The sequence below is a fragment of the Capsicum annuum genome, unplaced genomic scaffold, assembly GCF_002878395.1.
Source record: "Capsicum annuum cultivar UCD-10X-F1 unplaced genomic scaffold, UCD10Xv1.1 ctg5358, whole genome shotgun sequence".
NCBI classification, from domain to species: Eukaryota; Viridiplantae; Streptophyta; class Magnoliopsida; order Solanales; family Solanaceae; genus Capsicum; species Capsicum annuum.
The window spans coordinates 41,864-113,952 of record NW_025861691.1 but is presented as its reverse complement, the minus strand read 5'-3'; positions in this window follow the sequence as shown (position 1 = coordinate 113,952).

Sequence of the window (72,089 nt, the reverse complement as noted above, 5' to 3'; positions counted from 1 at the left end):
TACCCTTGATTCAAATGGTTATAGGTACACTGGTGAAGGTGGAGTCCTGAAGGTTACTAATGGTGCTCTTGTTATGATAAAGGGGCAGAGAAATTCTGCAAATTTGTATGTCCTGCAAGGCTCTACTGTTACAGGTAATACAGCTATTTCTACCTTCTCTCTATAAAAAAGTGACATTACTAAACTTTGGCATATACTCCTAGGGCATATGAGTGAAAACGGGATGGATGAACTACGCAGGAGAGGACTTCTTGATGGGCAGAGTATTACCAAATTGGAGTTCTATGATCACTGTGTTTTCAAGAAGCAGAAGAGAGTCAGATTCACTAAAGACATTAACTCAACTAAGGGCACACTTAATTACATTCATTCTGATCTCTTGGGTCCTGCTAGAGTACCTTCTAGAGGAGGCGCTAATCACTTATTGACTATTATTGATGACTATTCCAATAAAGTTTGGGTGTTTTTTTAAAGTAAAAGAATGATATGTTGCCTACTTTCAAGGAATGGAAGACTATGATTGAAAACAGACAGGGAAGTAGGTAAAATACCTTCGGACAAATAATGGCTTAGAGTTTTGTTCTAAGGAATTTAATGTTTTGTGAAAGTCATAAGAAATTTTGAGGTATTTGATAGTTCACCATATTCTGCAGCAGAATGGTGTGGCCTAATGAATAAATAGGAATATAATGAAGAAGGTGCGCTGTATGCTCTTTAATGCTGGTTTACCCATGTCTTTTTAGGCTAACCTGCTTCCATATCTTGCCTTCTCATTAACCGCTCTCCCTCAGTCGCGATTCATAAAAAGACTCCACAAGAGGTATGGTCTGGTACTCCTGCTAGTTATTCTAATTTGAGGATATTTGGTGTCCTACATATGCTCATATTGATAATGGAAAGTTGGAACCTAGATTTGTCAAGTGCTTATTTATGGGTTATAAGTCTGGTGTTAAAGGTTATAAGCTTTGGTGTCCAAAAAGCAGAAAGGTTATAATTAGTAGGGATATTATGTTTGATGAAACTGCCATGCTTCGGGCTCCCTCCAAATCTAGTACTTTTCCCCTAGATGATCTTAGTGACAGGAATCAGCATAAGTCAAGCACCCATCTTAAATTGCAGATTGGAGTAGAGTCTACATCAGAGTCTACTTCTCAGTCTATCCCGGAGGTGTAGAGTGATACTATTTCTTATTCACCACTCGTGGTGCCACAATATTCTATTGCTAAATACAGGCCTAGAAGAGATATTAGTCCTCCTCAGAAGTATGCGTCTGGTTGCTTAAGATGTGCCCTTAGCGGATTTTGTGGAAGACGTGGAGAGTTTGTCTTAAAATAGATTTGAATTCTGAATTAGAATTCGTGTCAAGGTGGAGATTGTTAGAGTTGTGACCCAAATTTTGTTGATTTGTTCCATAAATTTTCGCAGTGCGACCCATGTTTGTAATTTTTAATAGGGTCTGTGGTGGTAGCGTAGAGATCGGGCTGATGCGGGGGCGAAGCCCCCACGGTATGTACCATTATCTTTTTAGGCCTAGGACTTATTTGTATGAACGTATTATATAAGTGCATTTAGTAGATTGTTTTGGGTATCCAGAAAATACTCATTCTACACATTGTACTCTTCTCATTTCAATATAGTGAAACATCCTCTACCTCTGCCCGTGGCTTTTCCCACAAGGGTATCCACATAAATTTGTGTGTTCCTCTCATTTCAGTATAGTGAAACATCCTCTACCTCTGCCCGTGGTTTTTCCCACAAGGGTATCCACATATATCCGTGTGTTCTTGTTTTCTTTTTACTTGTGGTTTGCTTTATTTTTGCACAATTCCTAATAATTAGAATCACATCAAATAAGGTTGATGTAATTTTTGTTTAGTTGCATTACTGAGTTCATTATATTGTCGTATTCTAGTTTTTATTTATTAAAATGATGTTCTATATGTTAATCCCACCCAGTTTTCGTTTCATCATCAATATCTCTATTCATTCAATCCAATTCTAGGTACAAGTGAAGGCCTCAACCAATGCATTGTAGCTTTGGACAAAGTCTAGGCTCGTATTACATGTTCATATAGTTCGAATAGCAAAAAAGTATATATAAATCATAATGTGATGCATTCAATAGGAAAACTAATTTTCAGTAAAATAATAAACCTAGAGAAAAATAAGAAAACTTATGTTGCTAGGCTGAAAAGAGTTGCAAGAGTAGTAAGAGAAAAATAAAACAGTTATTTAGAACAGTAAATTAAACTTATACATTTGGAGAAGTGTGAACAGTTTGTGTTGCTATAACATCCATTAGAGCAATTCCCTTTGTGTAACACCTCGCACTTTTCCTAGATTAAAACCATCCCTAGAATGTCATAGATTTACTTCAAAGATGAATACCTTTTTATTTCATGTGGTATTTACCATATTTAGACTTTCTACTGTGTGAAAAATTGAATAAGCTTTCCATCGATACCAAATTCACCTAAATCCGATACTCGGTTGAGGAGTTAGAGCATTTTTAAGTTAACAGTGTCCCGCCTGAGCAACCACCATGTTGCGGTGAAGGAAAATTTCATAATTGTCAATTCTAGCGGACCTCCAAATTCCCAATTGTCGAAATCCAATGGCCCAATGCTCTAGTGTCCACAATGGCATTTCAAAAGGGCACCGCGATGGTGGCGCGTTGCCGAGAATGTCCAATTCCCACTCGTCTTTTTCAGTGAGTCACTGTGATAATGGCGCATCGCGGTGGCCTATTAAATCAGAAAAATATTGCATTTTCAGTTCCGTCCAGAAGTTTAAAGAGGGCATTTTGATCAATTCCCAAGACCCCAATCCATCCAAACATAAGATTTAAGCCTATTCTAAGCACTTTATGCCCAATTTCATCCATTCTCTCTCAAAGTAAAACTCTAAAACTCCAAAGCTCCTTCTCCAAGAAATTAAAAATCCTTCATAGATTCTCCAAGAAAGCTCCAAATTGAGGATTCCCAAGGCAATATAATCAAGAATTCATTTTTAAGAACTCAAATAAGAATCAATAATTCAAGTTTCTCCATCTAATCATCTACCAAGGTATGTGGGGTTATGAACAAGGACAATCCTTTTGTCCTTGTGCCCAAAATTTATTTTAATTCCAATTTGATTGAACTTTATACGATTTCCCATGAAATTCAAGCTAGGGTTTATACCCTTTATTGTTATTTACAAGCTTATGAGGTTTTCAGTGATTTAGAAGTTGAATTACATGATTATGTTCATATTTTCATGTATATTGCAGAAATTTCCAGATTTTAAATTAATTTATCAATGTTTACATTATAAAGCATGAACATTATGATATTTTAACAGGATTTTGAAGCATGGGACATTAAGCCCTAATGAGTATTACTATTTCAAGATTGATTGTGCTATGAGCACCTTCTGACTAGATTCTTTTCAGATTATTGATAAAGATTAGACCTTTCGGTCTCAAGAATAGATATGAAATCCACTTTATAAATTCAGATTACAAATTTAGCTTTACAGATATACAGTGGGTTTTCATTATAAACCACAATACCATTTTAAAAGTGGTTTTCCATCAGAATTAGCATACTGATTTAATGGGAGTAGTATTTAGCACCGAGATGGTTACGTTACTATGGTTTTATATCCCAGAACTACGTGCTAACATAGGATTCAGATTGTTCTCACTTCTACGTGGATGTAGATATGTGATAACTTAGATAGGTTATACTCCCTGACAAAAGTATGACTCCTCTTCCCAACGTGAGGATTCCTCCTTAGGGGGACAATAACGTTGGACTCCATGAATGCTCACATAGTTTATGTCGGTTAGAAGAATCTCCCATGCAGAATTAGCTTTTAGATTTCTAAACCCTTAAGATAAAGTGTTTTTCCTACAGTTTAATAGTAAAGATTCTCAGAAAACTAAGTGTAAAGGCTCACAGTTTACTCAGATTATGCTTTACAGAAAGATAACAGTTACAGACTTCAGCTTTTAGATTTCAAATTTCAGAAGTGAGCTCTTTCTACACTTAGACAGTATGATTCACAAACAGAATACAAGTATAGTTTTCAGAACTAAATGTTATGACTCACTAGATTTATAAAGTATGATTGATCTATTATTCATGATCTCAGTATTTCAGATGTTCCAGCTTATGTGAGTCATTTACATTTAGCATGCATTATTTTATAAATTATGATGATGAGATGATGTTTTACTTATGCATTTTACCCCCATATACTCAGTACATCCTCAAAGTACTGATCCACATATATGTTTATGTGCTATGTTGCCTCATAATATAGGTATCAGATCAGTTGTAGCACTCATACCATATTCAGACAATTTGCAGATTCCAGTCAGCAGGTGATGACTCCTCTTGATTTAAGGGCTCGAGTCAGTCATATAGTTTGAGTAGTATTGTATTTTCTTTATTCAGTCGTATTGATTTGGGATAGTTGGGGGTCATGTCCCAGCTACCTATAGTCAATACTAGTAGAGGCTTCATAGACAGTCAGTAGAGTTAATGTATTTAATTCCAGTGTTGCTTTGTAAAAGCAGTGTTGCAAATATTTTAATTTAGTTCTGTATTGATCAGATTCAGAAAAGAGTTATCTTTCGCTTATTTCGATTAGATTTATGTATTTTATTCAGTTGCTTATGAGTTATGCCAGTAGAAGGGTTAGCTTGGGATCACTTGTGGTCCTAAGCACCGTGTGACGTCTCGGGACCATTTTTGGGGCGTTACACTTTGCCTCTCCCATTGAGTTGAGTTAGGAAAAATCGTAATTCATCTTGTGGCTATAACTGAGTAACCTTTTTCAATAAATTAATTCAAAAATTCCTCAAACTTCAATATTTACCTTCATTTGAAGCTATTGCATATTACTGGTAAATATTATATATAAAGTAATGTATACTTGATAATGAATTTCTACATAATCAATGAATAATTAGTATGCATCAGTTATAAATTTATTATACATTAAATGAAGGCATATTATCACTTAATTCACCTCACTTTTACTTTCTTTCTAAAGAAAAACTTGAATTGCTCAAAATCTCACAAACTTCAGTATTTACCTTTGTTTTGAATAATTACTACATAATCTACGTATAATTTTATGTATATCTTATACATTAGTTACACACTTGTTATACTAAATATAGGCCTATTAACATTTAATTTACCAAACATTCAACTTTTTAGAAAATTGAAATGGCTCCTATCAAAATATCTCTGAAATCCCTTGAAAACAATCACAAATCTTAAAAGAAAATTATAGGTACCATCTACAACTCTACACTACTCAACCTCACATTCATCTTTAACTATGGTTTTCTCAACTTCTATAAAATAATTGTCTATCAACTATAGGTACCATCTACAACTCTACACTACTCAACCTCACATACATCTTTAACCATGGTTTTCTCAACTTCTATAAAATAAAATTAAAAAAACTGATTTTTTATGAGAATTCAGGAGAAATTGGATTAAAATAAAATTTTGAAGAAAAAGAGGAGTACAGAAAGATACAGAGACATAAATGAAGAAATAGAAATAAAAATGAAAAGGGGCTACCACAAGTTGTCATTTTTTTGTTGGAAGGAAGCAGTGTAGAGGCAAAAATAAAGGAAGACGGAGAAAATGGTACTGCATAAGATAGCGTCGGCAAGGGTTTTTTTTGTGTGTGTTTGAATTGGCAATAATGGTATATATAATGTAGAATTGGGCTAGTTTGAGTAATAAAAAAATGGATCCATCAAAAATAGGGTTATTTTTAGTTTATTTCTATAGTAAGTTATTTATTGGATTAATTATTGAGCGTAGGGATTAAGGGCTATTTGGTATGTCTCTGATACTCTGTCATTAAATTTGGGACTAAAAGTATATTTTTCTTGATGAAGATATAATTGCAAGTTTAAGACTCTAAGAATAATCGCAAATCATATCCCTAGAGAACTGATTGTCCAAAATACTCTCAAGGGTAGCACCAAAATATCTTCTCCAATTGAGTTGTATATAAATAATGTGGAACGCTTAAATCTCAAGACCCGAATTCATTCGACTACACATTCAACAAACTATTCTTCAAGAATCCCTATGCATACAATTTTTATACACTTCTCCATACATCAAAAGATGAAACTTTATTACATTATATATCGCTATGACAATTATACTTAGACTTGGAATTGTTCTATTTGAGTAATGAAAGAGTATGATGTTGTCAAGTCATGAAGAAAGTAATTTAATGTCCCTATAGACGTGGAACCTAGAACCGTTCTGGGCTTTAAGAACTATGGTGAAATACTTTTGACAAGAAGCAGAGGAACTAGTGCCTTATAATCCTGAGACACATGAAAAAATAAGCTTTTGTATAGTTGTGACTAAAATTCATTTGAGAACTTACGAGGAAAGCCTTGTTTTGCTCAGTGAGGGAAAGCTAGTGATTACTAAGGATGTCTCATCTGAGACAGATTAAGATGAATATAAGAAAAATAACATTGAGAACATCAATGCTCAATTTAGTGGGTCATGGAACCAATATGCTATGCGTTAGTATCTCACTGTTACTTATGACACTAGAAATATTTAACCATTTACTAGAATCTCATCAAATAAGTTTGATGCATTTTTTGTTTAGTTGCATCGCTGAGTTCATTATATTGTCGTATTCTAGTTTTTGTTTATTAAAACTATGTTCTATATGTTGATCCCACCCAGTTCTCATTTCATTATTGATAACTCTATTGTGTTCATTCAATCCAATGCTAGATACAAGTGAAGGCCTCAACCTTTGCATTGTTGCTTTGGCAAAACAAAATCTAGGCTCGTATTACATGTTCATATATCATATAGTTCCAATAGCAAAATAGTATATATAAATCACAAAGCGATGCATCAAATAAGGAAACTAAGTTTCAGTTAAAAAGAAAACTAAATATAAATATGAAAACTTATGTTGCTAAGCTAGAAAGAGTTACAAGAGTAGTAAAAGAAAAATAAAATAATTATTTGTAATAGTAAACTTACACATTGAGTAAACATTTGGAGAAGAATGAACAGTTTGTGTTGCTATATCATCCATAGAGCAATTCCCTTTGCCTCTTCCCATTGATTTGAGTTAGAACAATCATAATTCATCTTGTTGCTACAATTGAATAGTCTTTTTCGATAAATTAATTCAAAAATCTCTCAAACTTCAATATTTACCTTCATTTGAGACTATTTCTATTATTGGTAAATATTATATATAAATTAATGTATAATTGATAAAGAAATACTACATAATCTATGTATAATCAATATGCATATGTTATGCATTTATTATTAATTAAATATAGGCATATTATCTCTTAATTAACCTGACTTTTACTTTCTTTCTAAAGAAAAATTTGCACTGCTCAAAATCTCTCAAACTTCAATATTTGCCTTTGTTTTGAATAATCACTACATAATCTATGCATAATTTTATGTGTATCTTATACGTTAATTACACACTTGTTATACTAAATATAGGCCTACTAACATTTAATTTATCTATATAGGCCTACTAACATTTAATTTATCTAACATTCTACTCTTTAGAAAATTGAAATGGATCCTATTAAAAAAGTTCATATATCCCTTAAAAACAATCATAGATCTTAAAAGAAAATTATATTAAATCTTTTTAAAACAAAATTCTCATAATTGCCTATCACTGTAGATACCACATGCAACTCCACACTATTTAACCTCATATACATCTTTAACTGTTATTTTCTCAAATCTTATAAAATAAAAAAAAATGAATTTTTATGATAATTTAGGAGAAATCGAATTAAAACAAAATTTTGAAGAAAATGAGAAATACAGAAAGAAAGATACAAATCATTAGAAACACAAATGAAATAAATAGAAAAAAATAAAAAAAGGTACCACAAGCTGTCATTTTTGTTGGAAGAAAGCAGCATAGAGGCAAAAATAGAGAAGGACAGAGAAAATGATATTGCATAACATAGCAGCGGCTAAGGTTTGTGTGTGTGTGTGTGTGTGAAATTAGAAAAGCAGTCCATAATTCTATATATAATGTAGATTTGGGCTAGTTTGAGTAATATAAAATGGATCCATAAAAAATAGGGTTACTTTTAGTTTATTGCTATAATGGGCTGTTTATTGGATTAATTATTGAGCGTAGGGATTAGGGGTCGTTTGGGATGCCTCTAATACTCCATGATTAAGTTTTGTATTAATATTATATTTTTTTTGAGTGAAGATATAAATTTAGTCTGATAAATTATTCAATCCCAATCTTAATTCTGAATATCTCATAAGTTTAATGTCAATCTTATTCTAGATATCTCATTTAACTTGTTAATATCTTTGATTTTGTTTATTTGTTTAACTTTGACTTGACATTGAATTTTAAAAAAAAAATTGTCAAATGTACCTAAATGTTCTTTAATTGTGTGATCCTAAACATGTTATGTGAAAAGTTAGAATTAAAGAGTTTCCAAAAAAAATATTCTTTTTCAAAGAATTAAAAAGGAAAGTAACAGACAAATTAAAACCAAAAAAAAAATAATCTTATGGCATCTTCAAAGTGAAATACTCTCTTCATTCCATTTTATTTGAAACCCTTACAAAAATTAGTTGTTTCAACTTATTAGTCCAATTATAAAATCAGAGAAAGTTATCAGTTCTTCCAATACGATCCTATCTTTAAATAAATATATAAAATATAAGTCATATTCAAATGTTCAAAATATATTTAATAAGGTTATTTCATAAAATAAATTCTGAATAAATATTTTACCTTGACAAGATTGGCAACCCTTTTAAAGCAAAATATAATTTATCATCAACTGTAGCTTTTATGACGAAACAAGTCAAGAGGGCTAGACGTCAAACAATAAGAAGAGCTAGATTTAAGATTTAAAATTATTTGAGTTTAATTTTTAAGGTTTTTAGCATTAAAATTATTATATTTTTAAAATTATGAATTTAAATTTACCGTTTGTGAAGATTCAGTAATTTTTACACATAAATTTATATTTTAACATTTTATCTAAATCCAACATCACGGCGCTATGTGTTCCCTTTGACAAAAGAAAAAATGGGAGTAAGGCCTAGTACAAAGGACTTGTCTTTTCTCAAGGCTACACCGTTGGCAAAAGCAAGGCCTCGTAGTATAACTGTCACTGCTTTGGTTGATTTGTCGTATTATCCACGTGTAAGGAAATGCACATGGTTTTACTCCCTTGTTTGTACTCTTGTTCACTTTTTCAGTCGCGGGTCTTTGAATTTATTGAATTCAAGTAACATGATTTTTTGTGTTGTCTTATTTGTCTACTGAATTGAAAAAACATGCTTATATGATAACAAGATTTGGAGACTTGGCAAAACTAAATAAAAATTATCTCGACTTTGAAAAAAATAGTTTTTCCGTACTAAGAATTTTTTTGTGGAACCCGCGCAAGCTTAACACAAATAGAAGACAGATTTGTTGAATGATATACCTAGTTACGAATGGACTTATCTGCATCTTTATAAAGGAAAAAAGTGAACTATCTCTGGAGGATGTTTACAGAAGTAGTTGAAGTTGGATTGGAATTGTTCTATATATTAGAAAATAAACTTTATGCTCAGGTAATTGCTTCAGAAAGCTACATATTCATACATATCCTTTTTGATGGTTGTTTATAGAGGTAGTTAAGGTTATTTTCTCTCATCAGGTTAGGCGGGGAAGGAAAAGGCTTAACTTAAAGACATACCTATAAGGATTATCATAGAGTTAGAAGTAATTATTCGGTTTTATCAAAGCTCTCAAGTTATAAAATATAATGTTATACTCTCTCTTTAATATCGAACATCAAATGAGAAACTAAAAACTTAATAAGATACAAGCGTAGGTGTATACAGATTCTTTCTTCTAAACCAACTCTGAATATATGCCTTTCTACAAGTAGTTTTCTTCACATACGTAAAGTGATGATTCCAGTTCCTTATTTTCTATCCATATGTAGTACCTTATTTCATTTTAATTTTCTATCCATATGTAGTACTCAACATTTTATATATTTTCTGAACTTACAGATCAGACTTGAACAATCATGAATCAAGAAGGGTGTTAAAGAAATCACCAGAAAGTTAAGAGCTTTATTTTAGTTGGATCACTAGTAGCTTTATGAAACAAACAACTATTAGGACAAAAGAAGAAGAATCAAGGTCTATCTTCTTTTCTTCTTTTTTTATTGGCATCCCTTTCAACAGGAAAATGAGCATCATGGCAATTGGTAGTTTGTATGTTGTTTGATAATCCTGAAATCCCTTGAAGTTTCTGGAAAACGTTTATGCATAATAGTTTGTCATCCGAAATGTTTATTTATGTGCCTCCATTACTATTTGTTTAAGTGTCTCCATAAGTTCCAATGTCCATCATTTTTGCTGGATTTGTAACTTTACAAGATAGGAGACTTCAAACTGATGTACTTAACAATATCTGTCTTTCTGTCCTTTTATTATAAATATTAGAAATGCAACTATTAGATAGGACTGAATGAGGATTTCAGTTGTGGCAGACCGTGTTGGTATATGCAGCTCATGTCCCTTATTTGATCTTTCTCTTGATGGAAAATAGTTCCTGATGTTCAATTCTAGGTTGTTTCTTAATCTCACATGAAATTTTGCTGCCAAATATGAGTTTCGGGCTTGTAGGGATTTGGGTTTGTGGCTCATGATTGGAAAAAATACTAGGGATGATTTGATTTATATGGCATTTGCTATTGTGATTTTGACCATGTTTACACTAATATTGAACCAGAAAAAGAAAACAACATAGTATTGTAGACTTGTTTTACCACTGTTTGTTGAGAGAGTTGGGAACTTGGTATAGGAAAGACTAGAAGGCTTAGACACCAAACAATGCTGCTCCAATAAGTTGTGGTCTCCAACTTATGACAAACACTTAGCCACCCAAGTAACAATTCTTGATGTTATCTTGCTAACCAACTGTGAATCTTTTGGAGGAACAAGGGCACTCCAAGTTATTTAAGTGAATTCAATTTTATTGAATACTTCTACCTACCTAAATATATGTCCTAACTTTTAAGACATTGTGCGATACATGGGTATCGATGAACCAGATGATTCAGAATATGATAGAATTGTTCATTTATTGGTTGAGTTTGAAAACCAATTATCATAGATAATGATTATCTGCACTGGGAGCAGAATGAAAAGTAATTAGAGAGTATGCTACTCTTTAATACACGATTGTTATGGTATTGTATGTTAATAATTTATACCCTTTTGAAGTTTTTTGTGGAGTGAAGAACTATGTTTATTTTCTTTTTTCTTTTCCTTCGCTGCTCGTTATGGTATTATACATAATCGCCTAACTTACCTTCTATTAATATGTTGTCATTTAAGTTCTAATTAAGATTATTTATTCTCTTTTTGTAGTTATCCAAAACAAAGGAGATGAAGAAAGAAGTGATGAAAAAATTGACCTCACTTGAGGGAGATGATTGTCAAAAATGAAGAAGATGAAGAAAGAAGTGATTCTTTAATATTGATCTTTTTGATTTTGAATTTCGTGAGACTTATTGCCACTCAAATTTGATACTATGTAGAAAAATTAATGATTATTTGACTTTAGCATTTTGCTTTTGGTTATTTATTTTTTTATAAAAAAAATTGGGGGTTGGGGAAGGGGAATGGGGGAGGGTATTACAATGGGGGGAGAACCCTCACCAACAAGGTGGAAGTTCAGGTAACTAACCAACTAAGCTACTAAGATTCCCCTTGATTTTGGGTTTAGATTACTAATTTGTTGCATATTTTAATTTGGATTATTATTAATGAAAGATTTTGTTATGATGTGTGTGTATATATATAATTGTGTATTAACATAATTTAATATATGTGTGTGTGTGTGTCTATATATATATATATATATATTGGTATTGGTATTGGAATAGGTGACAATCCCTTTCCAAGTAGGATTCTATATACTATTCCTATTCCTGCTCATATTCCAACTTAATACCCTGTCTTAGAATGCTTCTGTCCAACATACGACTTACCCATTGAGTCATATGAACTACATATGAGTCGTGTATGGGACTTTTACCCAAGATAATGTGGCATGGTGAACTTTTTATTGAAGGTACAACATATCCCTAGAAGTCGTCAAGAAGGGTAGGAGTTGTATGAAGCCAACTCGTAAGAACATCAGTGAAGACTCATTGAGATACAGTCCAAGATACGAGTGGGGATAAGAGTCGTATTATAAAGATATGAGTCGTATTGTCAATTCATATGTTGATCAGTATGTACCCTTCTAGATGTTGCCAAGCTTACGAGATGCAAAGACTAGTCGTACCCTTGCATATGAGTCATATGCTCAACTCATAAGAACTGGCAAGTAAATTCTGAGAAGTTAAGTTCATGGGATTTTTAGTCTTTTACCCCTTATAACTCACAACCCACGACATATTAACCCCAAGGGGCATTATTTTTTCCATCTTCCTCAGTCGATTAAACAACAAAATCTCCCATTCCACTCTCAAGAACAAGATTAGGGTTTTCTTTCAATATCATCTCCCAAGTCTCCAAGATCAAAGTTTACTTCACCAAGTCAAGAAATATAAGGTATGTAGGGTTTATAAACAAGGATCCTCTCTCATCTTTGTACCCAAAACTTATTTTAAAGATTAAATTTCATGATTTCCAATTAGAGTTCATACCCAAATAGTCATATTTTTGAATTATGATATTTCCATGAGATTGAAGGCTTTAAGTGCATCATGTTTACTTACATCCATATTTGATTTATAAGATTCATATTATGATTATAATTTCCTTATTCTAATTGGAATTGTTGAAGTATTTTAAGATGATTATTGAGTATAAAGTTTTATCATGAATTTCTAAGAATTTAAGAATGTATTATAAGTTTTAAGTACAAGTATTGAGTTTACAAGAAGATTATGCTCTTAAGCTCCATTGATAAGTTTGTGCTATGATTTAAAGAAAAAGTGGATCTTTTGAAATTAACATAATATACGAAATCCACATTTGTCCATCTTGATTATGATTTAAAGTAAAGAGAAGCATAACTGACTCTCACTCTTTAAAAGCCTTATGCTATTTTAAGGTGGATTTCTTAAAGTATGAGCATATAAGTATTCTAGGAGTAGTATTTAGCATCGAGATGGGAATGCGAATGAGCATATCCTGAGTTCCCAAAAACTATGAGCGAACTTACGTTAAGACTTTTCCCAATATGGATAAAGTTTAGTGTTCATGAAGATAAGGTTCTATTACGATGACAAGGGTAAGACAGCTCTCCCTAATATGGGTAAGACATTGGACTCTATGGTAGCTCACGTGGTTTATGTCAGTTAGAAGAATCTCCCATAAGAAAGAGTAAAAGTAAAGATTTTAGAAACTGTGTAGTGGTACACTAAGTTTAATCATATGTTTCATATCTCATTTTAGTGTTTGAAATCTTAAGTGTTACTCAAGGCCAATGTGAGTCATTTACATTTAGAATGCATGGTTTGAAAAGCTTATAAATTGTAACGCCCCGAGAGTACACCCTAGACACCACGCGGTGCTTATAGCCCTGAAGGACTACAAGCTAACCCAAGAGCTGGTACCTGCTGTGAGCACTGAATAAAATAACAAAGACATGTGCGGAACTTAACTAAAAAATGCCATAAGGTTTTAACAATTGAAAATCAATACTAAATCATAGTTTTAAAACATCTAAAACATACTGTCAATACTAATAAAACAACTAATAATAGAGACTGAAAACTGACTATCTGTCTGTACTAGTCTGAAAGCCTCTAAATTGACTGGCTATGGAGTTGTGGGACAAGCCCCCTACTAACTCTGACTGAGTAAATAAATGAACTACTGGTATAACTAAACATGAGATAACTTGTCTTCAAAGGATGAGGACTCATCTCTATTGTTGCTGATGATACACTAGAAGGTCTAAGTACAGTTAGGAACTTGAGCGTCCAAACCTATGATATAAGACATAATAGCACAAGACATGAGTATGTGATCAGTACTTTAAATGTACTAGTACATTAGATGAGGTTAGGCTGAAATGCATCGGTTCATATGCATAAAGTGATAACTGACTAAATGTATAGCATGAGATACTGAGTAAGAATGCATGAAAACTAGAAAGACTAAGAATGCATAACCAAGCATAAAACAAATTTTGAAATTATTTGTAAACTAAAATACTGAAATATTGAAATACTGATAACTAGATAATTGATATCTGAATGCTATGGTTAAGAAAACCTGAAACTGAATACTAGACTGAGATTGTGCAAGCTATTATCTAACCGACATGCCCTAAATGAGCTAAATGGGGTCTAACCTATAACCACAGTTGGTAGGGTGTCAATGTCGTGCCATAAGTACTAACAATGATTGTATGGATCCACTAACTGATGTTCCGAAGGATCAGGGTGTCAAGCCTAAACTGACGGGTGACCCCTGAGAGGTAGTCAAGCCTAAATTGATGGGTGACTCCTCATATCCTATGCTGGATACATAGTTCTAGAATACATGAACTGCTACTAATGACTCTGCCTAATTAGCGGGAACCGTCATCCCTGCATATACTCGGTGCCAAATCTTACTCCCAACTGGAAGACACTGAATACTGGACTAAACTAAGTTTAGCTATTTATGATTACTGACTGAACTGAAAATGCTCATAACTATCCTAAACCATTCTGTAGATACTAAAGACTAGGTAAGCAGCTAGATTTTGGGTATTCAAAGCCCCCAGGACTCGATAGCAATAACAACAAGACCGTACCAAAACCTTAAGGACATGATAAGTAATCATTATTCAAAACTCATCCCTTTAGGAATTTCATCAAACACTCTTAATTCATGATTTTAGCATGGGAATAGTTTTAAACATGTAGTAATATCATGATTTTCGATACTAAATCACAATTTTAGGTACAAACCAACGAGTAAGTGTCATTCAAACATATAGGGTTTAACTTCAACAACAAATTATGTGTAAACATAATATAAAATTGAAATTCATGGGAATTCATGGTTAAAATTCATGATAATATGTAAAAATTATATCTTTAAACTTGAAATTAGATTTTTGGATTCCATGGGTGAAAAGGGCTCATGGATGAACATCTAACATACCTTTAAGGATTAAATCCTGAAGAATATCACAAACTTAAATGTTCTTGTCTTGGAAGACACCAATTCTTGATCTTTCTTGGATTGAAAGAAGGTTTAGCTTAATGAACAATAAGAGAGTTTAGGGATTTTGTTGAATAAAATTAGGGAATATGGGCAAATTATGCTCCTTCAGCAGTTTAATCCCATGTTTTCATGATTTGGGGCAGTGGAAAAAGATCAGATTGCCCTTCTGTAATTTCAATTTGCAACTGGAACCCGAATTTTACTATCACCGCAACGCGATGATGTGACCATCACTATAGCCACCACGACTCGGTGCAATCGCGGTGAGCTACTGTAATGAAAACCCAAACATGGTCTGATCCTCATCCGAAAAATCCAAAACTTTCTCGAGATATGCTACTTACATCCTTGAACATGAATTAACTTTAAAATTTATGTCTTGGGTTTGGAAAGGGCAATTTAAAAATCATTGAATTTGAGAGGCCAAAAATAAGACTAATTCCCCAATACTTAGCCAAATTTTCAGGTTCTAAGCCTCTTATACCTGCACTAAGCTGGAATGAACTTAGAAAAGTGCGAGGTATTATTATATCTCCCCCTTGGGAATATTCATCCTCGAATGAGATTGATTAAGCTGAGAATACTGAGGGACTGAGATTACATACTGAACATGCATAACTGAAACATGATTACATGACTGTGGCTAAAATATGACACGTGACTAACTGATTCATGAATACATGAAATGTCATGAGACTGATTACATAGTTGGAAATAAGAATGGAATAGAGATAACTGAAGGAAAACTGTTACCTTAAGCTAAGTATGAATTCACGGAGAAAAGATGAGGGTACTTGGTTCGCATATCTGCTTCTGCTTCCCAAGTGGCTCCCTCAACGGACTGGTTCAGCCAAAGAACTTTGACTAGGGGAACTTCTTTGTTCCTTAGTCTTCGAATTTGACGATTGAGGATTTCTACTGGAAACTCCTCATAAGAGAGACTCTCTTAAACATCTACGCTTTCTAAAGGCACTACAACAGCTAGGTCCTCAATACACTTCTTCAGTAAAAAAACCTGGAACACTGGGTGTACAAAAGCCAAATATGCAGGCAAATCAAACTCATAAGCTACCTTTCCAAAGTGGCTCAAGATCCTATAATGGCCAACATACCGGGGACTAAGTTTCCCCTTTTTTTCAAAACTCTTCACTCCCTTCATGGGAGAGATTTTCAAATATACAAAATCACTAATCTCAAATTCAAGATCTTTTCTCCTAACATCTGCATAAGATTTCTATCAGCTTTGAGCTATCTTAAGCCTCTCTCTCTAATTAATTAAACTTTCTCTAATGCATTATATACTAACTCAGGCCCTATCAAAGTAGTCTCACCTACCTCAAATAAACCAATTAGAGATTTATATCTCCTCCCATATAGAGCCTCAAATGGAGCCATCTGGATATTGGAATGATAGCTGTTATTGTAGGGGAACTCAATTAATGACAAGTGATCATCCCAACTACCCTTAAAATTGATAACACATGCTCTCAACATGTCCTCTAGGGTCTTAATGGTCCTCTTTGATTGACCATCTGTCTGAGGTGAAAGGTGTACTGAGGTGAACTTAGGTACTAAGACCCTTCTGGAAGGCTTTCCATAATTGAGAGGTAAATTAAGTACCTCTATCAATAATAATGGGCAACGGAACTTATTGCAACCTAACCAACTCTATGATATAGAGCTTGGAATATTCCTCAGTTGAATAAGAAGTATGGACTGGCAAGAAATAGGTTTATTTGGTCATCTTGTCCACAATGACCCAAATTGAATCATGCTGATGGTGAATACAAGGAAAACCCATCACAAAGTCTATGTTCACCTCTTTCCACTTCAAAGTGGGAATACTCAACTCCTGCATAGTGCCACTAGGCTTTTGGTGCTCAACCTTAACCTGCTGACAAATAGAACGTTTATTACAAACTTTGCAACATCTCCCTTCATGCCACTCCATAAATAGATTTCTCACAAATCACAATACATCATAGTGGCCCCTGGATAAATAGAGTAACGCGCACCATGCACTTCTATAAGAATCCTCTGTCTAAAATCATCTACACACGGTGTACATAGTCTACCCTGGCAACGCTACACACCATCTCCCCTTGGGAGAAAACCTCTACTTTTTGATCTCTGACTGACTCTTTCAACTCGACCAAGCTAGGATATTTATCTTTCTTTTCTTTCACTTCGGCAACCAATGAAGACTCTGAACTATTCTGAACCCATATACTACCCTCAACAGAACTGACCAAACAAACACCTAATCTGGTAAGCTGAAGAACTTCCTGAACTAGCTTCTTCTTATCCTTTTCAACATGGGAAACACTACCCATAGACAACTTAATGAAGGCATCTGTGACTACATTGGCCTTGCTCAGATAGTACAAAACACTAATATCATAATCATTCAACAATTCTAACCACCTACACTGATCAAAATTCAAATCTTTCTGTGAAAATACATACTGCATGATTTTGTGATCTGTGAACACATCAACATGCATCCCATAGAGATAATGCCTCTAAATCTTCAAAGCAAATACAACAGTTGCTAACTTAAGGTCATGGGTGGGATAATTATTTTAATGGTACTTAAGATATCTAGAGGTATAGGTTATAACCTTACCTTTATGCATAAGAATGCAACCCAAAACAACTTTGTAGGCATCACAGTACACAATAAAATTGTCTAAACCATCTAGAAATGTCAGAACCAGGGCTGAGGTAAGTCAAGACTTAAACTCCTGAAAACTCTTCTTGCAAGAATCTGACCACTGAAACTTGACTTTCTTCTGAGTCAATATAGACATGAGGGATGCAATATATGAAAACCCCTCACCAAACCAATGTTAATCGCCATCCAAACCCAAGAAACTCTTGATATCTGATGTAGAGATGGGTCTGGGCAAGTTTCTTACAGCTTCAGTCATTTTAGGATCAACTCTAATGCCGTCATCGGAAATGATATGACCAAGAAAGGCTACTGATCTTAGCCAAAATTCACAATTACTGAATTTTGCAAATAATTGATGGGCTCTAACAGTCTGCAATACAATTCTGAGGTGGTCTGCATGATCATTTTCATTATGGGAATAGACAAGGATGTCCTCAATGAAGACTATGAGGAACATGTCCAAGTACTATTTAAACACTCTTTTCATCAAGTCTATAAAAGCTTCTAGGGCATTTTCTAGACCAAAGGACATGACTAGGAACTCAAAGTGACCACACCGAGTTCTGAAAGCTATTTTTGAAATGTCACATTCTCTGACTCTGAGCTGATGATAGTCAAATCTGAGGTCTATTTTAGAGAAATAATTGGAACCTTGAAGTTGGTCGAATAAGTTATCAATTCTGAGAAGTGGATATTTATTCTTAATTATAACTTTGTTCAACTAACAATAATCGATGCATATTCTAAGAGAACCATCTTTTTTTTTACACCAAGAAGATTAGAGCGCCCTATGGGGAAACACTAGGCCTAAATGAATCCCTTATATAAGAGATCTTTCAACTATTCTTTCAATTCTTTAAGTTCAGTTGAAGCCATTCGGTATGGCGGATTAGAGATAAGATGAGTATTTGGAAGAAGGTCTATTTCGAAGTCAATTTCCCTTTTGAGAGGAACTCTGGGAAGGTCTTCAGCAAATACATAAGAAAATTCCCTTACTACAAACACCGACTCAAGATTGGGAGTTTCAGATCTAGAGTCTTTGACTCACACAAGATGGTAAACATACCTCTTGGATATCATTTTCCTCGCTCTAAGGTACGAAATAAGCTGACCCCTAAGAGATATAGAACTACCCCTTCATTCATGGACTTTTTCATTTGAAAACTAAAAATGAATGATTCTATTTCTATAATCAACTGAAGCATGGCATGAATGAAGCTAATCCATGTCAATAATGATGTTAGCTTTTTGAGACACTGTAACCGAGCAGTTTCTGTATACTTGTCAGGCTATGATAGACTTACCCACTTGGGTAGATGCTTAGAAAGGATCAGTTAAGGTTTCAGGACTGACTCCAAAGTTGAAAACTATGTAAGGGGTTACAAAAGAAAGAGAAGCTTTGGGATCTAGAAAAGCATAAACATGTAAATGAAAGACCTGTAACATACCGGTAACCACATTAGGAGAAATTTCCTGATCCTTTTGTGACTAAAGTGCATAAAGCCTGTTCGGACACTGACCGCTGGTAGCACTGGAAGTTGTACCCTGCTCAGTTGAGTGACCTACTGGTGCTGATGACGAATGAGACTTACCCTGATAGCGCACATCCCTACCCTTATGAGCCACCACTCGACACTCCTGAATCCAATGGCCTGGCTTACCATACCCAAAACATACATAAATTCTAGCTCTACATTATCCCTGATGATTTCTACCATATTTTTGGCAAAGAGGATTCGTACAACCACTACTTATGCTGACCTGGGAATTAGAGCCTGGTGTCCTAACCCAATTATTATTTTTGGACTTGGGTACTGGTGCACTAGCCAAAGACGGAGCTGGGACTAAATATTTCTAATGAAATTGAGGATAGTTACCACCCTCTGACCTTGGTTGAGTAAAAATAAAGCTACCTATTCTAGCCTACTTATTCTCCCTCTCTCTCTATCCCTAGCCTTCTCCTCTTCAAGCTGTGGAGCTTAGACCATCAACCTAGAAAAGTCCATCTCCTTAATCAACTTTATGATTCTACACTCCTTGACCACACTATCAAATATCCTAGACAATAACTTGCTCATCCTAGACCTGTTATCAGCCACCATATGTGGAGCATACCTGGATAGCAAAGTAAACTTAAGATAATACTCCTTTAAACTCATGTTGCCCGATATGAAAATAATAAAATCTAACACCTTATATTCTCTTAGATCCAAAGGGAAAAATCTATCTAAGAAAGATGTAGAAAACTCCTCCCATTCTATTGACCTGCATCGGTGCCCCTATCCCTTTTTCACTACTTAAACCAGGTATGAGCTATATCCTATAATTGGTAAGCAGCCAATTCAGCACTTTTTCTTGAAGTCACTCCCATAATGTTTGTTACTTTCTGAGATTATGTCAAGGAATTCCTACAGATCCTCAACAGACTTGGATCCTAAAAATAAAAGAGGATTCATTCGGGTAGAGTCAAGAATCCTGGCTGCAGGAGTATTTTCCATTGGGTTGGATGGGATAGCAGTTGGTTGATTGTTCTGAGCTACTACAGAGTGAGCCAAAGTAGTGAATGTATCCCTAAACTCAGCATGCAAAACGTGCTCATTCAGGGGATTTTTCTAAATGAGTAGAGGTGCTAGATGGTTTCCATTTCTTCTTCCGTTAGTCTTTCTAGGAGGAAAGTTCTATAAGTGAAAGGAAGATTGAATTAGATAGAGAGTTTAACTTAAGCTCATGCTCATTCATATGACATGAATACTAAAAGAAGGGAACTTTTCCTAAAACGTCTCGTAGCTTCTTTTCCATAAGCGTGGCGTGCTTCACACTCATGTACAAGACTCTACTCAATGCGGCTTTCAGACTCCCTAGTATAATATAAAAACTTTGGCTCTGATACAAAGTGTAATACCCTGTGCATTTTTAGCTTAATTCAGGTCTTAGTGCTTGCTTAAGACACTTAGAACCTAAAATAAAACTAAGTGTTGAGACTTAGTCATTTCTAAAACACCTAAATGTTGATGATTCCATTCCTGACCTTCCCAACCTTAGAATGTTGATTTCAAAGTTGATTCATGATCGAGTTCTAAAGGTACATCTCGGGTGAGTTTTGAAATTTTTTGGCAAGCATAAGGACATGTTTGGAAGTCCAAAATAGTAGCTGTGTGCGATTAGCATGTGACGCCTACTCCAGTCTATCCCTGGGGAGCATGCGATAGAGAATGCGGTGCATGCTCCATTTCGGAGCTCCAAATCATACGATACACTCTCCATAGCATGCTCCTGAATTTTTCAGCCTTTGATTCTGCATATTGGAGGACAATAACGTCTTTTGTCTCACATCAAAATCATCCTAAACACATAATTTCAGCCCCAACTAGCATAGATACATCATTATTCACCTTTTCATTCTCAAGAACAAACCCTAGCTCTTCAATATTCAAGGTCAATTCTCAAAAAACCCACCAAGAACTTTATGAATTCTTCAAACAAGGTAAGTTAGATGTTGATTCATGGACCCATTTTCATCCATGGAGTTCAAGAACCCTATTTTCAAGTTCAGTTGTGATATTAACATGTATTTATGAATTTTATCCATGAACTTTCATGAATTTTGACTTTATACCATGTTTACAAGTGTTTTTTGTTGGGATTAGTTCTTGATATGTTTGAAGAATGAAAATTTCATGATAAAATCCCTAACCCATGATTTTAGTATCAAAGTTAGGTTACTATCATGTGTATTAAACTAATTCCATGCTTTAACTTACGACCCCTATGTGTTTGATGAAATGCCTCTAGATGAATTTTGAACAATGACTATTTATGATGTTCTCCAAGTTATATTATGGTTTTAAATGCTCTCATGTGTTCTTATTGATATTACTATCGAGTCCTGGGGGTTATGAATACCTAAAAACATAGTTAGTTACTTAGTTTAAATACTTTTAGAAGGGGTTTCGAATACAGAAGAGCACTATCGGTTTAGTCAGTACATTATGTTAGTAAGCTAAGTTCAGTCTAGTAATTAGAGTCAGTTTTATTGGGAGTAGGATTAGCGCCGAGCGAACCCAGGGATGGGGGCATACCTGCTAGTTGAGGATGTGACCTTTAGTAACAGTCCCTATGTTTCAAAACTATGTAGCCAGCATAGGTTGAGATGTTAACCTATCAGTTGAGGGTTAATACATATTTCATTAGGGCCCTCCCAGTTGAGGGTAACCCTTAGTCCTTTGGGACATCACTTCAGTGGATCCACAAAGCCATTGTTAGTACCCGTGAAATAGTCCTAACACCCTTCCAACTAGGTTACAGGTTAGACCCTATTTAACTTATTTTGGGGCATGTTGGTAAGATGATAGCTCCCACAGTTTCAGTCCAGTACTCATGTTTAGGTTTGCTTGACCATGCCATACAATCACTAGCTGTGCAATTTCAATATTTCAGTATGTCAGCTTACAGAATATCCCAGTTTCATATTATATAATTGGTCATGCATTCTCATATTTTACAACTATTTGTATTCTATACATCAGTTATATTATGCCATACTTACAGTTAGTTCTTATTTATGCACATGAGTTATGCATATCAGCCTAACCCTATTTAGCATACCAGTAAATTCAAAGTACTGACCGCATTCTCATTTTTTGTACTATGATATCTAATATCATAGGTTCAAGTGCTCAAGTTCCTGACCGCACTTAGACACTCCAGAGTTAGGTGTTTACCAATTATAGGATGTTGCTCACACCTGGTATAAACAATGTAAGAAAGATAGAGGGACAGATGTAGGACCTGTTGAATGGGAGGATTTTGCTTCAGCTTTTCTATATAGTTTCTTTCCCTTGAAATTAAGAGAGCTAAGGTGAAGGAGTTTATTAATATAGGGCAATGAAACATGATTTTGAAAGATTATTCTCTTAAGTTTACTCGGCTATCAAAGTATGATCCTAATGTTGTGTCTGGTGAAAGTTCTAGGATGAGTAAATTTGTCTCTAATGTAGCTGATATCACGTTTAGGGAGTGTAGGACCATGATTTTAATTAAGGAAATGGACTCTTCTAGGTTTATGGTCTATGCTCAATAGATTGAAAAGCAGAAATGTAAGATAAGAAAAAGGGAGAACAAAAAAGCCAGAATGGACAGCTTTAATTTTGCTCAACTGAGGTCGAAGGGTGGTAACCATCCTCAATTTTGTCAAAAATCCTTAGCCTTAGCTCCACCTTCGGCTAGTACGCCAGCACCAAAGCTTAGAAATAATAATCAGGATAGGGCGTTATTCCCTAAACCCTAGAGAAGTGTGAATAGTTGTCGCACAAATTCTCTTTGCCAGAAGTGTGGTAGAAACAAACAAATTGTGTAGAGCTGGCACTAATATATGCTTTAGGTGATGTAATCTACGCCACAGGATCATTGATTTCCCATAAAGTGGTCAGCAAGGTCAGTCTATTCGTCCCCCAGTTCAATCCGGTCGCCCGACTCAGTAGGGCGCCGCTTCTAGTGCCACTAGTGGTCAATACCCAAATATATTGTATGCATTTTATTCATGACAAGATCAATAAAATTCTCCTGATGTGCTTACTGGTATGTTATAGGTCTTTCATTTACATATTTATGCTTTATTAGACCCCGGAGCATCTCTTTCTTTTGTAACTCCCTACATAGCTATTAATTTAGGCGTTATTCCTTAGAATTTAGTAGAACCCTTATAAGTGTCTACCCCAGTAGGTGTCTCTATTGTAGACAGATAGGTATAGAGGAGCTTTTTGGTCACAATATCTAAGAAAGTTACTTCAACCGATCTTGTGGAGTTAGAGATAACTGATTTTGATGTCATTCTTAGCATGGATTGGCTACACTCATCCTATGCTTCAGTTTATTGTAGAAAAAGAGCTGTTCATTTTCAATTTCCGAATGAACTAGTCCTTGAATGGAAGAGTAGTGCTTCTACATTTAGGAGTCAGCTTGTTTCATATCTTAGAGAGAGGAAAATGATCTCCAAGGGTTGTGTTTACCATTTTGTTTGAGTTAAATACTCTAGTTCAGAGACTCCAAATCTCGAGTCAGTTTCAATAGTAAGGGAATTTCCATATGTGTTCCCTGAAGATCTTCCTGGAGTTCCTCTCAAAAGGGAAATTGACTTTGGAATAGACCTACTTCCCGATACCCATCCTATCTGATACGAGTACAACCATGAGGATGGACGAGAACAAGTGAAGTGTAAAAAGAAGCCTAAACGCACTAAAAATAGCCCCTAAGTTACACTTTATGGGCACCTCACCTTTGAGGGGTATTGTGGTTATTTTGTATTCTATTTTGTAATATACTATATATAGAACCTCTTAGGGTTTTTAGTCTTATTTTTTGTTGAATATGAAAGTGTAACCCTTAGAAACATCTCTCTTGAGAGAATGGCCCTCCTCGGCCGAAATTGTAACTAGGGAAATCAACTTGAGTGTGGAATCACTTGTGTTGGATTCAAGTTTGGAAACATTGGATGCTTGGGAGATCGAGGTCACTCTTGTGCCAACGTAGGATTTAGGTATTTGTTTTGTATATTGTTAAAGGTCCAAGAGTGGAATACGCTCTTGGGTTTTTAAGATTACACCTTTATTTTGTCTAACTATCTATCCTCTTGTTTGTTGTAATCGTTGTTTCTTGTTTTTTGTTAATGTAACCCATGAGGTGTTGTTATTGTTACCACTTTGTTGTTGTTCATCTTTTCTTCATATTGTTGTTGTTGCTGCTATTTTGGTGTGATAAACACCTTCTTTATTTCATTATTGTTGTTGTCATTGTCAAATTCGAGTGAGTTCTCCAATCGATCCAAGAATCCTTTTGATTAATGGACTGTTTGGGGTGTGTTTACTGTTCCCATGGTTTTTATTGTATCACAATCTCTATTCTGCCATATAGAATGGAACCAGCAAAACTCAAGGAGTTGAAAGAACAATTGAGAGACCTTCTAGATAAGGAATTCATTAGGCCTAGTATTTCCTCATGAGGAGCTTCAGTCTTTTTCGTGCAAAGAAAAATAATTCTCTTTATGTGTGTATCAATTACCGTCAGTTGAACAAAGCCATAATCAATAATAAATACCCACTTACCAGAATCGAAGACTTATTCGACCAAATTCAGGGTGCCAGTTACTTCTCAAAAATAGATCTCAAATCCGGCTATCATCAGCTCTAAGTTAGAGAACGTGACATTCTAAAAATTACTTTCAAAACTCGATATGGTCACTTCAAATTTCTAGTCATGTCTTTTGGTCCTTCTAATTCCCCAACAGCTTTCATGGATTTGATGAATATGGTTTTTAAACAGTACTTGGACATATTTGTCCTAGTCTTCATTGATGATATTCTTGTTTATTCCCGTAATGAAACTGATATTGCAAACCACCTTAGAATTGTATTACAGACTCTTACAGATCATCAGTTGTTCACCAAGTTTAGTAAGTGTGAGTTTTGGCTAAGATCAAAAGATTGTCTTGGCCATATTATTTTTGGTGATGGCATTAGAGTTGGCCCTCAAAAGACTGAAGCTGTGAGAAAATAAACTAGACCCATCTCTCTGTCAGACATCAAGAGTTTCTTGGGTTTGGCTGGATATTACAAATGGTTTATTGAAGGGTTTTCATCTATTGCATCCCCATGTCAAGATTGACTCATAAGAAAGTCAATTTTATGTGGTCATATTCTTACGAGAAGAGTTTTCAGGAGTTGAATACTCGACTCATCTCAGCCCCTATTTTGACTTTATCAGATGGTTCAGATAGGTTTTTTGTATACTACGATGCTTCCAAAGTTGGTTTGGGTTGTGTATTGATGCAGAGAGGTAAGGTCATAGCCTATGCCTTTAGATAGCTTAAGCCCCATGAAAATAATTATCCTACCCATGATCTTGAATTAGCAACCGTGGTGTTTGCCTTGAAAATTTGGAGGCATTATCTGTATGGGGTGCATGTTGATATGTTCACTGATCACAACAGTTTGCAATATGTGTTTTCATATAGAGAGTTGAATCTTCATCAAAGAAGGTGGTTGGAATTGTTGAAAGATTATCATATGAGTGTTTTGTATCATCCAAGAAAGGCCAATGTAGTTACAGATGCCCTTAGTAGATTGTTTACGGGTAGTGTTGTGCATGTTCATAATGATAGGAAGAAGTTGGTTCAGGAAGTTCATCAGCTTGCTAGATTAGGTGTTTGTTTGGTAGACTCAGCTGAGGGTAGTGTATGTGTCACGACCCGAACCAGGTCCCTGGTCGTGACGGATATCTCAAACCATAAAGGCCCGAGAGCCCTTCTAACTTGTAATCATATACCCCATTCATATATAAATAAGAAATGCAGAAATAAAATCTGCTATAGAAACATGGTCATAATCTAAATTTAGTTTAACAATGAGGAATAAAATCCAATATCAACTAAACACCGTCTGAAAACCGTCTGCAAAATCTCTACTACATGATCAAATAACAATTGTCTGAAAATTGGGACAAGGCCCCCAGTAGACCAAAACTATAATAAATAATAACTGTCTAAAAGAAACTAGGCCTTCTAAAATATAGAAGGCTCACCAGCTGGTACTCTTCACACCTGTTTGATGAAATCTACTACTTATCAGGACCCTTAGACTGTGCCTCAGAACCTTGAGGGAGGGGGGTCAATACAGATGTACTGGTACGCAAAGTAATCCAAAATAAAGCTTGTATAAATATAAAATAGTTGGAGAGAAATTGGTCAAATTATCATACATGAAATAGTTCTAAACACATAGGCACTTTCTGAAATGATAAATCATTCTAGTCAATGCAATGCCTGATCTTTGTATTACTTTTGAGTTAGGTGGTACACATCTACAATTCTAAAATCCTACAGGCTGTATGAAATCCGCCATTGACTCGGCGGGGAAGCCTCCAATCTGAGTGTGTCACAAGGGTTGGAGTTTCTAATTCTGGTACACCACACGGCACTAGGCCAGCGTATTATAATATACCCAGGCAAATAACATTTTTGGGAAATCACATTTTTAGGAAATGAGTTTTCTAAACTCATTCATTCTTCGGGGAACCATCTAAACTCTCTTTATGCCCAATTTTTTCCTGTTCTGAATCAAGCATTTTTCTAGTTTCAACATCTGAAAAGTCTGCTTTCAAACATGGGTTCTATTCTGTTCTAAATTATCATGGTGTAATCTGGATTGGTATCGTCACACCAAGACTTGCAAGTCCTATTTCTGAGCCATATTGCATCATGCATGATTCTTTCATTAAAACATAGTTTAGACCACCCAAATATGCAATTTAACAAAGGGAATTCATGTTCCAAAAACATAAGTCAAATCTATGTAAAATTTCCATCCTTTCAATAAACAAGTGGTGGTCATGTAATCTTTAACACACCATGCAACCCTTCTCATTATATGATTATGTCAACACTCATCAACATAAACAACCCTCTCTCTTTTGAAATCAAAATCATAATCTAAATATAACATTATTCAAGACATTTCATAACATGCTTTCAAGATGCATTCAAACAATTTCATAGTATATCATAAGTAAATGAAAATCATCACAAGAGAGGGATTTTTCATGAATCATGCTCTCAATTCAATCATCAACCTTAAAACCCATGCTTACAATATATATATAATTTTAAATCAATTTGGGGGAATCCCTAAAGACCAAAACCATATCATCAATTCTTCTAAAACATGAATATATTCATAAATTCGAAACCCGTTTCTTAAAATCATGATTTCTATACCCATGAGCTATTTAAGAAAACTCCTTGTACCTTGATTATAAAGAATAATGGCTGATCCTTGAAGCCTATGGTTTGGGGATTCCAAATCTCCAATAAATTTCGAAAACCCATGGTTGAATCTTGAGTTTCTTAGAGAAGAAGTATATGAACTAGGGTTTTTGTTTTGAGGGAAATCTTGAGAATATCGAATATTATCCTTGTAGAGGTCTTAATCTCTTGTTTGGGCATTTTAAGAGACTTGGAAAAAAGTCCAAATTACCCTTGTAAATTTCAATATGAAACTAGAAAAAATTAAACTGGGAACCCGATCTTTGGGCCACCGCGATGCGCCACTATCGCGGTGGCTCACTGGAAATTAACGAATGGGAATTTCACCCACTCCGCGATGTTTCCCCATCACAGAGTCTCACTAGAAATTGACCATCATTATTTACACCCTCTTCGTGATGCGCAAAGGACAGGAATGACGGTGTTTTATGACTAGGACTTAAATTAACCTTAACTCCTTCACCGAGTGTCCATTTTTGGATGAATCTACAAAAATTTAGCTTTGAAAAACTTTAGGGCATTACAATATCCCCCCATTTGGGATCATTCATCCCTGAATGTTGACGCAGGATATAGACAAGCATAATTTCAAACATACTAAGGCATAGAAAGAATAAGGTAAGGATTTTACCTACCATTTCGTCATCCATTGGATCAAAAAGGTTTGGTATCTAGCTCTCATGTCAAATTCTGATTCCCAAGTTGCTTCTTCAAATTTTTTATTTCTCCACAATACTTTAACTAAGGCTATCTCTTTGTTCCTCAATCTTCTAACTTGGCAATCTAAAATTACTACAGTCTCTTCTTCATAGAATAAGGAGTCTGTCACTTTGATTTCTTTGACAGGGAGCACTAAAGAATGGTTTCCAATGTACTTATTCAACTTAGATATATGAAATTTTGGATAAACAAAACCCAAACTGGCAGGAAATTCTAACTCATACGCAACATCACCTATCCTTCTCATAATCTGGTTGGCCCTACATAGTTGTAATACCCCGAGAACTCTAACCAATAGTGCCACCATGACTCAACATCATGAGAAAGAAAATTATAGTTCTTTGGTTGTTTTCTGATCAAGGGTGAGGTGTATTAATGCCTCAAAGATTTCCTAGTGATTAGGTGAATCAAAACATCCCTTACCGATTGAATTCTTGAGAAGGATTTTGGCATAATCAACTTCAAACAAGCATATCTCTTGTTACACTAATAAATTTTGATCTCATTATGGACCAATAGATATATAATTGAATCAACTTGCCAACGGTACCAATTTTATCCAAATCCGGTATTAGAGCAAAAAGTTATGCCAATTTTACTCCAGTGTGTCAGCCTGGAACCGTGTGCCTAAATTTTATGACAACTTGTCTCAAGTCTGATGGATTGTCATAAAATGTCATCAACGTAAGCATAAAGTCACAAATTCCAACATATTTTCACAACATTTTGTGACGACTTGTAACAAGTCTGACAGCTTATCACAAAATATCGTCAACCTTAAGCAGAAAGTCATAAATTCCACCCTTTTGTGATGACATTTCGTGACGACTTGTCACAAATGTCGTCAGCTATTTTTTTCAGCAATTAAAGGATATTTTTGCAAGGGTATTTTGATCTTTTTCCATCTTTTGAGGCCCCTATATATATGAGAATCCCCATCCAAACCCTAATTTTTTCATTTTGCTCTTCCAAATCTCTTAAGAAAATATATCTAGGGTTTCATTCAAGAATATTAATCTTTTAAAAATCATCCATAAATCTTCAAGATTTTTGCAAGAACCAAGTTTCTCATAGTGTGGGCTTTGAGAATCATTTGTTACAAGTTCGGATAGAGTCTCAAGCACTAGAATTCATCCAATTTCAAAGATTAAGGTATGTGGGGTTTTGAATAAGAGCAATCCTTTCATTCTTGTGCCCAAATCTTTAATTTCTATTATGGATTTATATGATTTTGCAAGTGGGTTTATACCCAAATTACTTTATCATGAGACTATGAGGATATAAATTGTTCACGCTTTGTTATACATGATTCTTTTACTATTCCCAAGTTATGACTTGATATTTAATATTGTGAATCTTATATTTCAAACATTAGTTGATATTTCAAGTGCTTTCAAGATATATGTCAAGCTTTAAGCTTCCTTATGACAAATTGGATTATTGAGTATATTGATTCATGAGATTGAGTTGTTATAATGAGTCTTGATATTTCCTCAAAGTTATTGATGTTTCCATGATTTAATGAATTGATACATTTTGATATTGAGAAAGATTTATTTGATTTGAGTTGAGTTAGGAATTCACAAATTGATTATGATTTGACAAATGAGAAAGAGATTTGATTGGATCTTCATGATAGACCCTTGTGATGTTTGTGGTGGATTTTCTAACTCATTCTAAGCTTGTGTTTGGGAGTAGTATTTAGCATCGAGTGGTAAATATGGTATTTCCCCCAAAACTACGTGCCACCATAGGATTGGTATTGATATTTGTGGGCTAGAGGCCGAGTATGAGATTGTGATCACTAAATTGAGGTAATACTCCCTGGCAAGAGTACGATTCTCCCACCAATGTGGGGTTCTCTCCTTAGGAGGGAAAACATTGGACTCCAAGTATCTCACATGGTTTATGTCGATTATAAGAACCTCCCATGTCCATAAGAGTTGAGTTTCTTGAATTACCGAGTCATTCCGAGTCTTGAGGTGAAGAGTTGGGTTTTTTATGATGATTTATGAGGTTTTTGTCATATGATTTATTTACTATGAGATCATGAAAAGTATGTTTCAATCTAACTCAAGCCAAGTGATCCATCATTGTACATATGCATATTTTCATGAAATTGATGATGATATTTACATTGTTGCATGCACCCCCACATACTCAGTACATTCCAAAGTTCTGACCCATATATTTTTCCTATGGACTATATTTTATCGTAATGCAGGTTCAGGTACTCATCCGCAGTTGTGTTAGCGATATTCAGGTGCCTCACTACGTTTCCTCTGTGGTGAGTCCTCATGGTTCGAGGACCGTGTCTATATTTTTATGATATCATTTTGTTGTTATGGCTTTCAGTACTGTTGATTCAGTTGGGGGTTTATCCCAAAAGCTTCTTAATTTTGATGTATAGAGGCTTTTTCATACTAGAGGAATGGTATGTATAGATATTCAATATATATTTTGGATGTACAGTTTAGTATTTTCTAGTATCTCTCTTGAACCCGATGTGACATATCTCTTTATTATGCATGACTATTGTTGAATTGAGTTCCTTGAGGTAGTGTCTAGCTCTGAGGGTTAGCTTGGGGGTACGTGTAGCCCTAAGCACCGTGTGAAATCTCAAGATGGAAATTTTGTGGTGTTACAAAGCTTGGTATCTGAGCCTAAGGTTATCAGAGTCTTGGGTAGCTCGCCACATCTATGAGCAAGAGGCTATGGGACATTTTAGGAAAAGTCCTTTCTTTCTTTCTAAAGTTTATCGTGCCTACAACTGTCTCTTTATCTGTGATTTACTCGTTCTCTCTTATATTTCAAAATGCCTCCTCGTCGAGCTCGTAGAAACAACGAGCAACCTCAACCCGTTGATCCCTTGAACGAGTATGTGTCTCATACGGAATTACAGGCAGCTTTTTAGGCGCTAGCCCAGTTAGTTACCTCCAATGCTCAAGCTAATGCCCAGACTACTCTTCCACCTCCGTAAGAGAATAATTCTGCTACAGATCGAGTTTGTGACTTTATACGGATGAATTCGCCTGAGTTTTATGGGTCAAAGGTAGATGAAGACCCAAAGATGTACTTGGATGAAGTGAGAAAGATCACCCAGAATAAGTATGTAACTGAGAAGGAGAGTGTTGAATTGGCTGCCTATCGAATGAAAGATATTGCATATGATTGGGTGGAGATGTGGAGGAAGAGTAGAGGGGAGGATGCCGCTCCCATGACTTGGCAGTTATTCTAGGATGCATTCTTGGACAGATTCTTTCCTCTTGAGATGAGAGAAGAAAAGATAGAGGAATTCATGAATTTGAGATGAGGCTCCATGACTGTTAAGGAGTATTGTCTTAGATTTAATCAGTTATCCAAATATGCTCCTAGTATGATGGCTGACTCTAGGACCATCATGAGCAAGTTCGTGACCGGCGTGTCAAGTTATGTTGTGAAAGAGTGTAAATCTGCTATGTTTAATAGGGAGATGGACCTTTCTCGGTTGATGATACATACCCAGGAGATTGAATTTGATAAGGTGAAAGAGAGAGAGAGAGAGAGAGAGAGTAAGAGGGAATAAAAGAGCTAGATTACAGCAGTAGGGATTTGGTCAGTCCAGATTCCATGGAGGGAACTGCCCTCAAATCCAAGGATGTCCATTTATGCTCGCGCCTTTCTCAGTTAGTGCTCCCTCATCTAGAAGCACGCAGGAGAAGGGAAAAAGGCCTATCCCGTCTAGGTCTCAGGAAAGTGTAAGTAACAGGTCTCATCCTTCTTTATATGCCAAATGTGGTAGAGATCATTTTGGCGAGTGTTTTGTTGATCAGAGGGGTTGCTTTTGTTATGGAAAGTTGGGCCACCGACTTAGAGATTATCCATATGCTATATAGGGGAGTCGAGATGCTCTTCCCTAGAGTTAGGCTACCAGTGCCCCCGGTGCTGTAGTCCGCCCAATTTCTCCTCAGGACACCTCTTCTAGTACTGCTGGCGGTTCGCGCCAGAATTGCTTCTATGCTATACCACCTCTCCAGGAGAAGGAGGACTCTCCAAATGTTGTCGCTGGTATCCTCAGTGTCTTTTATTTTGATATGTAAGTATTGATGGACCCCCATTTGAGTTTCTCTTATGTGACACCTCTGGTTACTGTAAATTTTGAGATGGACCCTGAACGGATTCCTGAACCTATTCTGGTTTTTACCCCGGTAGGAGAATCTATTATTTCAAAGCGAGTGTATAAGAAGTGTCCTGTCACTGTACTTCATTGGGTCATATGTGCTGATTTGATTGAGCTAGATATGGATAATTTTGATGTCAATCTGGGAATAGATTGGCTTCACTAATGCTATTCGTCTATAGATTGTCATACCTGAGTGGTCAAGTTTCAGTTTCCTGACGAGCCCATTTTTGACTGGTCCGGGAGTTCTGTAACTTCGAAGAGTCATTTCATATCCTACCTCAAATCTACGAAGTTGATTTCCAAGGGTTGCATCTATCACCTAGTTCAGGTTAAAGACCTTAAGTCTGAGACTATGATAATTCAGTTAGTTAGCATTGTTAATGAGTTTCTCGATGTTTTCCCGGAAGATCTCCTAGGGGTCCCACCTAATAGAGAAATAGAATTCAAGATTGATCTCCTTCCCGATACTCAACCTATTTCTGCCGAAGGCATTAGAGTTGATCCCCAAAAGACAGAATCTATAAAGAATTGGCCTAGACCTATCTCCCCATCTGACATTAGGAGTTTGTTGGGTCCATCTACTTACTACCATTGTTTTATTGAGGGCTTATCTTCCATTGCGTCTCTCATGACCCAGTTGACCCAAAAAAAAAGTTAAGTTCTACTAGACAGATGCCTGTGAGAAGAGTTTTCAGGAGTTGAAGACTCGACTCACTTCATCCCCAGTGTTATCTTTACCCGATGGTACTGATGGTTTTGTGGTGTATTATGACGCTTCTAGAGTTGGTTTCGGTTGTGTGTTTATGTAGAGGGGTAAAGTTATAGCTTATGCCTCTAGACAGTTGAAGCCTCATGAGAAGAATTACCCAACCTAAGATTTTCAATTAGCAGCTGTAGTTTTTTCTTTGAAATTATGGAGACATTATTTATATGCTGTTCATATTGATGTGTTTACTGATCATAAAAGCCTCCAGTATGCGTTTACTCAGAGAGAGTTAAATCTTAGGGAAAGAAGATGGTTAGAATTGCTAAAAGACTATGATACAAGTGTGTTGTATCACTCGAGCAAGGACAATATTGTGGCAGATGCTCTTAGCAGGTTGTTTATGGATAGTATAGCTTATGTAGAGAATGATAAGAAAGAATTAACTCATGATGTGTAGCGTTTGTCTAGGTTGGGTGTTAGATTGCTTGATTCTGCTGAAGGGAGTATCTTAGTTTAGAGTAGTTCTGAGTCCTCTTTGGTCTCGGAGGTAAAGGAGAAGCAAGACAGGGATCCTAGTTTGGTCAGACTGAAGGAGTCAGTTAAGAACCAAAAGGTAGAGGTTTTCTCCCAAGGAGGAGATGGTGTGTTGTGGATGGTATAGGGTAGCCACTTTGTGTTGTTTCACTCCATATTTTTCCAAAGCTTCTCTAAACAATTTGTTGCTAAAATGAGATCCTCCATCGCTTATGATAGTACGTGGTACTCTAAAGCGAGAGAAGATGTTATTTTTGAGAAAAGCAACAACCCTCTTTCCTTTGTTATCAACCAAGGCCACAGCTTTGACCCACTTAGAGACATAGTCAACAGCAACCAAAATATACTTCATCCTAAATGAGATTACAAATGGACCCATGAAATCAATGTCCCAGACATCAAACAACTCCACTTCAAGCATCTTAGTCAAGGGCATCTCATGTCTTTTAGATATTGACCCCTGCCTCTGACATTGGTCACATTTTAGCATAAACTCATGGGCATCCTTAAATAATGTTGGCCAATAATAGCCACTCTACAACACCTTCCTAGTTGTTCGGTCACCCGCATGGTGTCCCCCAATTGGGGAAGCATGTATGCATAATACATATACTTCTGGTACACATCTCCATATGATATTGTCTGTGCATCGCCGAAAAAGGTAAGGCTCATCCCTGAAGTAATATGTTACATCATGCAAGAATTTCTTCCTTTCATGAAAATAAAGATTTTCTGGGATGACCTCACTCACAACATAGTTTGCATAATCTGCGTACCAAGGTAATTTTTCCACAGTAGCCGCCAGGATCTTCTCATCAAGAAATGCATCATTTATCTTTGTTTCATCACTGGATTCCTATTCACCTTCCATTCTATATAGATGATCTGCAACGTAGTTTTCACAACCTTCCCTACCTTTGACCTCGAAATAAAATTCTTGCAGAAGCAACACCCATCTAATAAGCCTTCGTTTTGCATCCTTCTTAGCCATCAAATACCTCAAGGAAGCATGGTCGGTCTGGACCACCACTTTGGTCCCGAGCAGATAAGCTCTAAATTTATCAAAAGAATAAACCACAACCAGAAGTTCCTATTCAGTTACGGTGTAATTCTTTTACACTCCATTCAGTGCTTTGCTGGCATAATATATCGGATGAAACAGTTTGTCCATCTTTTGTCCCAATACAGCTCCCAGGGCAACACCATTTGCATCACACATTATCTCAAATAGTTTTGCCCAGTCAGGTGCAATAACAATAGGTGCTTCAACCAGCTTCCCTTTAAGGCACTCAAATGCCTTCAAGCACTCGCCATCGAAGAAAAATTTCACTTCCTTCTCAAAAAGCTTGCAAAGTGGATTTGCAACCTTAGAGAAGTCTTTTATGAATCTCCGATAAAAGCCTGCATGACCAAGAAAACTACGCACTCCCTTCACTAAAATAGGAGGTGGTAGTTTTTTGATAAGTTCAATTTTTGCTCGATCAACTTCTATCCCTTTTTTGGAAATTTTGTGTCCAAGAACGATGCCCTCCTTTACTATGAAATGACATTTTTCCCAATTAAGCACTAGGTTAAATTCAACACATCTTTGCAAGGCCACATCCAAATTTTCCAAACACATTTCAAATGAATCACCCACCACAGAGAAATTATCCATGAATACCTCTATGGTGTCTTCCACCATGTCAAAGAAGATAGACATATGCACCGTTGAAAAGCGGTGGGTGTACTGCATAGCCCAAATGGCATCCTCTTAAAATCAAAGGTGTCATATGGGCATGTGAATGTCGTCTTCTCCTGATCTTCAGGAGCAATACAGATTTGGTTATATCTAGAATAACCATCCAAGAAGTAATACCACCCCCTACCGGCCAATCGGTCAAGAATTTGGTCCATAAAAGGCATTAGGAAGTGGTCCTTCAGAGTCCAAGAGTTTAACTTGTGGTAGTCCATGTAAAATCTCTACCCAGTTACTGGCCTGATGGAATCAACTCATTCTTTTCATTAGCAACCATCGTCATACCCCCTATTTTAGGCACGCATTGAAGTGGGCTCACCTACTTGCTATCTGAAATAGGGTAAATCACTCCTGCATCCAACCATTTAATAATATCCTTCTTAAACACCTCTTTCATTGGTGGGTTAAGACGGCACTGATGTTCTATGGTTGGAATACAATCTTTATCAAGTTGAATTTTATGCGTGCAGATGCCCTGAGGAATACCAATAATATCTATGATGGTCCACCCTATTGCTCTCTTGTGCTTCTAAAGTACTTAAATAAGTGCATTCACTTGTTGTTCTCCCAAATCAGCTGCAATACTAATAGGTAGCTTGTTCCCTTTACCCAGAAACACGTACCATAAATGCCCAAGCATCTCCTTCAACTCTAACACTTGAGGATCTTCAATAGATGGCTTGGCTGGTGGCGTTGGTCGATTAGCCAGATCAAGGTCCAACTTTTTTGGAGCATAAAGATATGAACCGATGCCTGACAAGGCACAAACTGTCTCTTCGTACTCCTCATTGCCTTCAATATCATAATTCATCATGACCACAACTAAAGGTTCGATAATAAGTTGCTCAGTTATGGGAACGTCCTGTTCGTCCTTAAAATACACATCAACTACTGAGAACAAACTTATTTACTCATTCTTCCCTTCAATCTTGTCTCAAATCGCCACTCTTTTCATTTCTGCTTCTCCAGTTCCCTTGCTTCTTGTCTTTGTAACCAGGCTTGTCATAGATTTTCCGACCTTGATTCCCTTGGCTATTGCCTTGGAAACCCCCCTGATTATTAACATAATTATCCTCTTCTTCAAGTTCAACATCAACTTAGTCCTAAGAAGTCACAGCCTTTACTTTCTCACTCTTCCCCGATAATAAGTGCTTGGTGAGTAAGTCCATCTGAGTCTTAGATGGGCCATATCTTGATCCCACTCCTCATCTTTCCTACATTGTTCAGAATTCATTCCAATATGAACAGTGGGGCTTACCACTACAGAATCCCTGGTGTACCAAGACCGACTCCATTTGGTCATCCGATTCAGCATATCTGAGGCATCTTGAAAAAACAGATCAACAAATGAACCACCAGCGGCGTTATCTACAATAGGCTTTGTTACAGAGTTAAGAGCCCCGTATAAAGTCTCCATCAAAAGTATGTCCATTATGTTGTGGTTCGGACACTGTGTCAGCTTCTTCTTGAACCTTTCCCAAGTTTCATGCAAGGCCTCAGTCGGGAGCTGTCTAAAGTTGTTGATCTCATCCCTCAACTATACCCTCCTGGAAGGTGGAAAGAACCTTTCTAGGAAAGCTCCTTTCAACTGCCTCCAGTTAGTTATAGAATCAAGCGTCAGCTCATTCAGCCACAATGTTGCCTTCCCAGACATAGACAATGGGAATAGCCTCAATCGGATAGCGTTCTAGCTCACTCCTGGGTTATCAAAAGATTTCAAATGGTGAAAAAATTCGCCAGATGTAGGTTAGGGTCATCCCTATGAAGGCCCCCAAACAGCCCTTTCAAGTTCAAGAGTTGGATCATCGTGCCTGTAATGTTGAACTTTGCTTTATGTGCCAATGGTGGAGGAATGATGGCACCAGCTGCACCTGCTCCATCCATAACGTCATCATCATCATCAAACTTATATTGCAACGACTGTTCTGACATTTCTTGTTATGCGTTGGAGTTCCAGATTGAGCTGTGCTTGGTGTACACTATTAGGATCCTGCAAATAAACAAAAATAACAAACAAACGTAAACCTAGAAAACATAACTAACAGTAAATTAGCGCACACAAACTTTCAGTTTACAACTATATTCCTCGGCAATGGCGCTATTTTTTATAACGCTCAAATTACACTCTTGAATGGGTGTAAGCGATCATTTTCAACATAAAACCCATCTAGGTTAGGGTTGAATCCCACAGGAAATAAGGTGTGAAGTCAAGTTGTTTACGATTTAATTCACCGATAGTTTACTATTTTCGGAAATGGGGTTTAATTTTTTCAGATAATTGATTGTCACTTTGAATTTGATATTTGTAGCCAAGATCTTATGAAATAACCAAGATTATGTTCACTAGGGCTTACGGTACATGACAGATGCTAAAATTTACTCAAGACTCTCACGGTGGTTAGGATCACAAGCTATCTTTATCGATGATATGCTCAAATGTCTCTCGATCTATTCAAGCGACTAATTTCCTAATCCTCTCAGACTTAGGGAATCGCTATACACTGTCCAGATTTTAGCTCAGGTTAATCAACCTTGTTACAGCGCTGATTATTAAACGAAGCCTTTTCGAGTCCCTGTTGATAATTCACTTCTTACTGTTTATGATTTCTTTCTCAAGCAAACCAAAGTAGGTAGGCCTACTGTTTACAACCAACGGACGTAAATTATAACCTGAGAATTACCAAGAAATCCTAACACCTATTAAATCTTGAGTATTTAACACCTTATCATGACCTAACCCTAGATCCCATGATTAAGGTTACAGGTGTTTAGCCACTCATGATGCAAGAAACACGTATGCAAATTGAATTCATAACTGAAAGGATTAACTTACAATGATAAAGAAAATCAAAAGTATAATTTGAATTAAATCACAAGACAAAGCTCCAAAATATTGGTCTTATAGAGAGATAAAAATTGTATCTTCTATCTTGTGGGATATGTCAATCGAAACCCGAAAACCCTAAAACAAAGCTTTTAAATAGTTAACCCTAAATAAAGAAATAAAACTAAAGTTACAGATTTTCCTCGAAATAGATGACGGCGACCATATGTAACGCCCCAAAATTGGATCCCGAGACGTCACATGGTGCTTAAGGTTACAAGTGACCCCAAGCTAACCCTTCATCCGGCATAACCCAAAGCAACTGAATAAAATACATAAAATAGAAGGAATAATGCGGAAACAACCCATAACTTAGTCTGACCAACATAAAAGTAAATTTCCACGGTCACAATTTTGCTCATATATATACAAATCTAAAACTGAATACACTGACTACTAGTGACTGTCTATGAAGCCTCTACTAGCATTGACCAAAGATAGCCGGGTCATGACTCCCAACTACCCCTACTCAATACGACTGAATACAGAAAATACAATACACCTCAAATCTGAACAACTCAAGTCCCTGAATCAAAAGGACTAATCACCTGCCGATCGAGAGCTGCGACCCAGCTGAACATGATATGTGCGCTACAGCTTGTACCTACATTTCGGTAAGAATGTAGCCCATGGAAATATGTGGGTCAGCACTTTAAAATGTACGGTGTATGTGGGGGTACATGCAACAATATAAATAGTATAATCAATCTCATGAAAACATGCATACGGACAATGATGACTCACTTGGCTTGAGTTATATCAAATCATACTTTTCGTAATTTCATAATAAACAGTTCATATGATAAAATCTCGTAATCCACATAAATCATTATAAATCATAAATTATGATAAATCATTATAAATTATCATATCGTCAGAAATCATCATAGGTAATTATAAATCATCATAAATGACCATAAAACATCATAAACATCTCAACTCTTTGACTCAAATCTCGGAGTGACTCGGTAATTCAAGAAACTTAATCTTATGGACACGGGAGTTTCCTATAACCGACAATCCCACGTGAGCTATGTGGAATACCAACGTTTGAAATCCCCGTTGGCGGGAGTGTCATACTCCTTGCCAGGGATTAAGACCTTAAAACTGCAATAATCACAATCGGGCTCTCTAGCCAATAATAGCATCATCAAACAACCCTACGGTGGCACATAGGTTTGGGAAAATACCAAATTTCCCTCTCGGTGATAAGTACTACTCCCTGATAAGCTTAGAACGCGTTAGAAAATCTACCAAAACATCACAAGGGTCTATTAAAAAGACCAAATCAAATATCTTTCTCATTTATCAAATCATATCAATTTGTGGATTCCTAACTCAACACATTTTAGCTCAAAACATTTTAATCTTCCTCAACATCAACAAGGTATCAATGCATTGAACCATAACCTTCTCAACATTTGGAAAAGGATATGAAAACTCAATACGTAATATTTTCAATAATTTAACTCATCAAAACCATTCGGAAAATACCAAGACTCATTGCAACTTCGATATCAATATACCCAATAACTCAAATCGTCATAAGGAAGCTCAAAATTTGACACATGGCTCGAAAATACTTGGAAATACCAATAATTCATTCTTGAACTTAAAACGTGGATACATGTTCAAAATATATCAATTCTTGATAGAAACACCAAGAATCCCAATATTAAATCTCAATTCATAGAACGAAAATAGTCAAATACTCATGTGATTCAAAACTTACAATTCAAATCTTTATAAGTTCATAATCGAATTATTTAGACATAATTCAACTTATAGAACCATATGAATCCAATAAATAATCATAATTGGCAAGCTTGAACAATTTACATTACACATAATCAAAATCTCATGGTAGGATATCTTTGAAATAAATTCATTTGTCAAACTCATAATAATCCATAATAAAAATTAAAGATACGGGCACAAGAACGGAAGAACTATTCTTGTTCAAACCCCACATACCTTAAAATTAAAGATTGGAATGAATTCTTGCCTCGGAACACTATTCACGAAATTGATTGGTGTATCTCGAAGAGCTCGGAATGGGGACTTCATTTAGCTCGGAATGGGGACTTCATTTATCGGATTAATTTGGAATTTCCATGGTGGAATTGAAAGATTTAGGAAGGGGAATTTAGAAGTTTAGGGTTTCTTTCTTGGAATTTTTTTTTGAAAATAACAGACTTTGATGCCCAAAATCAGTTTTTATGCTTATTTCCACGAAATGGGGCAAGGGTGAAATGACTGGATTGCCCCTAAGGAAATTGAAAAATGGCAGAAAAATCCTGCGCACCTTGGCCACGAAAAACTGAATAACTCCTCGTTCGGGTATTGGATTTTTACGAAATTTATATCATTGGAAAGGTAACTCAAAGATCTTTAATTTTATATATGGTAGGATACCCAGCTCATCATATATAAGGAGTTATGATCGACTGAAGTTGACCCAAATCAAATCCGTCCCTCAGTTACTGATTTGACATGCTGAAATAAATTGATCGTAACTTATTACTCTGATGTTGGAATGAGGTGAAACCAATTGCATTGGAAAGAAGACTCAAATAGATTTCATTTGATATATAGCAGATCTCCCAGTTCCTTATATTCAGGAAGTGATGATTGTTTGAAGTTGGCCCTGAAATGCTGAAAATTTCTGGAGCATGCTAATCGCATGGTGCCACTGTTTTGGGCTCCCAAACATGCCCTTATGCTACTCCAAAAATTCCGAAACTCACTCGGATGTATTACGACCTTTTCCCATCACAACGCAACTTGAAAATAGAAAAACGGATGTGTAAATGTCGTCAAATAAATACCCGAAGATCAGAGGTCTAAATGAGAAAGTTTGAACACTTAGCAAATTTTATTTTTTTTTGAGTGCTAAGCTTCTCTTGGCAAGATAAAAAGGCTTTAACGACTCGACACATTCGGGAGCAAAATATTTTATGGGAAAAACTGGGGTATCACATCATCTCCCCCTTGGAAACATTCATCCCCGAATGTCGCTCGTTAGGTTAGGAAGGCAAGGAAAATTGAGGATACGCAACTAAAATAGCTTGATGAACAAGTTTATATTTTTCTAAGCTTTGAAGTACTTTCCTACGCATAAGCTCATGATAATCACAACGACATAGTTGAGTCTATTATTAAAAGAGTTGGATGAAGGAAAAATTATTAACTTCGATTTAAACCCGCATTAACAAAGAAAGAGATGAAAGATCTAGGATATGAAAACTCAGGATATCACAATATCTCCCTCTTGGGATCGGTTCTCCCCGAATAATACTAATTGATACATGGGACACTTTATGATCGATCCATGGCTTAATACTTGGGTCGGGAACAAAAGCAAAGGCTAAATAGAATTTGGTAACTCGCTTCGACGCAAATAAATCATTCTTGAAATGGTTATTCTCACGAAACTTCAAGTAGAGAGATTGGACCACATCGGAAGATGGAAGAAATATATGAATCCGTCGGAATAACTATCAAGTTGAATTTCTAGGTGCACAGACCGAATCAAGACACTCTCTCATTCAATTAGGACATGATTCAAAATCTTTCCAAGGAACTTTCAACGCTACTAGGAAGCAATTGGGTTTGGGATATGGTCCGAACAATATATATATATATATATATATATTGAAATAAGGATTTATAACTGACCCCAATTTTAAGTACGGAGCGTAGGTCGATCAGTCTTATATCAAAGTAAAAGTACTAGACCCCACGCAGTATAACTTACTTTCAAGTTTATCAATACGCTTCACACACCCTTTCTCCGCAATACAATTTTCCCCAAATATCAAACTTACTTGATTCAATTCATAATTCTCACAAGGCATTTGCAATCTTGGCTATTCAAATCTAACTAAGCCAAACTCTCTCTCCTCATTTTCAAGCTTAATTTGGAATCACCAATTCCTCCACCTAACACCGTAACATAGCACCATTCTGAATTATAAATTTACACACATCCACATTGTTACAATTCCTCATCTCACAGATAATTCTTACTACCACTCAATCAACTCTAATCCACTCAATACTCACCATTTTCAACCATCATATTCATATCAACAAGTCTTGAAGCTTAGGGAACTATTCATAGGCATATACGCAATTCAACTTATAGCAAGGCCAAGGCTTGCAACTAATATCCTCAGACAGGAGATATATTCACAATACATGAGTACTATGCAAGATCAATTTACAAGAGCTTTTATCTTAGACTTCTAAATCAACAAAGACACCAAAACTTATCGATAATATAAACTTTAATCTCCGTTCATATATACACACATGATGTTCAAGCCTATCTTTATAATTACGTATACACTCCTAATCAACACCCATAAAACACCTTTTTCAAATTCTACAATCCTTTATTAAGACAACTTCCGGGCACTATTCTTAAGAAAACACTCACTAACTTTTCCAATTAACTAAGCCATGCACAAGACTTCACTTCAATAATTCCCCACCTACAAACCTAGATAAACCATCACACAACTACTTTCACAAACACAACACGAAATGCTTCAAATAACCATGACATCTATCAAAAGCCTAGCCTCAAGCTTACTCCACACTTGCCACCTTAGCTAAAATGAATATGCCACAATCTTTATCAATAAAAAACCGCTCACTCTCTCCTATCGTCACCACTATTCATCCACACTCCCTCGACAAATGAAAAGTCATGAAAGGATAGAATATGAAGGGATATTGTGTATGACTTGGTGCGGTTATTGAGGCCAGAGAACTAGGGCATCAAATGCATGAATTCAACCAGAATCAAGATTAAAGATTAAGGACACCCAGGGCATAAATTGAATCTTATTGGTCGCTAAGGGTGTTGCAGGTTGACTGAACTTGAACATACAATAAAACTTAAGCACATGCATTATGAACCGTGCAACTTGAGTTTGGAGTTTATAGCTTATGGAATGTCGATTTCGCCCGCTAGAAAAATTGGGGCTCTATATTTCGATAGTTAGAAGAATACATGTTTTCCCATGATGTGCATGAACATGTATTATGATCGGGGGAATGAAACATAAGGCATGAGAAAATATCGAAGTCATTGAAAAGGCTGGGGTAAAATAGGATCAACACCACTACTTCTCACCACCAACTTGCAACCCACCGATACACCTACCTAAATCCCGCAATCTTAACTTAGTTAATCTACTATCTCCCCCTTAGACTTAAGCCAACATTCCGAGTCAACGAATCACCATACAAACTCTAGTCCACGGCATTTGCTTTACTCTAGGTCCATAGATATACCCATACACAAGATCCATAACTTAACCCGCATAACTACACTCGCGAGCGCAAAACCCATTCTTAACATAACTCTCAAATACCCACCAACTTAGACAACTTCAAAAGTTACCATACAACAATTCATGCACTCCGCAGCTTAGATTCTAGCACTTACCATGGATACATCAAACCTTCGCTAAACCATACTAACTTTTTCGTTCTTTACTAACATCACATCTCAAACTAACACCCTCATCAACCTCTAATGCCCAAGTTAACTCACATTATATCTTATACCACATATCCTCATTCATACTTACCCGATCAAGGATAACACTAACCGCTTAACATTTAATAACTTAAAAAAAATCCCCATAACACCTTGAGCATACTACTACCTCAACACACAATATCACACTTGATCACAAATAAATAGACTTAAGCTCCCGTACATACGATTCAAACCTACCAAATCTCCTCCCTATCACTAATGTCATAGCAATTCAATTATTAAATTCATTTTTCTCATCACCCGCTATACAAACTTAACAACTCACTCTGACTACGATTAACAACAATCTAAACAACCATTTCCATCTATCAAACACCCCAAATATACTAGTCCACCAAAACCTCATAACGATAATAATCATCCACAATTCCATGGCCTATGCCATAATAATTTATTAACACCATCTTCCACCACGTATCCAACCAATGCAAGAACAACAGAGTAAATAGCCAGCTGCTAGTAAATTAAAACAGGCCTCACACGGCTTTACTAGACTTTGGTTATGTGTTTTTAAAAAGGAAATAAATACCAAAACAATTATGCTAGTGAATCAAAATAAGCACCACACGGCTTCACTAGACTTCAAGTTTTCATCAAAAGATGATCAGAAAATATTTTCAAGAAATAAAAGCCTGGTACACCATAATCAAGGATCCGAGAATATGTGTCTCACTTTACCTCAACTGAACGACTTAAGAGGGATGAGGGTACATCTTGAAAGCTATGGAACCTTTTCTAGTAAGCCCAGGAATATAATCATGAGAGGAAATTGGAACTAGTTAATCACCCTGTCTCAACATTAGTACACGGATAAGGAAAATATGAAATCATATCATGAATTCTAGGGAGAAATCCAAAAACACTTCCGATATAGGCTTAATGCACAACCTTCAAGAAAATACATATGACACCTCAATTTTTCAAAACTCAAGAGCACTAATGAAATCATTTTTTTCTAGCTCACTTACAAGCCCGTAATATCAGAGGGTATTATCTAAGAAAGCACCATCTATAAGGATTTATGCTTGACAATATCTGGTATTTTAGAACAAGGCAAAATGGCCCAATTTATGGAAGATATGAACCCGTATGAATTTCTTAAGGAACCTTTCCATGGCATGATCTATGACTCGAAAGAAAGGGAACATTTTCCTAAATACCTCATAGCCTCTCAAAGAAAAGTACAGACGTCTCCGTACCGGTCTGCAAGACTCTACTAGACACGGCTTCATAGACACTCTAGGACACTTGAACTCTGTGCACTGATACCAAGCTTGTAACACCCCGAAATTGGATCTCGAGATGTCATACGGTGCTTAAGGTCACAAGTGACCCCAAGCTAACCCTTCATCTAGCATAACCCAAAGCAACTGAATAAAATACATAAAATAGAAGGAATAATGTGAAAACAACCCATAACTTAGTTTGACCAACATGAAAGTAAATTTACACAGTCACAATTCTGCACATATATATATATATAAATTTGAAACTGAATACACTGACTACTAGTGACTGTCTATGAAGCCTCTACTAGCATTGACCAAAGATAGCCGGGTCATGACTCCCAACTACCCCTACTCAATACGACTGAATACAGAAAATACAATACATCTTAAATCTGAACAACTCAAGTCTCTGAATAAAAAGAACTAATCACCGGCCGATCGAGAGCTGCGACCCAGCTGAACATGATATGTGCGCTACAGCTTGTACCTATATTTTGGTAAAAATGTAGCCCATGGAAATATGTGGGTCAGCACTTTGAAATGTACTGAGTATGTGGGGGTGCATGCAACAATATAAATAGTATAATCAATCTCATGAAAACATGCATACAGACAATAATGACTCACTTGGCTTGAGTTATCTCAAATCATACTTTTCGTAATTTCATAATAAACAGTTCATATGATAAAATCTCGTAATCCACATAAATCATTATAAATCATAAATTATGATAAATCATCATAAATTATCATATCATCAAAAATCATCATAGGTAATTATAAATCATCATAAATGACCACAAAACATCATAAACATCTCAACTCTTTGACTCAAATCTCAGAGTGATTCGGTAATTCAATAAATTTAATCTTATGGGCACGGGAGTTTCCTATAACCGACAACCCCACGTGAGCTATGTGGAATACCAACGTTTGAAACCCCCGTTGGTGGGAGCGTCATACTCCTTGCCAGGGAGTATGACCTTAAAACTGTAATAATCACAATCGGGCTCTCTGGACAATAATATCATCATCAAACAACCCTACGGTGGCACATAGGTTTGGGGAAATACCAAATTTCCCTCTCGGTGCTAAGTACTACTCCCTGACAAGAACGCATTAGGAAATCTACCACAACATCACAAGGGTCTATCATAAAGACCAAATCAAATCTCTTTCTTATTTATCAAATCATATCAATTTGTGGATTCCTAACTCAACACATTTTAGCTCAAAACATTTTAATCTTCCTCAACATCAACAAGGTATCAATGCATTGAACCATAACCTACTTGACATTTGGAAAAGGATACGAAGACTCAATACGTAATATTTTCAATAATTTAACTCATCAAAACCATCCGAAAAATACCAAGACTCATTGCAACTTCGATATCAATATACCCAATAACTCAAATCCTCATAAGGAAGCTCAAAATTTGACACATGGCTCGAAAACACTTGAAAATACCAATAATTCATTCTTGAACTTAAAACGTGGATACATGTTCAAAATATATCAATTCTTGATAGAAATACCAAGAATCCCAATATTAAATCTCAATTCATAGAAAGAAAATAGTTAAATACTCATGTAATTCAAAACTTACAATTCAAATCTTTATAAGTTCATAATCGAATTATTTAGACATAATTCAACTTACAGAACCATATGAATCCATTAAATAATCATAATTGGCAAGCTTGAACAATTTACATATATACATAATCAAAATCTCATGGTAGGATATCTTGGAAATAAATTCATTTTCCAAACTCTTAATAATCCATAATAAAAATTAAAGATACAGGCACAAGAACGAAAGAATTATTCTTGTTCAAACCCCACATACCTTAAAATTAAAGATTAGAATGAATTCTTGCCTCAGAACACTATTCACAAAATTGATTGGTGCATCTCGAAGAGCTCAGAACGGGGACTTCATTTATCGGATTAATTTGGAATTTCCATGGTGGAATTGGAAGATTTAGGAAGGGGAATTTAGAGGTTTAGGGTTTCTTTCTTGTAATTTTTTTTTTGAAAATAACATACTTTGATGCGGAAAACCAGTTTTTATGCTTATTTCCATGAAATGGGGCAAGGGTGAAATGACTGGATTGCCCCTAAGGAAATTGAAAAATGACAGAAAAATCCTGCGTACCTTGGCCACGAAAAACTGAATAACTCCTCGTTCGGGTATTGGATATTTGCTAAATTTATATCGTTGAAAAGATAACTCAAAGATCTTTCATTTTATATATGGTAGGCTACCAGTTCGTCATATATTAGGAGTTATGATCGACCGAAGTTGACCCAAATCAAATCCATCCCTCAGTTACTGATTTGACATGCTGAAATAAATTGAGAGTAACTTATTCCTCGGCTGTTAGAATGGGGTGAAACCAATTGCATTGGAAAGAATACTCAAAGATCTTTCGTTTGATATATACCAGATCTCCCAGTTCCTTATATTCAGGAAGTGATGATCATTTGAAGTTGGCCCTGAAATGCTGAAAATTTCTGGAGCATGCTAATTGCATGGTGCCACTATTTTGGGCACCCAAACGTGCCCTTATGCTACTCCAAAAATTCCGAAACTCACTCGGGATGTATTACGACCTTTCCCCATTGCAACACAACTTGAAAATTGAAAAACGGATGTCGGAAAGGTCGTCAAATAAATACCCGAAGATCAGAGGTCTAAATGAGAATGTTTCAACACTTAACAAATTTTTTATTTTTTTCTTGAGTGCTAAGCTTCTCTTGGCAAGATAAAAAGGCTTTAACGACTCGACACATTTGGGAGCAAAATATTTAATGGAAAAAACTTGGGGTATCACACCATGATGGCCTATCAGGGGTTTGACGGCCTATCACAGACTTTGTCAGATTCTCTTTAAGTTTGGCTTTTGCTGTCTCAGGCTGACCGCGACAATGACGTCCTATCAGGAGTCTAACGGCGCATCATAGATGTTGTCAGCTCCTCTTCCATTTTGAGAACTTCTGCCTAAGGTTGACGGTGATCCTGATGCCTTATCACAACTCTGACACCTTATCACGACATGCCGTCACAACGTTACAGCAAATCTCATTCTCTAGTTAAGGCTGACGACATCCCTGACGGCTTATCACACTTTTGATGCCTTATCACCAGATATAGTCACAATATTTAATTTATGCCAACTCTGTGGTTACGTTTGTCGACAACTATGATAGCCTGTCATGGGTCTGATGACTTATCACAGATGTCACCAGCCATAATTTTCTTCAACTTTCTCCAGATTTCAATTTCTTTGCCTCCATTCTTGTTGGTTCTCTACTCCATTAGCTTATACTGTAAAATCAACAAAAACACATCAAAAAATGACAAAAGTTTCTTAAGACCTCGTAATTATTCTACGTTAAAGGCCTTAAATGTGTTATAAATTGCTCGCACATCAGTCTGTAAACACATGAACATGTACCCCATACAAATAGTGCCTCCAATTCTTTAAGTCAAACACTACAGCTGCTAACTCAAGATCATGGGTGGGATAATAATTTTTATGGGGCTTAAGCTGTCAAGAGGAATAGGCTATGACCTTACCTTTTTGCATCAAAATACACCCCAACCCAACTCTGGAAGCATCATAATATACAACAAACTCGTCTGAAACATCTGATAAAGTCAAAAAGGGGGCTATAGAGAGTCGAGTCTTCAACTCCTTAAAACTCTTCTCACAAGAATCTGGTTACTGAAATTTGACTTTCTTTTGAGTCAATCTGTACATAGGGGATGAAATATATGAAAATCCATCAACAAACCATTGATAATAGCCATCTAAACCCAAGAACTCCTGATATCTGACAGAGAGATGGGCCTCAGCCAATTTCTCACTACTTCAGTCTTTTGAGATCAAGTCTAATGCAATTATCGGAAAGTATATGACTAAGAAAAGCAAATGACCTAAGCAAAAATTCCTACATACTGAATTTTATGAATAATTGATGGGCTCTGAGGGTCTATAATACTACTCTAAGATGGTCTGCATGATCATTTTCACTGCGAGAGTAGAAAAAAATGCCATCAATGAAGACTATGATGAAAATGTCCAAGTACTGCTTGAACACGCGGTTCATCAAGTCCATAAAAGTTGCTGGGGAATTGGTAAGACCAAATGACATGACTAAAAATTCAAAATGACCATACCGAGTTCTGAAAGCTATTTTTGAAATGTCATATTCTCTGACTCAGAGCTAATGATAGCCTGATCTGAGGTCTATCTTAGAAAAGTAACTGGCACCCTGAAGTTGGTCAAACAAGTCATCGATTCTAGGAAGTGGATACTTGTTCTTGATTGTGACTTTGTTTTACTAATGGTAGTCATTACATATTCTGGGAGAACCATCTTTCTTACGCATGAATAGAACTGGTGCACCCCACAAGGAGATACTCGGTCTAATGAATCCCTTATCTAGGATATCTTTCAACTATTATTTTAATTCATTAAGTTCAGCTGGAGCCATTCTATATGGCAGAATAGATATGGGCTGAGTATCTGGAAGAATGTCTATTCCGAAGTCAATTTGCCTTTCGGGAGGGACTCTGGGAAGATCTTTAGGAAACACATTTGGAAATTCTCTTGCTATTGGAATAGACTCAAGATTAGGGGTCTCTAAACTAGACTCTTTAACTCAAATGAGATAATAGATACACCTCTTGGATATCATTTTCCTCGCTTTAAGGTATGAAACTAGCTAACCCCTAAGTGCTGAAGTACTACCCCTCCATTCTAGGACTGGTTCATTCAGGAACTGAAAATGAACAACTCTATTTCTACAATCAACTAAAACATAGCATGAATAGAGCCAATCCGTGCCAAGAACAAAATTTGCCATCTCTAACTCTACTAAGTCTGTTGAAGTAACTTTCTGAGATTCCATAATCGAACAGTTCCTGTATACCCATGGGGCTATGATATTATTACCCACTGGGGTAGAGACTGAGAAGGGCTCTGCTAGGATTTTGGGACTGACTCCAAAGTCAACTGTTATGTAAGGAGTTACAAAGGACAAAGAAGCTCCTATATCTAGCAAAGCATAAGCATATAAATGGTAAACTTGTAACATACCAGTGACCATATTAGGAGAACTTTACTGATCCTATCGGGATAGAAGTGCATAGAGCCTATTTGGATGTTGCCCACTAGTGGCACTGGAAGCAGCACCCTGCTGAGATGGGCGGCCAGACTAAGATGGAGGACAATTATGCTGACTCTATGAACCCACCTGAGGACACTCTATGATCCTATGGCCTGGCTTACCACATCTGAAATATACATCACTGCTAGTCCTATAGATGCCTGGATGGTTTCTTCCACACTTCTAACAAAGAGGATTTGTTCGGGTACTACTAACACTACCCTGAGATTTAGAGCCCGGCGCCCCATCTTATTACCATTTCTAAACTTAGGCACTGGAGCACTGGCTGAGGAAGAAGCTAGAACTAAAGATTTTGGGAGGAACTAAGAATGGTTACCACCCTCTAACTTAGGCTAAGCAAAATTAAATCTACTTGTTCTAGCCCTTTTACTCTCCCTCTTTTTCTCCTTAGTCTTATTTTCCTCTACTTTCTGATCATGGACCATCAACCTTGCAAGTCAATCTCCTTAATCAACATTGTAGTCCTACACTTTTTGACCATACTGTCAGACACACTAGACATGAACTTATTCATCTTAGATATGCTATCAGCTACCACATGAGGAGCATATCTGGCTAAATGAGTAAAATTGAGAGAATACACCTTCACTGTCATGCTACCCTTCTTTAAGTTAATGAATTCTAACACCTTAGCTTCCCTGAACTCCAATAGAAAGAAACTATCTAGAAAGGCAGTAGCAAACTCCTCATATTCTATAGGCCCTGCATCTGCGACCCTATCTATCTTCCATTACTTAAACCATGTATGAGCCACATCCTACAATTAATATGCAGTTAAATCAACACTCTCACTAGTAGTTACCCCCATAGTATTTGTGACCTTCTGTACCATGTCAAAAAATTCCTATGGGTTCTCTTCAGACTTAGACCCTGAAAATAAAGAAGGGTTCATTCGGGTGAAGTCCTAAATTCTAGATGTAGTCATATTGGCCATTGGGTTGGACTGAATAGTAGCTGGGAATTCATTCTAGGCTGCCACAGAATGAGCTAGAGTGGTGAAAGCTGCTTTGAATTCTGCGTGAGAAACATGCTTATTCAGAGGATCTTCTTAAACGGGCGAAGGTGCTGGCTAGTTTTTAGTTCATCTTCTGTTAGTCTTTTTGGGAGGTATGTTCTATAAATAAAAGGTAAAATTGGATTAGACAGAGAGTTTAACTTCAGATCATTGCTCACTCGCACGATATGAATACTGAAAGAAGGGGACTTTTTCTAAAACACCTCATAGCCTCTTGTCCATAAGTGTAGCGTATTATATTGCACAAGACTCTACTTAACGTAGCTTTTAGACTCCCTAGGACTCTGTTTAACCTTAGGCTCTGATACCAAGTTTGTAACACCTCGAGACTATACCCTAGGTGCCACACGGTGCTTACAATCTCGAAGGACCACAAGCTAACCCATGACTGGTCCCTGCTATAAGCACTGAATAATAATAATAATGAAAATATATGCGGAAGTTAGGCTAAAATTTCCATAAGGTTCATAAACTAGAAACAAATACTGAATACTGATAATAAGACTGAAAAACTAAACATCTTTCTGAAATAGTCTAGTCTGAAAGTCTCTAACTATTTGAATATGGAGTTGATGGGACAAGTCCGCAACTAACTTTGACTGCTAAACATACTAAACTACTGAAATGCTGAAATAAATAACTCTTTCATTGAAATATGAGGACTCACCACTATAACTATTACTGATAACTTGAGCTGCTAAGCACAGTCAGGCGCCTATACGTCTAAACCTATTATATGAGGTATCATAGTGCAAAAGAAAGAGTATGATTCAGTACTTTGAATGTACTGGTATGCTAAGTGAGGCAGGATGATATACATGGGTTCATATGCATGAGATGAGAACTGACTGAATAAACGTCATGAAATAACTGAATAAGAGTGCAGGTAAAATTGTAACTACTGATCATGCTGACTATGCAATACTATGCATATAATCTCTATCTTAATTAGACTAAAACTGAAGTACTGAGTTCTGGTAACTAAATACTAATAACTGAGATTTAGACTAATACTAAGTACTAAATTCTGGTGGCTAAGTAACTAATAACTGATAGCCATGGTTCTATAGAACTATCTAAGTTCTTTACTAAATTCTGAGACTAAATATTAATTACTGAGTACTGAATACTGAAATTGTAACTGTGGGAGTGTTTGTCTAACCAGCATAACTCGATTATAAACTGAGTTGGGGTCCAACCTGTGACCCCGATTGGAAGGGTGCTAGCAACTTGCCAAGGGGTACTAATAATTTTGTGTCAACCCTAATCTGGCAGGCAAACTCATGAATTAAATAAATGATTGCATCAACCCTAATCTGGCAGGAGGACGACTTACCCTATGTTGGCTATGTAGTTTTGTAACACAGGGACTACTACTAAGGGTGAAACCCTCTGCTAACAGGAATGCCCCCATCCCTGGATTTATTCGGTGTTGAATCCTACTCTCAACTGAATAAATACTAAACTGATCACTAGGCTTAACTAAACTATTACTGATCATGTTGACTGACTGAACTGAACTGAGTTAACTAAGTTTTGTAACTGAATAAGTACTACTGTTTGTGACTTTACTATAACTATTCTTTAGCTACTGTAATTCTAGGTAAACAGCTAGATTATCGAGTATTGAATACCCCTGAGACTCGACAGCATCAATAGTCAAACATGGCAAAATCTTGAAGGCATTACATTAGTTACTTGCCCACCATACATTAATTTAGATATTTTGTAAAACATTTGAGAGGCATGAACTTGTGCATGAAGGGGACAACATGATAACATGTCATGAATTCACTACTTAATTTACATAGGCATTCTATCAAACACTTGGGGAGCATAATTAATGCACATAGAAATCATCAAGATATAACATTCAACTTGCAAATACAAGGGTTTAACATGAGGGTCACATGATTCTACATACTTGCTAATTAATTCACTTGAAACTTGTATGAATCTTAATTTAAAACCATACAACAATACATACATGAACACAATCCAATTCTCAAATATGTAAATCATAAAATCAATTAACTTGTAGTTTAAAAATTGATTCTTGAACTCCAAGTGTGGAAGGAAACCTGAGGATGAACACCTAACATACCTTAATTGTTGATATATTGAGAATTGTGGTGAATTCTTGGGAATTGAATCTTAAGTTTGATGAACTAGGGTTTGTTCTTGAGAGGATTTTGAGAATAAAGAATGATTTTTGCCCTTCTAAGGGCTTAGTTTCATGTTTTATCTAAATTGGGTGAGGGGAAAAGGACCTATTTCCCCTTAGAAATTCAGATTTTTAATGAGCAAAAACTACCCAGTGACGCGATACCCAATGTGCCGCATCTATGGGATCAACGCGATGACTGAGATCGCATTGACTCGCTGGAAATTATACTGAAGGCTTTCCTCAGCAATGCTACAATCGACGTGTCGTGTAAATAGGGTTGATGCGATGGCTGATCTGTTGCTCTAAGATCGCACCGACTCACTATTTTGGACATCCAATTAAGCTTCTAACAACGTCCAAAAATTTAAAACTCACTTGAGATGACCTATTGACATCTCTGATCATGAATCAACTTAAAAATTGACATATTAAGGTCATAAAGATCGAAAATAAGATCATTCTATTATGAAGGTTAAGATGATTCTAAGCTTTAACACTTAGCTGAATTTTTTTCTAAGTCTAGGACCTCTTTGGGCATGCTATAAAGGACCAAAATGACTAGGATTTGCGGGGTCTTATATTAAGACAACCCAAAGCCGAAAGAATCCCTATACAGATGTGAGGAGGGGAGATCTTGAGTTTGAGGTTGGAGACGATTTATTTACAAATATCTCCCATGAAGGAAGTGAAAAGATTTGGCAAAAAGAGAAAGCTCAGTCTTCGATATGTAGGCCCTTACAGGATCTTGTATTATTTTGGAAAGGTAGATTACAAGCTTGAGCTGCTTGCAGAGTTGGCATCAGTCCATCTAGTGTTCCATGTGTCCTTGTTAAAGAAGTGTATTGGTGACCCAGCGATTGAAGTCCCCTTAGAAAGTGTGGATGTTTAGAACCGTCACTCTTACGAAGAAGTTTCAATCAAAATTCTTGACTATCAGATTCACAGACTAAGGAATAAAGAAGTTCCCTTGGTCAAAGTCCTTTGGTGAAACCAGTCTGTTGAGGGATCCACTTGGGAAGCAGAAGCAGACATACAAACCAAGTACCCTCATCTCTTCTTCGCAAACTCAGACTCAGCCTAAGGTAACAGTCTTTCTTAGATTTATTCTAATTCATACTTAGTTCTAGCTACATATCATTCTCATATCATTCATGCATTCACGAATCAGTTCTGCCATGTGTCATGTTTCAAAATTCAGTCATGTTTCAGTTATGCATGTCAGTATATAACCTCAGTCTCTAAGTATTCTTAGCTTAACCAGTCTCATTCAAGGATGAATATTCCCAAGGGGAGATATCGTAATACCCTGTGCGTTTTTAGCTTAATTCAGCTCTTAGTACTTGCTTAAGACACTTAGAACCTAAAATAAAATTATGTGTTGAGACTTAGTCATTTATAAAACTCCAAAAATTTGATGATTTCATTTTTGACCTTTTTGGTTAGATTGTCAATTTTAAAGTTGATTCATGATCGGGGTTGTCAAAGGTACATCTCGGGTGAGTTTCAAAATTTTTGGGCCAGCGTAAGGACATGTTTGGAAGTCCAAAATAGTAGATGTGCACGATTAGCGGTGACGCATGCTCTAGTCCACCCCTAGGGAGCATGCGATAAAGCATACGGTGCATGCTCTATTTCGAAGCTCCAGAGCATGCAACGCACGCTCCTGAATTTTTCAGCTTTTGATTCCACATATTGGAGGACAATAAGGTCTTTTGTCTCACTTCAAAACCATCTCAAACACATAATTTCATCCCCAAATAGCATAGATACATCATTATTCACCTTTTCCCTCTCAAGAATAAACTCTAGCTCTTCAATATTCAAGGTCAATTCTCAAGAAACCCATCAAGAACTTCCCGAATTCTTCAAGAAAGGTATGTTAGATGTTGATTCATGGACCCTTTTACATCCATGGAGTTCAATAACCCTATTTTCAAGTTCAATTATGATATTAGCATGTATTTATGAATTTTATCCATGAACTTCCATGAATTTTGACTTTATTCCATGTTTACCAGTGTTTTTGTTGGGATTAGTTCTTGACATGTTTGAAGAATGAAACTTTTATGATGAAATCCCTAGCCCATGATTTTAGTATTGAAGTTATGTTACTATCATGTGTATTAAACTAATTCCATGCTTTAACTCACGACCCCCATGTGTTTGATGAAATGCCTCATAGATGAATTTTGAACAATGACTATTTATGATGTTCTTTAAGTTGTATTATGGTTTCAAATACTCCCATGTGTTCTTATCGACATTACTATTGAGTCCTAGGGGTTATGACTACCCAAAAACTTAGCTGTTGACTTAGTTTAAATACTTTTAGACGGGGTTTCAAATACCGTAGAGCATTATCAATTTAGTCAGTACATTATGTCAGTAAGCTCAGTTCAGTCCAATAATTAGAGTCAGTTCAGTTGGGAGTAGGATTTATCCCTGAGCGAACCCAGGGATGGGGGCTCACCTGCTAGTTGAGGGAGTGACCTTTAGTAGCAGTCCTTATGTTCCAGAACTATGTAGCCACCGTAGGTTGAGATGTTAACCTGCTAGTTAAGGGTTGACATATATCTCATTAGGTCCATAGTCCTTTGGGACAATACTTTAGTGGATACACATAGCCATTGTTAGTACCCGTGGCACGGTACTAGCATCCTTCCAAGTGGGGTTACAGGTTGTACCCCATTAAACTTATTTTAGGGCATGTCGATTAGATGATAGTTCCCATAGTTTTAGTCCACTAATCAGTCTAGTACTCAGTTTTGGGTTTACTTGACCATGGTAAATAGTCTATAGTTGTGTAGTACCAGTATTTTAGTATGTCAGTTTATAGACTATCCCAGTTTCATGTTATATGCTTGGTCATGCATTCTCAGATTTTACAGCTTTCATGCATGCTATACATCAGTTATCTAATGCCATACTTACAGTTAGTTCTTATTCATGCACATAAGCCATACATATCAGCCTAACCCTATTTAGCATACAAGTACATTCAAAGTACTGATCGCATATTCGTTTCTTGTGCCATGATGTCTCATATCATAGGTTTGGACGCTCAAGTTCCTGACCGCACTTAGACACTCTAGTGAATCCAAAGCAGTAGTAGAGGTGAGTCCTCATTTTTGAGGATCATTTATGTTTATTTTAGTTTAATTCAGTAATCGGTCAGAGTTAGTAGGGGACCTGTCCCATTAACTCCTCAGTGAGTCAGATAGAGGCTTTCAAATATTTCCAGTCAGTTATTCAGTTAACAAATATTACTGACAATCTTATAGTATTTTTTTTAGATGTTTTCAGTATTTTGATTTCATATTATTTTCGTATGTTAAATCTTATGGCATTTTTAGCTAAGTTCCGCACATGTTCTTTGTTATTTTATACAAGTGCTCACGGTAGGTACTAGCATGGGTTAGCTTGTGGTCCTTTGGGGATGTAGGCACCGTGTGATGCCCAGGGCGTACACTCGAGGTATTACACCAAGTTTGTAATGCCCTAAGAGTACACCCTGGATGTCATACAGTGCTTACAGCCCCAAAGGACCACAAGCTAACCCATGAGCTGGCACCTATTGTGAGCACTAAATAAAATAACAAAGATTTGTGTGAAACTTAACTAAAAAATGTCATAAGGTTTTAACAATTGAAAATCAATATTGAATCATAGTTTTAAAATGTTTGAAACATACTACCTATACTAATAAAAAAACTAATAATAACGACTGAAAATTAACTATCTGTCTGTACTAGTATGAAACCTCTAAATTGATTGACTGTGGAGTTGATAGGACAAGCCTCCAACTAACTTCAACTGACTAAAAAAATGAAATACTAGCATAACCGAACATAATATAACTCATTCACGAAGTATAATGACTCACCCCTGTTGCTGATGATGATGCACGGGAAGGTCTAAGTACGATTAGGAGCCTGAGCATCTGAACCTATGATATAAGACATCATAGCGTAAGAAATGAGTATGCGATCAGTACTTTGAATGTATCGGTACAATATATGAGGTTAGGCTAAAATGTATGGGTTCATATATATGATATGATAACTGACTGAATGTATAGCATGAGATACTGAGTAACAATGCATGAAAATTATAAAGATGGAGAATGCATGATTAAGCATAAAACAAATTCTGAAATGATCTATAAACTAAAATACTGAAATACTGGTAAATGAATAATAAATATCAGAATGCTATGGTTAAGAAAACCTGAAACTAAATACTGCACTGAATTTCTAGGAGCTATCATCTAATCGACATTCCCCAAATGAGCTAAATGGGGTCCAACCTGTTACCCCAATTGGTAGGGTGTCATTGTCGTGCCACAGGTACTAACAATGGTTATGTGGATCCACTAACTGATGTCCCAAAATACCAGAGTGTCAAGCCTAAACTGATAGGTGATCCCTGAGAGATAGTCAAGCCTAAATTGATGGGTGACTCCTCATATCCTACGCTGGCTATGTAGTTCTGGAATATAGAAACTACTACTAATGACTCTACCTAACTAACGGGGAAGTTATCATCCCTGCATTCACTTGATGCTAAATCCTACTCCCAACTGGAAGACACTAAATACTAGACTGAACTAAGTTTAGCTTTTTATGGTGACTGACTCAACTGAAAATGCTCATAACTATCCTGAACCATTTTGTAGATACTGAAGACTAATTAAGCAGCTAGATTTTGGGTAGTTTAAATCCCCAGGACTCGATAGCAATGACAATAAGACCATACCAAAACCTTAAGGACATGATAAGTAGTCATTATTCAAAACTCATCCCTTTGGGTATTTTGTCAAACACTCTCAATTCATGGTTTAAACATGGGAATACTTTTAAACATGTAGTGATATCATGATTTCGATATTAAATCACAATTTAAGGTACAAAGCAATGAGTAAGCATCATTCAAACATGTAGGGTTTAACTTCAACAACAAATTATGTGTAAACATAATATAAAATTGAAATTCATGGGAATTCATGGTAAAAATTCATAATAACATGTAAAAATCATATCTTTTAAACTTGAAATTGCGTTTTTAGACTCCATGGTGAAAAGGGCCCATGGATGAACATCTAATATACCTCTAAGGGTTAAATCCTGAAGAATAATACAAGCGTGAATGTTATTGGCTTGGAAGACACCAATTCTTGATATTTCTTGGATGGAAAAAAGGTTTATCTCGATGAACAATAAGAGAGTTTAGGGTTTCTTGTTGAATAAAATTGGGAAATATGGGAAAATCATGCCCTATCAGCAGTTTGATCCCATGTTTTCATGATTTGACGCGGTGGAAAAAGATAATTTTAATTCACAACTGGAATGCTTCATCGCGATAGCCACCGATGCGGTGAAATTGCGGTGAGCTACTATGATAAAAATCCAAACACGGTCCAATCCTCGTTCAAAAAATCTGAAACTTCCCCGAGACATGCTACTTACACCCCTAAACACGGGTTGATTAAAAATTTATGTCTCGAGGTTGACAAGGTATCCTTAAAAATCATCAAAGTTGAGAGGCCAAGAATAAGACTAAGTCCCTAACACCTAAGCCTCTTATACCTACATTATGAGTTGGACTAAACTTAGAAAAGTATGGGGTATTACATATATACAAAGTATTGTTTTGCTTCTGCATTCATCCCCACATACTCAGTACATTCTAGAAGTACTGATCCACATATATGTTTGTGTGTTACATTATCATATAATGTAGGTTTTGGCACCTGTATCCAGCTGCACGATTGACTCTGGCATCATTACCTTCACTCCTGCTAGTTGTGAGTTCTCATAGTTTGAGGGCCTAAGATTATCAAATTTATTTCCTAGCTATTAATACTTAGTCATTTGGTTTCAGTTTGATGTTCGAGTCAACTGGGGTCTATCTTAGTGGCTCTTTAGTTATTAGTAGAGGCTTTTCTGATGAAGATTGTTTAAGTATTTCAAAGATTAAAGTTTCAATTTTAGATATTAGGATGTTTATTCTATGTTTACGCATCTACTAGTCCCACCTATTTATTAAATTTTCTTAGTTGAATAGATATCATAGGTTATCTTAGGGTTACTTGTAGTCCCAGGGACCGTGTGACATCCAGGGAGTAACTTTGGGGATTTACAAATTTGGTATCAGAGCCTAAATCTTTGAAGAGTCCTAGGGAGTAAGACAAGCCATGATACGTAGAGTCTTGATCATGAATGTGAAGCACGCCAAATTTATGAGCAAGAGGCTATGGAATGAGTTAGAAATCATCAATTCTTCCATGATCTATTGTGCTTACAGCTATCCCTATCTACCTTAATTGATGATTTTACATGACAAAATATGCCTCTTCGTCGAGCCAACACACACAGAAATGATGATCAATCACCCTTACAAGCCAACCCTTTGAATGAGAATGTGTCTTATACTGAGTTTCGAGCTACTTTTCAAGCATAGGCCCAAGTTATGACTACCAATGTTCAAGGAAACCAATCGGCAGAGATCCCACTTTAGGAGAATGGTAATTTATCTACAACTCAATTTTGGAACTTTATGAGGATGAGTCCACCGGTTTCATGGGTCAAAGGTAAATGTGGACTCACAACTCTTCATTGATGAGGTGAGGAAGATAACTCAGATTATGCATGTTACTAAAGGAGAGAGTGTAGAGTCATCATCTTATAGGTTGAATGATGATGCTTATGATAGGTTTATGGAGTGGAAGTATGGTAGGGGTGAAAATACAGCTCCTATGAGTTGGCAGTTGTTACAAAATACTTTTCTGGACAAGTTCTTCCCACGTGAGATGAGGGAGACTAAGGTGGAGGAGTTCATGAACCTTAGGTAAGGTTCTATAATGGTGAAGGAGTATTGCGTTAAGTTCACTCAATTGTCTAAGTATGCTCCTGAGTTGTTGGCTGATTCTAGATCTCAGATGAGTAAGTTTATTACTAGAGTATCTGATTTAGTAGTCAAGGAGTGTAGGACTGCCATGTTGATTAGAGATAAGGATATTGCAAGGTTGATGGCTCATGGCCAACAGATTGAGGCAGAAAATTTGAAGGAGAGAGAAGAGAGACAAGAGATCTAGGACTGGACAATTTGAGTTTAGTCAGCCAAGGCTCGGAGGTGGAAATAATTCATAATTTTAGGGTTATTCATCAGTGTCTGCACCATCTTCAACTAGTGGTCCTGCACCCAGATCCAGGAAGGAATAATGGGGAAAAACTATGAATTCCAGATTTTAGAATAGTGTAGTTGGGAGGCCTAATTTTTGAACATGTGCAAAGTATGGCAGAATCTATTCTAGTGAGTGTTTGATGGGAAAATGGGGTTGTTATGGTTAGGCTAAGATTAGCCATAAGATCAAGGAGTTCCCATATGCTAAGCAAGGAAGTAGAGATACTCATCCTCAAATTTAGGCTATGAATTCAGCTCCCCAGTCAGCCTCCCCAGGGTGTATTTTCTAGCACTGGTGGTGGTCAATGCCAGAATCTATTTTATGCATTACCATCCCATCAGGAGAAGGAGAGTTCAGCAGATGTTGTGAATGGTATGCTTTGTGCCTTTTACTTTGATGTTTATGTGTTGTTAGATATGGGATCAAGTTTATCTTATGTAATTCCCTCGGTTGCCGTAAATTTTGGTGTAGTTCTTGAAAATCTCTCTAAGCCTTTCTCAGTTTCCACCCTGGTGGGTGAGACAGTTGTTTCCATACGAGGTTATACGGAGTGTCCTATTACTGTCCTCTATAAGATCATATTATTAGACCTAATAGAGTTAGAGATGGTAGACTTTGATGTCATTCTGGGCATAGATTAGCTCCATTCAGGCTATGTTTTGATTGATTATCGCAACTTGTGGTGAAGTTTTAGTTTCCTAATAAAGCAGTTTTTGAGTAAGAGGGTAGTTCTGTATCTCCCAAAGGTCATTTCATCGCTTACCTTAAGGCCAAAAAGTTAATAATAAAATGGTGTATCTACCATTTAGTTTGATTCAAAGATACTTAAGTCTAAAGTCCCAATAGTTCAGTCAGTTCAGGTAGTAAATGAGTTTCCAGAGGTTTTTCTCAAAGATCTTCCAGCTAGATAGAGAAATTGAGTTTGGTAGTGATCTTCTTCCAGATACACAGTCCATCTCTATCCCTCCTTATCGTATGGCTTCATCCAAACTTAAAGAGTTAAAAGAAAAGCTTAAGGATATCTTAGATGAAGGTTTCATCAGATCAGTGTTTCTCTGTGGGGTGCTCCAGTCCTATTCATATGCAAGAAAGATATCAATCTTAAAATATGTATAGATAATAGACATACTAACAAGGTCACCATCAAGAATAAGTATTCTATTCCGAGAATCGATGATTTGTTCGATTAGCTTCAGGGTTCCCGATGGTTCTCCAATATTGACCTTAGATTGGGATATTATCAGTTGAAAGTTAGGCAACAATACATTTCAAAAATATCTTTTCGAATGAGGTACAACCATTTCGAGTTTGTGGTTATGTCATTTGGAATAACAAATGCTCCTACAGTCTTTATAGATTTGATGAACAGGGTCTTCAAGCAGTATTTGGATATGTTTGTCATTGTCTTTAAAGATGACATACTGGTGTATTCCAGAAGTGAGGAGGAGCATGCAAATCATTTGAGGATACTACTCCAGACCCTTAAGAACCATCAATTGTATGCAAAATTTGGTAAATATGACTTTTGGATGGAATTTTTTACCTTCTTGGGGGATGTTATTTCAGGGGTTGGTATTCATGTAGATCCCAAAAAGACTAATGCAGTTAAGCACTGGCCTAGACCTATCACTCCATCTGATATTAGGAGCTTTTGGGTTTGGCTGGGTACTACAGAAGATTTGTTGAAGGTTTTTCCTCTATAGACACATCGTTGACTGAGCTGACCCAAAAAAGAGTAAAGTTTATATGGTCAGATAAGTGTGAGAAAAGTTTCTAGGAGTTGAAGGATAAATTGGCTTCGACTCTAGTGTTAGCTTTGCCATAAGGGTTGGACGGATTTGGGGTATATTATGATGTTTCTATAATTGGGTTAGGTTGTGTGTTGATGCAGAATGGGAGAGTGATAACCTGTGTTTCTAGGCAACTTAAGGATCACGAAAATAATTACCCAACATACGACTTGGAGTTAGCTGTCGTAGCGTTTTCTTTGAAAATATAGAGACACTACCTCTATGGTGTGCATATTGATGTTTTTACATATCATAAGTCTCTAGTACGTATTTACTCAGTGAGATTTGAATCTTCATCAGAGAATCTGGTTGGAGTTGTTGAAAGATTATGACATGAGTGTGCTCTACCATTCGGGTAAGGCTAATGTGGTGGTTAACACACTGAGTAGGTTGTCCATGAATAGTGTGACCTGTGTGAAAGAAGAAGGGCGAGAATTGGCTAAAGAGATGCACAGATTAGCCTGTTTGGGTGTCTATCTGATCGACACTTATGATGGGAGACTAGTAGTATAAAATGGTTCAGAATCATCTCTTCTAGTGGAAGTGAAAGAAAAGAAGTAAAATAATAAAATGCTTAGCAGACATTGGAAGCAATTCAGCAGCAGAAGGTTGATTTTTTCTCCCAAGGGGGAGATGGTGTACTCCGTTATCAAAGTAGACTTTGTTTTCCAAATGTAGACTGGTTGAGAGAAAGGATATTAACTGAAGCTCATGGTTTGAGGTATTCCATTCATCCAGGAGATACTAATATGTATCGATATCTACAAGAAATTTATTGGTGGAATGGTATTAATAGGGACATAGCAGAGTTTGTGGCGAAATGTTCAAATTGTCAGCAAGTAAAGGTTGAACACCAAAGACCGAGAGGTATGATTAAAGAGATTAGTATCCCTACTTAGAAGTGAGAAGTGGTGAACATGGATTTCATCACAGGTTTTCCTCGTACAAAACATCAGCATAATTCAATTTGGGTTGTATTAGATTAAATAACTAAGTCAGCCTATTTCCTACCTGTCAAGACTTCTGATACTGCGGAGGATTATGCTTAAATGTATATCTGAGAGTTAGTAAGGCTTCATGGGATTCCCTTATCTATCATTTCAGACAGAGGTACATAGTTTACTTCACAATTTTGGCAATATTTTCAGAAAGGGCTTGGTACAAAGGTTAAGCTTAGTACTACTTTTTATCCGCAGACCGATGGAAAGGCTGAACGAACAATTCAAACACTAGAAGACATGTTGAGAGTGTGTGTTTTGGATTTCAAAGGAAATTGGGATGACCATTTGTTGTTGATTGAGTTCGCTTATAATAACAGTTATCATGATAGCATTCAGATAGCTCCATTTAAAGCATTGTACGGGCGTAAGTGTAGATCACCCATAGGATGTTTGAGGTTGGAGAAGCGGCTTTAATTGGTCCAAATTCTGTTCTTGTAGCTATGGATAAGGTTCAGTTGATTCGTGAGGGATTAAAGACTGCTCATAGTCATCAGAAGTCATATACTAATATGAGAAGAAGGGTAGTCAAATTTAAAGTAGGCGATTGGGTATTCTTAAAGGTGTCGCCTATGAAGGGAATAATGAGATTTTGAAAGAAATGAAAATTGAGTCCGTGATTTGTTGGTCCTTATGGGATAGTAAAGTGTGTAGGATAGGTTGCCTATGAATTGAATCTTCCATAGAGTTTGTTGTGGTTCATCTAGTATTTTATGTTTCGATACTTAAGAAGTGCATTGGAAATCCATACTTAATAGTTCCCCTAGAGAGTATTGGAATCAAGGATAACTTGTCATATGAAGAGGTTTCGATTGAGATACTTGAAAGGCAAGTTCGAAGACTAAGAAATAAAGAAGTAATGTCTGTGAAAGTCCTTTGGAGAAACCAATTGATTGAAGGGGACACATAGGTAGCAGAAGTGGACATAATGTCCAAGTATCCTCGTCTCTTTTCTTCTAACTCAGTTCCTACCGAAGGTAAATAGTTATTTTTCCGCTAAGACTTTTTCTCTTTAAGTTTGTCTAAGCATTTTTAAGTTGTATCAAATATTATATGTGGTTGGAACATTGTCATTAATGTAAGCTTGTTATAAGTTTGTTGTTGGTGTGATTAATCCTTCATACTAACTCCTAAGTGATTCCATATTTGAGGATGAATGTTTTCAAAGAGAAGATATTGTAATACCCTGTCTCAGAATGCTTCTATCCAACATATGACTCACCTTTTGAGTCGTATAAAAAAATACGAGTCGTATGTGGGACTCATACCTAAGACAGTGTGGCATAGTGAACTTTCTGCTAAAGGTATGAATTGGCCCTAGAAGTCATCAAGTAAGGTACGAGTCATATGAATCCAACTCGTAAGAACATCATTGAAGACTCCTTGAGATACTGTTCAAGATACGAATGGGGGCTAAGAGTCGTATGATATAGATATGAGTTATATTGTCAATTCGTATGTTGATTAGTGTGTACCCTTCTATATGCTACCAAGCTTACGAGTTATAAAGACCAGTCGTACCCTTGCATACGAATCATATGGTCAACTCATAAGAACTGCGAGTAAATTCTAAGAAGTTAAGTTCAGGGGATTTTTAGTCTTTTACCCCCTATAAGTCCCAACCCACGACATATTAACCCCAAGGGGCATTATTTTTCCCATCTTCCTCAGTCGATTAAATAACAAAATCTCCCATTCCACTCTCAAGAACAAGATTAGGATTTTCTTTCAAGATCATCTCCCAAGTCTACAAGGCAGAAGTTTACTTCACTAAGTCAAGAAATATAAGGTATGTGGGGTTTACGAACAAGGATCCTCTCTCATCCTTGTGCCCAAAACTTATTTTAAAGATTAAAGTTCATGATTTACAATTAGGGTTCATACACAAATAGCCATATTCTTGTATTATGATATTTTCATGAGATTGAAGGCTTTAAGTGAATCATGTTTACTTACATCCATGTTTGATTTATAAGATTCATAGTATGATTTGAATTTCCTTGTTCTGACTGGAATTGTTGAAGTATTTTAAGATGATTATTGAGTATGAAGTTTTATCATGAATTTCTAAGAATTTAAGCATGTATTATAAGTTTTAAGTACTAGTATTGAGTTTACAAGAAGATTATGCTCTTAAGCTCCATTGATAAGTTTGTGCTATGATTTAAAGCAAATGTTGATCTTTTGATATTAAGATAAGATAAGGAATCCACATTTTTCCATCATGATTATGATTTAAAGTAAAGAGAAGCATAACTGGTTTTCACTCTATAAAACCCTTATGTTATTTTACGGTGGATTTCTTAAAGTATGAGCATATAAGTACTCTAGGAGTAGTATTTAGCACCAAGATGGGAATGTGGATGAGCGTATCCTAAGTTTTCAAAAACTATGAACCAACGTAGGTTAAGATTTTTCCCAATATGGATGAAATTAAGTATAGTGACCTCTAAGATAAGGTTCTATTCTGATGTCAAGGGTAGGACAGCTCTCCCCAACGTGGGTAAGACGTTGGACTCCATGGTAGCTCACATGGTTTATGTCGGTTAGAAGAATCTCCCACAAGAAAGAGTAAAAGTAAAGATTTTAGAAACTAAGCGTAGTGTCTCACTAAGTTTAATCATATGTTTCTTATCTCCTGTTAGTGTTTTAAATTTTACGTGTTACTCAAGGCCAATGTAAGTCATTTATGTTTAGCATGCATGGTTTGAAAAGTTTATATATATATATATAGATATATATAGATATATATAGTATTGTTTTACTTCTACATTCACCCCCATTTGCTCAGTATATTCCAGAAGTACTGATCCACATACATGTCTATGTGCTACATTGTCTTATAATGTAGGTTCTGGTGCCCGTATCTAGCAAAACGATTGACTCCGGCATCATCCTGTACTCCTACTAGTGGTGAGTCCTCATAGTTCCAAGGCCCAAGTTTAACAAATTTCTCTCCTGGATATTAGTGCTTAGCCATTTGGTTTCAGTTTGATGTTAGGGTCAGCTGGGTCTGTACCAGTGGCTCTTTAGTTATTACTAGAGGATTGTCTAATGAAGATTGGTTAAGTATTTCAAAGATTAAAGTTTCAGTTTGTGATATTAATATGGTTATTCTCTGTTTACATATGTACTAGTCCCACCTCTTTATTAAATGATCTTAGTTGAATAGATATCATAGGTTAGCTTGGGGTTACTTGTAGTTCCGAGCACTGTGTGACGTCCAGGGAGTAACTTTGGGGTGTTATAAACTTGGTATCAGAGCCTAAGGCTTTGAAGAGTCCTAGGGAGTCAGACAAGCCGCATTACATAGAGTCTTGATCATGACTGTGAAGCAAGCCAAATTTATTAGCAAGAGGCTATGGAACGAGTTAGGAATCATCAATTCTTCCATGATCTATCATGCTTACAATTATCCCTATCTGCCTTAAATCGTGCTTTTACTTATGTACTAGTCCCACCTCTATTTACATATGTACTAGTCCCACATCTTTATTAAATGATCTGAGTTGAATAGATATCATGGGTTAGCTCGGGGTTACTTGTAATCCCGAGCACCGTGTGACGTCCAAGGAGTAATTTCGGGCGGCGTTACACTAACATTCTCCCTCAAGTTGGTGCATAGAAGACATATGTACCAAGCTAGTGATGGATGTAATTAATACGAGGATCAATGAGGTACTTGGTGAAGATATCTACGAGAAAACTGATAAGGACTTCTTTGGACGTCTGGGTGACCTCAACTGAAACTGAATAAACTGAAAAAGTGATCCAAAAATTAGTAAAAATCACCGAAAAGTCTCTGTATCGCTGGAAAAATACCGAAAACTAGTATAAAATGTACGGGTCATCTCAAAATCAAGAGATGAGTAGATCGTGAATAATATAGTCACCGAAGAATTGATGAAAACATACTCACGCACCGAATTATTAGATTAAATGGATGAAAAGTGGTCACCATTTAAGGAAAAATTATATCGGTAAGGAAGGAATGATGACACGACCCTACTGAGAAAGAGATATGTATTGGTAGGTTGGAATGATGGCACGATCCTACTGAGAAATAGAAATTATATGGGGAGAGTCAAAATGGCGACACAACCCTATTGAAAAATAGAAATTATATGGGTAGGGTCGGAATGACGGCACGACCCTACTGAAAAATTAAAATTATATGGGTAGAGTTCAAATGACAACACGACCCTACTAAAAAAGAGAACTTATATGTGTAGGGTCGAAATGATGGCACGACCCTATGCAAATCAGATCTGAGGAATCACAATAAAGAAGTATGGAACTACGCAAATCAGATCTAAGCAATCACCAAAAAGATGCACGGCGCTATGCAACTCAGATTTGAGAAAGTAGTCAAAAAGGATGCACGGTACTATACAAATTAGATATGAGAAAGTAAGAAAAAGAAGTGTGGTGGCCTAACTTTTGCTAACATGATCATTGGTTGGACGGGCGGCATATATGGGATATAGCCGCCCGCGGGCAGCGGAAGCTCTTTAATTCTCTACCAAAATCGTAGAGTCTCTGATACCATGTAAAAAATGGATCTTGCTCCTAACTCAAACCCAAAAGCTAGCTCATGAGGGAAGGATTGCCCAAGTCACCAATTACCCATCCTTTTTTCGATGTGGGATGCTTCACAAGTTGTATACCATTTATTATGATAATCTTCATGCCATATTCCTAAGCAAGAAATCTAGTATTTCACAGTTGTGTGAAGCATGTACAGTGGTATCAAGGATCTATACGCTCTAACAAATACGATCCATTTTTTTCCTCCCCTTTCTCATGCAGATCAGTAGCAATGGCAAACCAGAATGGCAACAATCTGAGAGTTGTCAAACTAGATAACACAATGGGTGCTAGTATTATCATCCAGTTCAACCCAACAGCCCAATTACCTATCAAACTCAGTGATGGCCATGACTTCGCCACTTGGAAAGCTATGATACCATATAAAGACTGAATATGTTTTGAAAACAAACATTTACTATTGACTGAAAAAGTTGAGTACATAGAGTTACATCCACTAAGTAGAATCCTAATGAAACATTAATGAAGTATCTTAACTAAATAACATCTGCTGAAGTATCATTATAAAAAATATACTACTGCTTAGACAAATAACTAATGCAACGACAAAGAACTAATGACTAATAACTGTAAACTGAATGACATGTTACAATAAATCAATTGTCATTTCTTTTAGTCAGCAAACTATGATATTATAAATCTGAGCCGCCATAGCCAAACGTAAGAATAATAATTACCTTGGGATATATGCTGATGTATGTCATGAACTTTACACACTATATGCAAGGTAAGGCTGCGTACGATACACCCTTGTAGTGGGGCCCTTCCCCGGACACCGCGCATAGCGGTAGCTTTAATGCACCGGGCTGCCTTTTTTTCGTGACAAAATGATTTTCTTATTTCACCCCATGGTCTGAAGAATCTATCATTTTATCAATCTGGATTTATTTTAAAATATATTATGATTAGGAAAGAAAAATAAATCATTTATAATAATTTCCCCCAACTCTATCCTTGTTATCAAATTAGTGTAGTGTCAATTAAGTATAATGAGATGACAAGTACGTAGTTTAGAAAAGTACTCTTATGATTAAGGATACTAAATGTCTTTTCTAAAAGGTGTGCAGGAACCTTACCAGATTTGAATAGTAACTAACTTATGTTCCTCTAAACATCTAATAAAATATATGTTCGATGATAAGGTGATATATTGAGACTTACATCAATTAGGTATTTTTGTGTATCTTTGCATAGAGGTAGTTAATGCACATGGAACCGTGTCTTACTTTTGCGATCAAATTCGTTGTATTGTTGTCAAATATGTTCTGTGTTAAAAGATCAATCTTAGATTAGAAATAGTTGCTCGCTCATCAATGTCATACTAAAAGAAATTGACCTTGTTAATGTAAGTGTCAATATAAAATCGTAGTTTGCTAACTAATAGCAAATGACAATTTATAGTCAAATGAAATGATCTTGTCTCTATTTACTCCATTTTGCTATTGGTAGGTAAAGTACAAAAGAAAATCTATACACAGCCCTCAGTTCATCATGCCAAGCTCGAAAATTAGACCACCTTCTCAGATTGGCATGCATTTATTTATCTCTGGTATAAAATTTTGTCCCTACTCTATCTATCTTGCATAAAAGTAGTACTTCTCTAGGCATCAATATACGTTTGAAGCTTTCTTCACTAGGTGTAAACTTTAAAAGCCTGTTGCTTGCTTCATCCTTTTAACTTCTTCCTCACTCCCCAACCTTTTCTTCTCAAAAACAGACTAGAAAAAGGAAAGGAAATATCTCAAGTTTAAGCCTCTGAGAATAATCGCGAATCATATCCCTGGAGAAATGATTGTCCAAAATACTCTAAGGGTAGCACCAAAATCTCCTCTCCAATTGAGTTGTGTATCAAAATCGTGGAACTCTTATAATTCTGAGATACATGAAAAAAATAAGTTTTTGTATAGTTATGACTAAAAATTCATTTGGGAATATACGAGGAAATTCTTGTTTTTCTCAATGAAAGAAAGCTATTGATTTCTAGTGATGTCTCATCTGAGATGTATTAAGATGAATGAAAGAAAAATGAAATTGAGAACATCAATGCTTAATTTAGTCGGTCATTGACCCAATATGCTATGCGCCAGTATCTCACAGTTGTTTATAACACTGGAAATATTTAAGCATTTACTAGAATCTCATCAAATAAGTTTGATGAAGTTTTTTTTTAGTTGCATCGCTGAGTTTATTATATTATTGTATTCTAGTTTTTGTTTATTAAAACTATGTTCTATATGTTGATCCCACCCAATTCTCATTTTATCATTGATATTTCTATTGTATTCATTCAATTCAATTGTGGGTACAAGTGAAGGCCTCAACGCATTGTATCTTTGGAAAAACAAAATCTGGGTTTGTATTACATGTTCATATATCAGATAGTTTCAATAGCAAAATAGTATATAGAAATTATAATGTGATGCATCCAACAAGGAAACTAAGTTCCAGGAAAAAAAAAACTAGAGAAAAATAAAAAAACTTATGTTGCTACGCTGAAAAGAGTTGCAAGAGTAGTAAGAGAAAAATAAAACAGTTATTTACAATAGTAAACTTACACATTGAGTGAACATTTGGAGAAGAATGAACAGTTTGTGTTCCTATATCATCCATTAGAGCAATTCCCTTTGCCTCTTCTGTAACACCCCGCACATTCGGACTAGAATTTAAAACGTTGTTCCTATGCTATAGATCCGAACTAAATGATTCCACGTTAATATATGTGTGGTGATCAATCCTATAGTGTGGGAATACCTTTGAATATGAATTGAGGTCACAAAAATCCCCTAACTCTAAGACAAGTTGAAATTCTATCGACTAAGTTTTAGTGGATGTTTCAACTTGGGTCAACTTTCATCGACTATTACTCCTAGAATATAACTAGTTAGAGAGCCTACTATATATCAAATTAAAGCCCTTTGAATCTTCTTCTCAACGCCACCGACCGTTAGTTAATCTGAATCTGGAGTAAAAGGTTATGAGTGTTTGAATGAGACAGTGTCCAGACTATGCGATAGGGCATGCGACGCCAACTTAAGGCTATGCCATGGGTTGTGCGTCGCCCATCTTGGCTTGTTCCATGGGCTGTGTGTCACCCACCTTGGAAAAAACAGCGTAAAAGCTCCGTTTTAGTAGTATTTAAGGGCAATACAATCCTTTCACGTCCCATAACGGCCCCTAAACACCTATAGGCGAATTACAACCCTAATGTACGTTATTTCCTCCTCAGAAATCCCTAATTCATCTTCTAAGACACAAGAGGAGAAAAGCAACTTAGAGTTTGCTCTTTCAAGCTTAAAGGTTTGATCTTTTCATGAATTCTTCATCAATTAAGGTACGTGAGGTTGTCCTAAAAAATCTATGGGCATAAGTTATGGTTTTATCAATCTTTTGAAAGCATGTTATGATGTTTATAACAAGAGTTTGAATATTGTTTTGAATAGCCAAATCATGGAACCCTTTTTAATGATATATATATATATATATTGTTTTGGTCTTGAGGCCTCCCCTCGAAAATGATTTTTACTCGTATATATGTAAGTATGCATTTTCAGTTTTGCAAAGATTAAATCAAGATCATGAAAGATAAAACCCCTCTCTTGTTATGATACCTCTTGATTTCATATATTGCGGGTTATTCAATTGCAAGTCTTGAAGTATGAGATAAGTGTTTTACTATTGTTTTGGACTTGATATTGATTATGAATTGAAGAGAGAGTGTTTTCTTGTTTATAAATGTTCAAGGTGGTAATTAAAGAGTTGCATGGATTGTTGTAAAGGAATTGACCATCATGTGTTGAAATATTGAAAAGGGAGAATCTTTGAATAA